The sequence below is a fragment of the Nansenia antarctica genome (assembly GCF_963989245.1).
Source record: "Nansenia antarctica genome assembly, chromosome: 1".
NCBI lineage: Eukaryota > Metazoa > Chordata > Actinopteri > Argentiniformes > Microstomatidae > Nansenia > Nansenia antarctica.
In genome coordinates, this window is record NC_137674.1 from 99,114,339 (window position 1) to 99,186,427 (window position 72,089).

A 72,089-nucleotide genomic window follows, 5' to 3' on the forward strand; every position below is an offset into this window, starting at 1 on the left:
TTCTGTGAATTCCCCAGCTCCAACCTTGTGCTGTTTGCTGTGCACAAACTTACAAGCTCCTCATTGTACAATTCTTATCTTGTGTCTCTGCTCGGCCTCCATTCCTTGGGGCCCGGTCATAAATCTGATTTTGCTAAACGCTGTTCTTGTTCATCAAACCGCCTCCCCCTATGCATGTGTGTTCCTCACGAGGCTGTCCATGTGTGTCTCTTTGTGTTTGAGAATAAAATGCTAGGCTCGGAGAGGAAAAGATTCAGTTTGAATTCGAGGCCTCCCAGAGACCGGCTATTTTTTAATGTATGTATTTATTTATTTGCAATAATGAGTGAACCAGCTAGTAATTTATTGCTGTGGATTTATCTCTTTCAGTCGTTAATGTGGAGAATGGAAGGACATTTCCTGGGGTGAAGCTGTTTTATGGACATGAGATTCTGAACGGTAAGTCAAGGTTCTATATCGTGGAGCTCCGCCCCATAGGGGAGCTCTGCTCCTATTGGTTTACCCCGCTACCTAAAGTAGCCAATGACTGAATTTTTCGATGCCTGCGCCCGCCCTGGGGTGCTATAAAAGGGGTGTCCTTCGTTCCCTCATTCTCCCCAAAATTTCAGCACGGGTTTACATCTGAGACTGCAGAAGGACGACTACTGAGACTGGAGAACCCGCCAGACTTTTCCCTTCAAGAGATGGATCGTCCGCCGCCTGTGAAGAAGTTCCTCCGGGACGCCTGCCGCTGCGACTTCCAAGCAGCGGAGGACAAGCACGACTACTGCCACGTCTGCCTCAGGCCCGAACATGCCGAGGTGGCGTTGGTCGCCTCCCCCAGCTGCCTCCCCTGCTCTCTCAAAACGGTGATTTTAGAGGATGGTAAGACAAATAACTGTCTTTTCCCCCCACATTTTGTCCCGATATTCCACTGACTTTGCTTGGAAGAAACACGTGTTCCACTCAGCTAACGTTAGACAGGTAGCTAGCAGGAGGTGCAACGCATGTGGAGAGGCCGGGTGTCCAAAAACGGCTATTTTTTAATGTATGTATTTATTTATTTGCAATAATGAGTGAACCAGCTAGTAATTTGTTGCTGTGGATTTATCTCTTTCAGTCGTTAATGTGGAGAATGGAAGGAAATTTCCTGGGGTGAAGCTGTTTTATGGACATGAGATTCTGAACGGTAAGTCAAGGTTCTATATCGTGGAGCTCCGCCCCATAGGGGAGCTCTGCTCCTATTGGTTTACCCTGCTACCTAAAGTAGCCAATGACTGAATTTTTCGATGCCTGCGCCCGCCCTGGGGTGCTATAAAAGGGGTGTCCTTCGTTCCCTCATTCTCCCAAAAAGTTCAGCACGGGTTTACATCTGAGACTGCAGAAGGACGACTACTGAGACTGGAGAACCCGCCAGACTTTTCCCTTCAAGAGATGGATCGTCCGCCGCCTGTGAAGAAGTTCCTCCGGGACGCCTGACGCTGCGACTTCCAAGCAGCGGAGGACAAGCACGACTACTGCCACGTCTGCCTCGGCCCCGAACATGCCGAGGTGGCGTTGGTCGCCTCCCCCAGCTGCCTCCCCTGCTCTCAAAACGGTGATTTTAGAGGATGGTAAGACAAATAACTATCTTTTCCCCCCACATTTTGTCCCGATGTTCCACTGACTTTGCTTGGAAGAAACACGTGTTCCACTCAGCTAACGTTAGACAGGTAGCTAGCAGGAGGTGCAACGCATGTGGAGAGGCCGGGTGTCCAAAAACGGCAATTTTTTAATGTATGTATTTATTTACTTGCAATAATGAGTGAACCAGCTAGTAATTTATTGCTGTGGATTTATCTCTTTCAGTCGTTAATGTGGAGAATGGAAGGAAATTTCCTGGAGTGAAGCTGTTTTATGGACATGAGATTCTGAACGGTAAGTCAAGGTTCTATATCATGGAGCTCCGCCCCATAGGGGAGCTCTGCTCCTATTGGTTTACCCCGCTACCTAAAGTAGCCAATGACTGAATTTTTCGATGCCTGCGCCCGCCCTGGGGTGCTATCAAAGGGGTGTCCTTCGTTCCCTCATTCTCCCAAAAATGTCAGCACGGGTTTACATCTGAGACTGCAGAAGGACGACTACTGAGACTGGAGAACCCGCCAGACTTATCCCTTCAAGAGATGGATCGTCCGCCGCCTGTGAAGAAGTGGTCTTTTGCCACGTATCAACAGCAGGGAATGATTGACAGTATTAATGCACATTTTCACATATATAATTACACACAATTTAAAAAAAATATATATAGTGATAATGGCGCACATTTCGTGAACGAATTGATCAAACACGTGTCCAAACACCTGGACATTGAACTAAAGAATCACTGTTCCTATCACCCTCAAAGTGCAGGGTTGATAGAGAGAACGAACGGCACAATCAAACTAAGACTTAAGAAAGCAATGGAAGAAACGGGGCGAAGGTGGGAAGAGTGTGTTTCTCTAATGGAAACACACATGAGAATAACACCGACACCTATGGGTTTGAATGAATGAATGAATGAATGAATGAATGAATGAAATGAATGAATTTGAAATAGTAAATGGGAGAAGGTTTAGACTACCCATAGTAGACGACATTAGGGAAGTAGATTTGGCAGAAACGGAAAACACACTGGCCACGTGGATGGCCCAGCTATTTAGGAAACAGGAAATAGCCAGAACAAATTATCTGCCAGACCTTTCTGTTTCCCTACAGGATTCCAGACTACAACCTGGTGACCAGATCCTCATCAAAGAAATAAAAAGAAAACACTGGCACAGCCCGCGGTGGGTTGGGCCATTTGAGGTGCTGCTGAGCACCCCAACTGCTGTCAAGATCGCAGAACGAGATACGTGGATACACCAAAGCCTCGAACGACGGGTAGTGGTGGAAGCCCGGCTACAAAGGGGTCTATTCTTATAGTGAATGGTACGTCTCAAACCCGGTGAAGAATTCTCCAGATCCACTACCTCTTAGAATGAGGGGACCACATCCTCCCGACGACCCAAACGAGACGCCCAAGTCCAGGCACACGACCCAGTCTGGGGCAGTAATGTCCCAGATGACAAGAAACTCTGGACTACTAGTCAAAAGATTGTACATGCATTATTCCCCTGGATAGGGGTAGGGAAGCATTCCCTGCGCCTAGAAACCCTGAACTATCAATTAGAGACATTTGTAAATGCATCCCTTACGATAAACGAAGCCCAGAACCGCGAAATCGATCAGATCAGACTGATGGTTAATGATTTTCTTTGTTGTAATGATATTTCTGGCTGTGCTCGTATGTTGTGTCTTCCCCTGCTTCAAGGCTATGACTAACAAACTGATTTCAGGAATATTTGTACAACAAATGTTGACTCGAGAAATTATGATGGAACCTAAGTACCAGCCTCTAACCCAAGTTGAGAAAGATGAATATTCATGTCTGTGATCTGTACGGCGATGTTGAATGACAGTTGAACTAGAAAATGTGAAAGCAAGATAGCTCTACCTGAATAAAGAGACGAATGTTTGTATCATGATAAATTATGAAAAACAGCAGGGAAATGTTAGAGTTGAATGATGTTTTCATAATGTTATAATGTTATGAAATGTTTTAAAGAGGACACTCTTTTGTCCTTTTCTGTGAATTCCCCAGCTCCAACCTTGTGCTGTTTGCTGTGCACAAACTTACAAGCTCCTCATTGTACAATTCTTATCTTGTGTCTCTGCTCGGCCTCCATTCCTTGGGGCCCGGTCATAAATCTGATTTTGCTAAACGCTGTTCTTGTTCATCAAACCGCCTCCCCCTACGCATGTGTGTTCCTCACGAGGCTGTCCATGTGTGTCTCTTTGTGTTTGAGAATAAAATGCTAGGCTCGGAGAGGAAAAGATTCAGTTTGAATTCGAGGCCTCCCAGAGACCGGCTATTTTTTAATGTATGTATTTATTTATTTGCAATAATGAGTGAACCAGCTAGTAATTTATTGCTGTGGATTTATCTCTTTCAGTCGTTAATGTGGAGAATGGAAGGACATTTCCTGGGGTGAAGCTGTTTTATGGACATGAGATTCTGAACGGTAAGTCAAGGTTCTATATCGTGGAGCTCCGCTCCTATTGGTTTACCCCGCTACCTAAAGTAGCCAATGACTGAATTTTTCGATGCCTGCGCCCGCCCTGGGGTGCTATAAAAGGGGTGTCCTTCGTTCCCTCATTCTCCCAAACATTTCAGCACGGGTTTACATCTGAGACTGCAGAAGGACGACTACCGAGACTGGAGAACCCGCCAGACTTTTCCCTTCAAGAGATGGATCGTCCGCCGCCTGTGAAGAAGTTCCTCCGGGACGCCTGCCGCTGCGACTTCCAAGCAGCGGAGGACAAGCACGACTACTGCCACGTCTGCCTCGGCCCCGAACATGCCGAGGTGGCGTTGGTCGCCTCCCCCAGCTGCCTCCCCTGCTCTCTCAAAACGGTGATTTTAGAGGATGGTAAGACAAATAACTGTCTTTTCCCCCCACATTTTGTCCCGATGTTCCACTGACTTTGCTTGGAAGAAACACGTGTTCCACTCAGCTAACGTTAGACAGGTAGCTAGCAGGAGGTGCAACGCATGTGGAGAGGCCGGGTGTCCAAAAACGGCTATTTTGTAATGTATGTATTTATTTATTTGCAATAATGAGTGAACCAGCTAGTAATTTATTGCTGTGGATTTATCTCTTTCAGTCGTTAATGTGGAGAATGGAAGGACATTTCCTGGGGTGAAGCTGTTTTATGGACATGAGATTCTGAACGGTAAGTCAAGGTTCTATATCGTGGAGCTCCGCCCCATAGGGGAGCTCTGCTCCTATTGGTTTACCCCGCTACCTAAAGTAGCCAATGACTGAATTTTTCGATGCCTGCGCCCGCCCTGGGGTGCTATAAAAGGGGTGTCCTTCGTTCCCTCATTCTCCCCAAAATTTCAGCACGGGTTTACATCTGAGACTGCAGAAGGACGACTACTGAGACTGGAGAACCCGCCAGACTTTTCCCTTCAAGAGATGGATCGTCCGCCGCCTGTGAAGAACTTCCTCCGGGACGCCTGCCGCTGCGACTTCCAAGCAGCGGAGGACAAGCACGACTACTGCCACGTCTGCCTCGGCCCCGAACATGCCGAGGTGGCGTTGGTCGCCTCCCCCAGCTGCCTCCCCTGCTCTCTCAAAACGGTGATTTTAGAGGATGGTAAGACAAATAACTGTCTTTTCCCCCCACATTTTGTCCCGATATTCCACTGACTTTGCTTGGAAGAAACACGTGTTCCACTCAGCTAACGTTAGACAGGTAGCTAGCAGGAGGTGCAACGCATGTGGAGAGGCCGGGTGTCCAAAAACGGCTATTTTTTTATGTATGTATTTATTTATTTGCAATAATGAGTGAACCAGCTAGTAATTTGTTGCTGTGGATTTATCTCTTTCAGTCGTTAATGTGGAGAATGGAAGGACATTTCCTGGGGTGAAGCTGTTTTATGGACATGAGATTCTGAATGGTAAGTCAAGGTTCTATATCGTGGAGCTCCGCCCCATAGGGGAGCTCTGCTCCTATTGGTTTACCCTGCTACCTAAAGTAGCCAATGACTGAATTTTTCGATGCCTGCGCCCGCCCTGGGGTGCTATAAAAGGGGTGTCCTTCGTTCCCTCATTCTCCCAAAAAGTTCAGCACGGGTTTACATCTGAGACTGCAGAAGGACGACTACTGAGACTGGAGAACCCGCCAGACTTTTCCCTTCAAGAGATGGATCGTCCGCCGCCTGTGAAGAAGTTCCTCCGGGACGCCTGCCGCTGCGACTTCCAAGCAGCGGAGGACAAGCACGACTACTGCCACGTCTGCCTCGGCCCCGAACATGCCGAGGTGGCGTTGGTCGCCTCCCCCAGCTGCCTCCCCTGCTCTCTCAAAACGGTGATTTTAGAGGATGGTAAGACAAATAACTGTCTTTTCCCCCCACATTTTGTCCCGATGTTCCACTGACTTTGCTTGGAAGAAACACGTGTTCCACTCAGCTAACGTTAGACAGGTAGCTAGCAGGAGGTGCAACGCATGTGGAGAGGCCGGGTGTCCAAAAACGGCTATTTTTTAATGTATGTATTTATTTATTTGCAATAATGAGTGAACCAGCTAGTAATTTATTGCTGTGGATTTATCTCTTTCAGTCGTTAATGTGGAGAATGGAAGGACATTTCCTGGGGTGAAGCTGTTTTATGGACATGAGATTCTGAACGGTAAGTCAAGGTTCTATATCGTGGAGCTCCGCCCCATAGGGGAGCTCTGCTCCTATTGGTTTACCCCGCTACCTAAAGTAGCCAATGACTGAATTTTTCGATGCCTGCGCCCGCCCTGGGGTGCTATAAAAGGGGTGTCCTTCGTTCCCTCATTCTCCCAAAAATTTCAGCACGGGTTTACATCTGAGACTGCAGAAGGACGACTACTGAGACTGGAGAACCCGCCAGACTTTTCCCTTCAAGAGATGGATCGTCCGCCGCCTGTGAAGAAGTTCCTCCGGGACGCCTGCCGCTGCGACTTCCAAGCAGCGGAGGACAAGCACGACTACTGCCACGTCTGCCTCGGCCCCGAACATGCCGAGGTGGCGTTGGTCGCCTCCCCCAGCTGCCTCCCCTGCTCTCAAAACGGTGATTTTAGAGGATGGTAAGACAAATAACTATATTTTCCCCCCACATTTTGTCCCGATGTTCCACTGACTTTGCTTGGAAGAAACACGTGTTCCACTCAGCTAACGTTAGACAGGTAGCTAGCAGGAGGTGCAACGCATGTGGAGAGGCCGGGTGTCCAAAAACGGCTATTTTGTAATGTATGTATTTATTTATTTGCAATAATGAGTGAACCAGCTAGTAATTTATTGCTGTGGATTTATCTCTTTCAGTCGTTAATGTGGAGAATGGAAGGAAATTTCCTGGGGTGAAGCTGTTTTATGGACATGAGATTCTGAACGGTAAGTCAAGGTTCTATATCGTGGAGCTCCGCCCCATAGGGGAGCTCTGCTCCTATTGGTTTACCCCGCTACCTAAAGTAGCCAATGACTGAATTTTTTCGATGCCTGCGCCCGCCCTGGGGTGCTATAAAAGGGGTGTCCTTCGTTCCCTCATCCTCCCCAAAATTTCAGCACGGGTTTACATCTGAGACTGCAGAAGGACGACTACTGAGACTGGAGAACCCGCCAGACTTTTCCCTTCAAGAGATGGATCGTCCGCCGCCTGTGAAGAAGTTCCTCCGGGACGCCTGCCGCTGCGACTTCCAAGCAGCGGAGGACAAGCACGACTACTGCCACGTCTGCCTCGGCCCCGAACATGCCGAGGTGGCGTTGGTCGCCTCCCCCAGCTGCCTCCCCTGCTCTCTCAAAACTGTGATTTTAGAGGATGGTAAGACAAATAACTGTCTTTTCCCCCCACATTTTGTCCCGATGTTCCACTGACTTTGCTTGGAAGAAACACGTGTTCCACTCAGCTAACGTTAGACAGGTAGCTAGCAGGAGGTGCAACGCATGTGGAGAGGCCGGGTGTCCAAAAACGGCTATTTTGTAATGTATTTATTTGCAATAATGAGTGAACCAGCTAGTAATTTATTGCTGTGGATTTATCTCTTTCAGTCGTTAATGTGGAGAATGGAAGGAAATTTCCTGGGGTGAAGCTGTTTTATGGACATGAGATTCTGAACGTTAAGTCAAGGTTCTATATCGTGGAGCTCCGCCCCATAGGGGAGCTCTGCTCCTATTGGTTTACCCCGCTACCTAAAGTAGCCAATGACTGAATTTTTCGATGCCTGCGCCCGCCCTGGGGTGCTATAAAAGGGGTGTCCTTCGTTCCCTCATCCTCCCCAAAATTTCAGCACGGGTTTACATCTGAGACTGCAGAAGGACGACTACTGAGACTGGAGAACCCGCCAGACTTTTCCCTTCAAGAGATGGATCGTCCGCCGCGTGTGAAGAAGTTCCTCCAGGACGCCTGCCGCTGCGACTTCCAAGCAGGAAGGCCACCAGGGGGTGGTAAAGTGCAGGGAGCGCGCACGACAGTCTGTATGGTGGCCCGGGCTGAGCCAGCAGCTGAATGAATTAGTCCTCAACTGCCGAACATGCAGCAAAGAGAGATAGAACCAAAAGGAGCCGCTGATGCCATCTCAATACCCAGGGCGACCATGGCAGAAATTAGGAGCAGACCTGTTCATGCTGGAGAGCAAGACATACCTGCTGGTTGTGGATTATGCATCAAGATACGTGGAGATCGCTCTGCTGACCCCCACAAAATCAACAGATGTCATCCACCACCTCAAATCGATCTACGCACGGCACGGCATCCCAGAGGAACTGGTGACAGACAACGGGCCGCAGTTCTCCGGAATGGCCTTTGCGGCATTTGCAGCGTCCTACGGATTTCGTCATGTCACAAGCAGCCCGAAATATCCTCAAAGTAATGGGGAAGCAGAACGGGCTGTCAAGACAGTAAAAGGTCTCCTGAAGAAGGCAGCCGACCCATACCGCGCTCTGCTGGCGTACAGAGCCACCCCGTTGCATAACGGATACAGTCCAGCTCAACTTCTGATGGGGAGGAGACTCCGCATGACGGTGCCTACGCTTCCTGCTCTACTGGTCCCTGCTCTTCCCGACAGTGAGGCGGTGGTCCTGAAAGAAGAGTTAAAGAGGAGGAGAGACGCACAAAGCTACAACCGGCGTCATCGTGCAAGAAGTCTCGACAGACTCACTCCTGGAAAGGAAGTGTGGGTCACCGATCAAAATGCAACTGGAGTCGTGGTCAGCAGCCACCCTACTCCGCGGTCGTACATTGTGGATGGACCTCATGGGACAGTACGGCGAGACCGGCGCCATCTCATCCCCATGGAGCCCTCACCGGCGCAGAGTGGCGGTGGTGCTACTGAGCAACCTCTGGGATGTGTCCCAAAGCAGAGTTCGGCAGAACCAAGGGACCAGAATGTCCCAGAACCACCAGCTACTCCTAGAACCAGATCTGGGAGAGAGGTGGTGAAACCAACTAGGTTGGACTTAATATAATTAAATTTTAATATAATAAAAAAAAATAAGTTATGTTTAGGAGAAGATGCTCATGAAGGAGAAGATGCTCTAGGATTTAGGAGAAGATGCTTCATGCTCTTTTTATGTTTATATATATATAGGGTTGTTAGTAGAAATGTTTATTTGATCAGGTTCAGATCAGACCTTTTAGTTATAGAGGCAGAATAATCCTCTAGGTCTGATGAATCAATGGCAGTCTACCCATTGATTCTAGAAAGAGAGATGTGGTATTATTGTAATTGTGTACACAGGGGCGCCGCTAGGGGGTGGTAAGTTAGGATGATTCTAAGGGCCCAGCACTGACAGGGGCCCATGAGATTTTTTAAAAAATATATATATATTATATTTATAAATATTATTATTATTATTATTATTATTATCATAAGGACGTTAATGTAGCCGACTTCTAATTATAATTCTATGTATTAAAAAAAGTCACAAAAGAAACAAATTATGAGTTTTGTTTCTCTATGTTTAACAAAATGAAGCCTTATTATTTATTTATGGAGGACAGCCAGATTGGAAATGCATCAAATGTACGTGTGCGTGCGATGTCGTGAAAGGCAAAGCCAAAGTCAGGGTCTCAAAAGAGAAAAGTAAAAAAGAGAATCACTAAAAACAGTGGTTTAGTGATCTAATCACTGCGTGGATGATCTAGTTAGCTCGCTATAGCTAATTAACATTAACTTCAAGTATAGTTAACTTACAGTGCACTGTCAGTATAATTTCAGTTAAATGTATGAGATGAGTGCAATTTTGGTCCAAATATAGGTTATTAGTATCACCGGATGGAGTGACCGAGAACCAGATAGACCACTTCTGCATAACTAGCAAGTTCAGGAGATCACTACAGGACCTGCGAGTAAGGCGAGGAGCAGACATAGCATCAGACCACCACCTACTAAGCGCTATGCTCAAGTTGAAACTGAAGAAGCACTGGATGGAAACAACATCAAAGAAACAGAAATTCAATGTCCACCTCTTAAAAGACACACAGACAAGAGAAGTGTTCACACTGAAGCTGAAGAACAGATATCAAGCCTTGCAAGATCTAAGCAGTGACGAAGGAGACCAGCAAGACCAATGGGAAAGGATAAGGGAAACCCTCATAACAACATGTAAGGAAGTGATTGGAATAAAGAAGAGAAACCATAAAGAGTGGATATCAGCAGAAACACTACGCAACATAGAAGAAAGGAGACAGAAAAAGACAGACGTTAACAACAGCCGAACAAGGGCAACCAAGGCAAAAGCCCAAAGAGAGTACACTGAGGCAAACAGAAAGGTCAAAAGAAATGCCAAGAAGGACAAGCGAAACTACATCGACAACCTGGCTAAAGAAGCAGAAGAGGCAGCAGCAAAAGGAAACATGAAGGAACTGTATGACACCACCAAGAAACTGTCCGGAAAGTTCAGCAGACCAGAACGACCAATCAAAAACAAGGAAGGAAAGACCATCACAAGACTGGACCAACAGCAAGTGGGATGGGCAGAGTATTTTGAAGAACTCCTGAATAGACCGACACCACATAACCCCCCGGACATTCAACCTGCGGAGACTGACTTAGTCATCAACTGTGGAAAGCCCAGCAAGCAGGAAATCCAACAGGCCATTGCACAACTAAAGAATAGTAAGGCAGCAGGACCAGACAACATCCCTGCCGAGGCACTGAAGGCAGACATAGACACCTCGGTAGAGATGCTACACCCCCTGTTCGAGAAGATATGGGAGGAAGAGGAAGGGCCAACAGACTGGAAAGAAGGCTACTTGGTCAAAATACCTAAGAAAGGAGACCTCAGCCAATGCCACAACTACAGAGGAATCATGCTTTTATCAGTGCCAGGAAAAATCTTCAACAGAATCCTCCTCGAGCGAATAAAGAAAGTGGTGGATCCGCAGCTAAGAGACCAGCAGGCAGGCTTCCGACCCAATAGATCATGTGTAGACCAGATTGCAACCCTCCGAATCATAGTTGAGCAATCATTGGAATGGAACTCTCCATTATACATCAACTTTGTAGACTACGAGAAGGCATTTGACAGTCTCCACAGAAACACCCTCTGGAAATTGCTTCGACACTACGGCATACCAGAAAAGCTTGTCAACATCATGAAGAACTCCTATGAAGGAATGACCTGCAGAGTCATACACAGCGGGCAGCTCACACGAAGCTTCCAAGTGAAGACCGGAGTAAGGCAAGGCAGTATACTGTCCCCCTTCCTCTTCCTCCTGGCCATTGACTGGATATTGAAGACCACAACGGCACAGAGGAGAAACGGGATCCAGTGGACACTCTCAACACAACTGGACGACCTAGACTTCGCAGACGACCTTGCCCTACTATCCCACAGTCGACAACAGATGCAGGAGAAGACAAACATACTGGCAGACACCTCAACACAACTAGGCCTCAACATCCACCAAGCAAAGACCAAAATCCTAAAGATCAACACAAACAACGAAGACCCAGTAAACCTGGAGGGAACAGCACTCAAGGAAGTAGAATCCTTCACCTACCTAGGTAGCATCATAGACAAGAAGGGTGGCACGGAGGCAGATGTCAGAGCAAGAATCAGCAAGGCAAGGGCCTCATACATCCAACTAAAGAACATCTGGAGCTCCAAGGTAATCAGTCAGCGGACAAAGATCAGACTCTTCAAATCCAACATCAAGCCAGTACTCCTATACGGATCAGAGACGTGGAGGACAACCAAGATCACAATGACTAGAGTGCAGTCATTCATCAACAGATGCCTGAGGCGGATCCTGAACATCCACTGGCCAGATACCATCAGTAACAACGATCTCTGGCAGAGAACGGGCGAACAACCAGTGGAAGAACAAATCAAGAGAAGAAGGTGGGGATGGATCGGCCACACACTACGCAAACCAAACACCAGCACCACCAGACAGGCCCTTAGATGGAACCCCCAAGGCAAAAGGAAGAGAGGCCGGCCCAAGAACACCTGGCGCAGGGACTTGGAGACAGACATCACACAGAGTGGACTAACATGGAAACAGCTGGAAAGCAAAGCACAGGACAGAGGACCCTGGCGAACTGTTGTCGACGGCCTATGCTCCTCCAAAAGGAGCGATAGGCGTAAGTAAGTAAGTATAGGTTATTAGAGCTCAGTGAATTTGTATCCAGCAGCTATGCACTCTTGCTATAGCTAGCTAGCTAACTAGTATAATGTTACATGCTAATGACGTCATGCACAGATGCAGCTTCAGGATCAGGCCTCCTTCCCTCAACACACCTCCCAGTTGAAGGAGAAGGAGGTGAGCAGTAGGATTTTGGGGTTAACATTACGATTTTGAATATTTTAATGTATCCTGCATTACCATGCAAGCTTTGAATACAACTTTAGCTAATATTCATATTTAGTTAATAGTTCTTCCAGTAATTGCAATAACATTGACCACTGGCATCTTAATAATATTGTTAGCTAGCTAGATAACATTTAAGTTAGCTAATCTGGTGTAATGTATGTATTACTATGTTAATACTATTATAGGACATATTATGAATTATGTACCTATGGATACTCCATGCCAGGGCCCTCTTCAAGCAAGGCAGCCAGAGAGGAGAGCAGAGGTGGGGGGTAGTGGTGGTCTAGTAGTGGATAGTGAGTTGGACTTGTGATCGGAAGGTTGTGAGTTCAAATCCCGCCTGAAACCTCACCACTACTAGTGTGCCCTTGAGTAAGGCACTTAGCCTTCAGTTACTCCAGGGGGAATGTCCCTGTAATTCGTAATTGTTTGGATTAAAAGCGTCTGCTAAATGGCAAAATTAATTAAAATTAAAAAAAATTAAGAGGTAAAGAGGCAGAAGAAGAAGAGCAAGAAGTAACAAAGGACAATGACAGCAGCACAGCAAGTTGGCTTCATCACTAGATTTCAAGGATCTTATTAAAGATTTTGCTACTAAGAAGGCCCAGCGTTTAGCTTTGATTTGATCTCTTTACTCCTATCTTGAATCGTTGTGCATTAGGCTAGATATAGTTTTTAGCTCTCCAGGTATACTATTCCACAGTACTGCCGCAGTGTAAAAATAAAAATCTTCCCATTTCACTATTCAATTTCCCTGGCACCATGTCTGTGTTGCTCCCTCTTGTATAAGACACGTTTGTCTTTGTGTGAAACAAGCAATGCTGAGTCAGTAAATTTCTCTCTGCTGTAATCTACATTTATTTAGACACAATACCACCCCATTAAAATTATATTTTTTACTTTTTGTGTGATTTATACTTTTATAATTGGGTTCCAATCTTCATTTAATTATACTTTTGTCCTTGTGTTGTTCATGTCTTAATTTAATAAGTTAAAGAATGTTGAGATTTCTTTGCTGAATTGTTGATTCCTGTATTAACTGTAATTTTAAATTACATTTACAAAAGATGTCCATCATTGGATTTCTTGCAGTGCATCAATAGTTCATCAACTTCAACTGGGTTTAGGTTGATGGGTGGTTTAGGTGGGGGGGCCCAAAATGATATTCTGTCATGGGGCCCAGAATCTCTAGCGGCGCCCCTGTGTGTACAGGCCACCGTAGTGACATCAGGTCAGGTGGGCGGGGTTACAACAAGACAACTAGAGACCTGGGGCCGGATTCACCAAGCGTTTTTAAGAACAAATTTGTTCTTAAGAACAACATTTGTTCTTAAGACAAAACTTAAGAAGATTTGGTATTCCCGAAGAAAATCTTATCTTAACTTTATTTTTTTCTTAACTTTCTTCTTAAGATTTTTCCTAAGATAGAACTTAAGAACAAATGAGATTCTCCAAAACAAAGTTCTTAGATTTCTTCTCAAATGTCTTCTTAACTTTAAAAGAAGCTCTCACCTGTCTTAAAGCAGCTAAAGTGAAAGGTAAGTCTTACTTGAACAATTTTGTATTGCATTTATTTGATTTTATTAATATTTAGTTTAGCCCTAGACAATGTGTTAACACATATTGTTAATTCAAGTTGGTCAGAGTACTTTTGTGTGAATGTTTTGTGTGAATGTGTGAATGTCTATCACATGTTTGTATGTTTGAGATATAACTGAAATGGGCATTTCAGCCTGTGTCACATGTAGGCCTATTCCTAGATTACACCACAATGTACTCAGAAAGTAAATCAAGGAGGCAGTTGTTGTATTTGATGTATACTACTTAATTAATCATTATGAACATGTTATTTAAGTAGGCCAAGTAACTGAAACAATGTCCTTACTATTATTTATTTTATATTCACATTTTAGATGGAAGTTCTTCATAAGTTCAAAAGAGAGAGAGAGACAGAGAGAGAGACACACACAGGTGTAAAAATCACAGTTCAAAATCTAAGAACTTCTTAAGTGAGAAAACTAAGAAGTTCTTAAGACATAGGACAATTCTTAAGAAAAAAATGGTGAATAGCGTTTAAGAACATTCTTAGGAGCATCTTATCTTTTTTCTTAAGAATTGTCTTAAGAATTATCTTAAGAACACTTTGGTGAATCCGGCCCCTGTATTGTAGAGCTCACGGAGCGAGTGAAAATAAAGACACTTACATTTAAATACAGAAGGACTCACGCGTATTTGTAATAGAATAACACGACAAAGCCCAGGTATCGGTAGTGAAAAAGTGGGATCGGGACATCCCTAATTATCTGTATCAAAAATGTCTGCTTTGAGATCTCCATCTGCTGTCAAATAAGTTTGAGCTTTGTAGGGCTGAATAAAACAATAGATAGAGGGGGAAATCCCTTGTCGCTTTCTATTCCTCACACATGACTGTAGAGCGGGGACGTTCTGTCCTTGTGATGGCAAGATATTGCAGCGTTTTTTGTTTTGATGAGCTCATATCAAGGTTGAGGCTCTGGGGTGTAGGAGGGGGAGAGCTCCTATGGCAGCTTGACCCAACAGACTCAGCAGGATTAGTTGCTTGTCATGGTAAAATACAGCAATGCATCATGGAAAAAAGGTTAATATTATTAACGTTGGTCTTTGAGATTAAGATTTCAAATATACATTATCAATGCACCTAGACATTTTATGTGGGAATTATTGTTTTTGCATTGAAGATGATGTGGAAATGTTATTTCCATGTTTGGTTTTTTTGCAAACATGAATTTGTCCATGAAATGCACATTTTGGAAAGCAGTTTAGGATTTTGATCGGCTCCTGTCATGGATTTAATGTAATGTCACTAACTTCTAAGCATTCCAATGTTCTCAGGCTACTCTTAGTCACCTTAGGTGGATACAAGATAATTAAATAACATGCATACAGGCCTACTTGGGGATGATAGTCAATTGTCTACAGTGGGCCTGTTCATGCTCTTCACTGTATGGATATTGCAATCATTGGACTTATCGGGAATGTTACCCTTATGAAGACGTACATTACTGTGAAGTCAATGCGGACGGTGGTCAACCTCGCGCTATACGTGCAATTCATATGAATGTAAAAACGAAATATATTTGCATGAATATCAATATGATATGAACAGTAAATATATATGTAGTGTGATGCGTACAGGACATGGACGAATACGATATGTGCAGTGTGCACGTATCCTTTGTGTGCACTCCTTCACAATAGCCTACGTGAGAGGCAATATTTCTTATGTCGGTGGAAATGGTATCCATTTCAAAGCGTTTCTCCTCTTTCACCCTTCTGCCAGCGGAGTCGCAGTTGCTCATTTCTGTCTGATGATGCATCGGTAACGTTAGCTACCTTAGCTAGCACCTGGTGGTAACGTTAGCTACCTTAGCTAGCTAGCACCTGGTGGTAACGTTAGCTACCTTAGCTAGCTAGCACCTGGTGGTAACGTTAGCTACCTTAGCTAGCTAGCACCTGGTGGTAACGTTAGCTACCTTAGTTAGCTAGCACCTGGTGGTAACGTTAGCTACCTTAGTTAGCTAGCACCTGGTGGTAACGTTAGCTACCGTAGCTAGCTAGCACCTGGTGGTAACGTTAGCTACCTTAGCTAGCTAGCACCTGGTGGTAACATTAGCTACCTTAGTTAGCTAGCACCTGGTGGTAACGTTAGCTACCGTAGCTAGCTAGCACCTGGTGCTAGCTAACAGGATAAAAACCCAAGAAAGCCACTGGCTTATTTCAATTGGGGTCCTTGATTCTCAATTCATCGTTACATGTAAGTATGGTAACATTAGCTACCGTAGCTAGCTAGCACATGGTGGTAACATTAGCTACCGTAGCTGGCTAGCATCTGGTGGTAACATTAGCTACCTTAGTTAGCTAGCACCTGGTGGTAACGTTAGCTACCGTAGCTAGCTAGCACCTGGTGGTAACGTTAGCTACCGTAGCTGGCTAGCACCTGGTGGTAACGTTAGCTACCGTAGCTAACTAGCACCTGGTGGTAACGTTAGTGTAAGAGTCTCTAGGCACAGAGGGAGGTCGACACAGAGGAACAGCTGTACAAACGTGTTTGTTAACGTACAGCACGGCTCAGCACCGTCACTGACGGGCTAACACACAAACACACACACTGCACCGTCACTGACGGGCTAACACACACACACTGCACCGTCACTGACGGGCTAACACACACACACTGCACCGTCACTGACGGGCTGAGCGAGACGTTCAAAATAATCAAGAATAAATACTAAGTGCAGCGCGCGGCCGTCACTGCCGCTCAAACTTTCCATACAGTGTGTGTGTGTGTGTGTGTGTGTGTGTGTGTGTGTGTGTGTGTGTGTGTGTGTGTGTGTGTGTGTGTGTGTGTGTGTGTGTGTGTGTGTGTGTGTTGTGGTCGCTCGTATCTGTGGACTGTTTAGCTCTAGCCACCCGCACAGTTGTTGTCAGCTCCAGTGAGAAGGGAGCAAAGGTTGCAGATGCCGTGTGTACGTCTTATATAGGCGGAGGGTCCCGTCCCTCGTGACACAAGCGTCGCCTGGGCCAGCCAATGGGCTGGCGCAGTGTAATTCAGTTTCTGATGAGGTCACGCAGGGGGCGTTCCCATAGTGAGATACGAAACGAATACTCTGAACTGAAGGCACTACAACTAGAAATCAGACAGTAACTCATTTTTTTCTACAATGCTGAATGCTGCTGTTTAAATTGTTTTAACTTGAAACCAGTTGGTCACTGAGTAGTGAGTAACAGTGAGTACTGTTTTTGTTGCTTGAATAAAGGCTGGCAGTCTTTAATTAATAGCCAAATGTTGTGGACTATACTGGGGAAGTATTTGTTATTATTCAGGAGTAAAACAATAAATACAAATATCAGATTGATATCGGTATCGCAGATACCTGAAGCCCAGGTATCGGTAGTGAAACTCAAAGCTGGTGGGGTGGGATTCAACCTGACAGCCGCCTCCCGTGTTTTCCTCATGGATCCAGCGTGGAACCCTGCAGCAGAGGACCAGTGTGTGGATCGCTGTCACCGCCTGGGCCAGAAGAGAGACGTCTTCATCACCAAGTTCATCGTGAAGGACTCTGTGGAGGAGAACATGGTGAAGATTCAGAGGCAGAAGCAGGATCTGGTGGACAAGGCTCCAAGAACCCCACCGACAAGAAGGCGTCACACATTAATGAAATAAAAGCCCTCATGGAGCTGTAGACGTCCCTACGTATGGGAACCTTGTTAAGAAATTCCCATTTTGAAGTTTAGTTTTGATACTGTTTGTTGTGGAATGTTCTCTCAGCACATATGTCCATCGTTACATTCCCACTCACCACACTGCCCTTGGTTAACAAGTCTCATGATACATTTACATTTTTGGGCATTTAACAGATGCCTTTATCCAAAGCGACTTTTCTTTTTTGGGATTGATGTGTGGTTTCATGTATGTGGGAATAAATGTTTTAAGTGACAAAACAAAAAAACAAAAACAAAAACAAACAAAATATATTTACAAAATAAATACATCTTTCTTCTAATTCTAATAGATGCGTTTTCATTATTGTTACCGCTGCTTCATAGGTCTGAATAACACTGACAAGCTTTATATGTGTCCCTTGAACAGAGCTTGTATAGAAAAATTATAGCATGCATCATAGGAAGGTGCCTGGGCGCCGCGCAATGATAATTTCCGTCGTTTTCAGTGAAAATAATTTTGTCACCTTTTTGGGCCATCACCAGTTTGCACCCCTGCATTCCCAAAAAATGTGATAGAAATGAGCCATTGAATTGTTGCATTCTCTCCAGCAATTCCCAGTTCCCGGTGTACCATTCTGTAAGTATTTTCTTCTTGGGGTAATAAAAAACCTAATAATGTTCTTCCATACTAGGTCTCAGCGGGTGAAGCTGGGGAAGAGCATTTCCAGCTCCAGGTCCACCAGCACAGGCTCCCCACAGGGCTGCGTCCTGTCTCCAGCACTATTCTCCCTTTACACCAACAGCTGTGTCTCCCGCCACCCCTCGGTCAAGCTCCTGAAGTTTGCAGACGACACCACCCTGGTGGGCCTCATCTCCGGGGGGGACGAATCTGCCTACAGGGGTGAGATCGAGGGGCTGCAGAGCTGGTGCAGTCTAAACAATCTGGAGCTCAATGCTCTGAAAACAGTGGAGATGGTGGTGGACTTCCGTAGGAAAGCAGCCCTGCCCCCTCCCATCACGCTGGGAGGTACCCCGGTGGCCTCCGTGGAGTCATGCCGCTTTCTAGGCATGACCATCTCCCGGGACCTCAAGTGGGAGCGGAACACCGAGGCCCTCACGAAGAAGGCCCAGAAGAGGATGTTCTTCCTCCGGCAGCTGAGGAAACTCAGGCTGCCGAGGTCCATGATGGTCCAGTTTTACACGGCCATCATAGAGTCCATCTTCACCCACTCCATCATCACCTGGTTCCCTGCTGCAACGACCAAGGACAAGGCCAAGTTGCAGCGGGTGTTACGTTCAGCAGAGAGGGTGATCGGCTGTCCCTTGCCCTCCCTCAACTCCCTGCATGACACCAGGGCTCTGAGGAGGGCAAGGAAGATCATGGCAGACCCCTTCCACCCCGGCCACGGCCTCCTCACCCTGCTTCCCTCTGGAAGAAGGTTGCGGCTGCCTAACGCACTGAAGGCCCGCCACAGGCTCAGTTTCTACCCCTCAGCCGCCAGGCTGATAAATGACTCTGGCTTCCCCCTCCCCCCCGCCCCCAAGTCTGCCCAGGACTGAATATGCACTGGTCTCACCGTAAAAACTCTGCACTGCACTTTATATTGCACTATCCAATGCACTGTTGTCTGTCCTGTGTTGTCCTGTTTTTTGACACGTGAAAAAAGTATAAACGCACTTACTGTAATGTCGAAGCAAATTCCTATATGTGTATGCATAATGGCAATAAACATTATCTGAATCTGAATCTGAATCTGAATCCATGAAAATTCTCTCCATTGTCCAGAGCTAGAGGTGGTGGATTGTATTTTACATATGTTCAACCATTCTTCCTCAGTTAGGACTATGTTTGCTTCCTTCTCCCACTTATCCCTAACATATAAGGTGGAGTGATTCTTGGTGGACTGTATACTCTTCTGTATAATTCTTGACACCAGTTTCTTGTGGGTGTTGCCCTTAAGAACGGCCTGTCTATGATCCTGGAAAACGACCACATATTAAAGGTGAGTTATGTATGGTATACAGACAATTGAAATTTTATGCATATTTATGTATGCATTATGCATTGCATGTTTCGCCTTTTCTTTTTTTTGTGATCATTTTTTTTTATTATTGTTTTCTTTATGGAGAACAGGCCATTCAAATAGTATACAAATATTATATTTGTTAATATATATATATTTTAAAAATCCTATTCTCCCCACAACCCCCCTCCCCACGATCTCATCGTAAATAAAGAAATGACAGCATAGTACTTGTGTCAAACATTAAAAAAAGAATGAATACATTGATAAAATAAATAAATAAAATAAATAAATCTTAGACATTGGCTTCATCCACGTTTTAACAATTCTTTGTTTCACCTTTTCTGTTTCACCACTGTTGGTTCATCTCCTGTGCAGGTGACCCATGACTGCCGTGGCATCGCAGGGTGTCTGATGGCTCAGTTCGGAGTCAATCTCACCAACGTGTTTGATACACAGGTATTGTTACTGTGAAACAAAACGATTTCTATCTTCACTGCAGCTTCGGCCGCTTGTCTCTCTCTCCATGAGTGGTCTATAATCAGGGATGCAAACTAGTCACCTTTCGGTGAAATGTGCCGTTTTTTAATCCAAAATTGGTCATCTGTTTTATTTATTTATTTATTTTTAAGGCATGGCAAGTTTATTTGTATAGCACATTTCATACAACAGGAGCAATTCAAAGTGCTTTACATACAGCATTAAAAGAAATACAGAAAAAGAAGGATAGTATGAAAAAATTCAAATAGAAATAAAAATGGCAAGAACAGATACATATAGATAGAAACATTTAACAACATAATAAGACATCCAATCCCCTCAGCGCAACAAGGTTCCAATCCCCTTTAAATGCCTCCGGACCCCCCCCCCCCCCCCCGGGCCAGTGGCGGCTCCTGCCAAATCTCTCAGGGGGGGCAATTGTTGCGTTGATGGTTAAGGTGACACGTTCAAGGGTAAATTCACCTAAATCAGCGGGCTTAAATAAATTGACTCTCACAGCCATTGGTATTCAGTTATCACATATTTTATTTTAGGTGCAGCAAATCCAGGATAAAGAGCAGTGGCACAGGGGCTGATAATGTGCAATGGATGGATAAAACTATTTACATACTACAAAATACAAAATATGGACGGCATACATACTGCTCACTTGTATTGAAATTTAGCTCGTCTCTCTTTCAAAGCAGCAAAACAATCAATGACCCTCTCATTAAAATCAGGCATCTTCCTGACTAGTTCCCTCTCCATTGAAAGCATGGCCAGTGCATTCAGGCGCTCCTGGCCCATTGTGTTTCGCAGGAAGTTCTTGATTCTCTTAAGGTTGGAAGTACAACACTGAATAAAGACTGCTACCATCCCATCCCTGAATGTAACTCTGATTGGTGGTGATTTTCCAACACTGTGTTTCAAAACTTGGACCTACCTCTTTAGACAGCCTCTGCTTCTCTTCTTCTCCCAAGACCCTCCTTGATGTTCTGGTTCCTGTGGCTTCTTGCTGCTGCTCTTGAGATGAGCTTTGGTCCCTGAAGGCAGACAGACCAACAGTGTTAAGATTTCAAATAAGAAAATGTAGCTGAACAATCTGCTGTCTTGTAGTTGTAATTGTATCAATGTACAAACTATATTTTTTGATCTTACCTTATGGCCTGCATGCTGCTTGTGAAGCTTTGGACGGCATGTTTTATGAAGACTGCGTCAATGTCCTTCTTCTGCAGCTTCTGGTACAGCATGTCAACGTGAGGCATGATACCGTGGAAGAGATGCAGGAAAAACCGGAAGTTCTCATCCTCCAGCATCCTCACAAAGCCAGATGCCTCCTGCACTGTGGTGTTATCAAAGGAGCTGGTCCTGATGGTTTCGAAACACTCTATGAGGTCATCCAGGTTCTCGTATACAGTGTTCACGATTCTGCTGTTGAAATTCCATCTTGTGGACGAGGCTCTTGGCAGCCTTCTTGCAACAACCTCGTCGAGGATGCTCGTGCGTTTAGGCGACCGGGAAAAAAAAGTGGCAATACCACTCAAATCCGAAAAAAAAACTCTCACTGCGGGGATGTTAGAAGTGGCTTGCTGCATAATCAAGTTCAATTGGTGTGCGTAACAGTGGACATAATGGGCATTTCCATAATGTTCACGCACCTTCTGCTGAACACCAGCTCTCTCGCCCCTCATCACACTGGCCCCGTCATACGCTTGAGCGACAAGTTTACCTTGAATGAATGAATGAATGAATATTTTATTTTCGAACATGATTTAAAATAATAAAAGAACAAATAACTAATATGTTATAACACTTTACCGTCCTATTATATTATAATCCAATTAATTAATAATAATGTAACGAACGAGGAACTGGTAGTGTAGCTCGCCCCATGCGGGAGTCGAACCCCGATCTCGGCTCGCTAACCACAACACCAAGGGAGGAGCTGTTAACAGGCCCCGTACGGGAACGCTACACTAATAATAATTATTTCAGTATCATCAGTAGTAATACTTTTTCATTCTTAATATTGAAACAACACAAAATAAATAAATAAACATAATTTTCCATTCTTAATACTGAAACAACCGGGAGGGGGCGACATTACCTTTCTCTTCTTCAGTGAAAAGGCTGCCAAGTCTCTCCAGCAGTACAGTAGCGATCGAGTCGGCCGTTGCATTCAAGATGGGGATGAATTCAAAAAAACGTTCTTGGACAGCATGGTTCCTGTCTATGTATCTCAGCACAAGCACCAACTGAGTCTGTGTAGAAACATCCGTGGTCTCATCTGCTTGGATTGCTACGAATCTGGCTAACTTCACTTCCTCCATAATCCGTTCCCTGATGACTGACAGCGTACAATCCAACAGCTCGTTCTGCACAGTCTTTGACGTTCCCTTGAGTCCACCAGTCCACGAAAAATCCCTGGGTTGCCGGAACCCGAGTCATTTTCATTTTCCCCCCGCAAAGCTACCTCGAACACCCCACAAAACTTCACACACTCAATCAGACGGGAGAGAATATGTCGGTTTTTGTTCACCTCGTCGTTGTGACGACGCACAGCGACCCTGTAGCTCTCATCCAACTGTGTGGCAATGTCGACCCTCCCAAATGCTTGAAGCTTCATGCAACTAGCCATGTGTAGCTTTGACAGGTGATGTTTTTTTGCCTTTTCAGACAAATGGTGCATGTCTGTGACACCTGTACTTGTCCATGCGTCCGCACTCGGATGGAATAACATGCAGGGAAAGCAGAACAACGCATTTGTTACTTCACATCCCGCTAGCCATGTTTTCTTCTCATACCAACCCCTCGTAAATCCTCGGTTATACGATTTTCCAATTTTCCCTGCCTTTGTATAAACTTGCTTTATAATTTAATTTGGTCTGGGTGGTCCTAATTCCTTTACTGTTAATTTCTCCTGGTTGCTACGACGGCTGAACGGTGTTTCTTTTAAAGATTCAACCGAGTTGTTCAGAACATTACTAGCCGCCATAGCCATGGTGAAGCAGGTGAACGAACGTGATCTGAAATGTAGGTTAGCTCGTCTAAAGCTACGCCGGCCGTATGACATGACGTAAGCACGTACGATTCTTTGTGCATGTCCCAAAACCCCATAGACAAATGACCGAATGGCCTGAAGTTACCAAAATAGATTTTACATGCAAGTCTACGAGAACAGCCTAGTGCAATTTCGAGTAGAGTGAAAGTTGCACTGAAAGGGGCGGGACTTGAAGCTGATTGGAATATACTCCACAGAACACTAGCTGATTGGACTATGATATACTCCACAGAACACTAGCTGATTGGACTATGATATTCAGAAGCAACACTGTCTAGAAGTCATAGAAAAAAAATCTCTCTCTTCTCCCTTTGGTGGGGCATTGTCCAATTGCCCCTAATGAACCAGCCTCATAGCAAGTCTGTTTCCCCACCTCACGTGTCCTTCTCACCTTCTCCACCCCTGAGCAGTTTGCCCCCCCTGATAATTGATGTGTAAGGCTCATACCCAGCGGTCTCTCCCCTGATGTGTGACCCTGACGATGTCCCCCCAGGTGGCAGACGTCATGTGCTTCTACACAGAGACGGGCGGCTTCCTCCCAGACCGGGTCAGTACCCTCCATGAGGTGGTCAGCCTCCACCTGAAGATGGCCCCGTTGAGACTGTCCTCCCTGAAGATCAAGGCCCAGCTCACCAAGGTAGCCTACATCAATCCTGTTTGTCACAGTGTGAGGGGGGGGGGGGGGGGGGGGGGAGGGGGGAGAGGTGGGAGAGGTGGGAGAGAGAGAGGAGGGAGGGAGGGTGGGAGCGAGAGAGAGAGAGAGAGAGAGAGAGGGAAAGAGAGAGAGGAAGGAGGTGGGAGAGAGAGAGAGGGGGGAGAGAGAGAGAGAGAGAGAGAGTGTGAGAGAACATCTCATCCTATCCAATCTGTCTTTTTTTTTGGTCTGTACTGTTGGTAGATAATCCTTCTCCCGGACCAGAAGTTCTCACACGTGAGATTGGATCGGTGTGGGAGCTCTGATGCTCGGTGAGACACATGTTTGATACTGTCTGTGTGTCTGTCTGTGTGTGTCTGTGTGTGTGGCAGGAGGACAGAGAGGTGTGGTACATGCGGCCGTGCCTCGGCTCCCTGCTGAAGGTGATGGCCCTGTCAGTGATCCACCTGCCCTCCCTCAGACTGGTGCTGCTGGACAACCTCATGGCCGACTACACAGGTGACGGATGACGGATGAACCTTTAGCTATGTATCTATAATAATAATAATAATAATAATAATAATAATAATAATTGTTCTGTCTACTAACGCCGACAGAAAGGCTGGACTGAGGGACACGGATACCATTCAACTCGTTTTTCTTATTCTTTATGAAAAATTGAATAGATTGTAAAACCTGCGAATGCAGACAACAAAAACATACATGAATACACAGCTCTGACACATTCAAAGACTAAAACAAAGCATATAAATGTTACACAAAGCACGCATCAAACACTAACCGTGGCATCCCTCGAGTCCTGGCATCACACAATGAACCCCTACGCACGGTCTCCCACTATTTAAGCACCTAATCACAGCCCCCAATATCCCTACGCATAACGGATCTATATAATCAAACAATTCCCACGCAGTTATGAGGCATAACTCAAAATAATGTTACTAATATCTAATAATCAATAATTAATAATAACTAAGAATTATTCAAATACCATTTAAAATAACATTTCACATTTGTCCTATTTTATAGGCTAAAATATGTACACTGAAACACCCCATCCTAACTGGACAGTACACCTCCCACCTAGCCGATCTAGCTACTAGTCTAGGGAGGCTACCAATGTCCCTTGTTCCTCAATGGGGAGGAGAACAACCATCCTCCTGACATCCCGGTGGAGGACGACCCCGGGCAGCTTGCCAGAGCCTTTCTTTTCTCTTGTTTTGGCTCCTCCTGGAGAGGCAGGGCCCTGGTGAGCGCTCCTGAGAAGGCCTTCCGTTTGAGCTTATTCACACTTTCTCGAGCATCAGCTGCCACTTCTGCCGCTGATTTCACGGGCCACTCCTCAAAAGGCTTCTCCAGGAATCCAGGTCCATTCTGCCACAGAGAATCTTCGCTCAGTTTTTCAGGAACTGCTCCTCTTGTGCTGATGTCGGCCCCATTGCACTCACCGGGGATCCACGACCACTCGGTTGGAGACCCTGTCTTCCCCGGGTCCCACGTTTCCTTGGCTGAGCTCCCGCCTCTTGCCTCTTGTTTCAGCTGATTTGGTAGCACCAGGGTTTTGGATGTCGCTCCAGGCCTCTCCCCTCCACAGGTTCTGGCGTCGTCCTTTCTCCTCCCACCTTGGCCAGACCGGACCCACGGCTTTAGAAAGAACCCTCCAGCGCTCAAGATCTCCTCCACTCCACTTGTGATGGTGTCGAGCATCTTCAGATCATCATGGGAAGTCAAGATGTCGTCGACGTAGCTGTCTTTCTCCAAGACACGATGCTCTTCCTCCCTTTCAATGAACTGAGGTAGCCCTGCTGTCTCCCTCATTGCTAGTTGAGCAATGCAACCAGCAGGACGGTCTCCAATGTTCTCCGTCGTGATGGCGTACTCCCCGATGTCCTCTTCAGGATCGTCTCTCCAAAGGACCCTGTGCAGGTGTATCTCTCGGTTCTTCAGCCACATAGAGTTGTACATTTTGGTGATGTCGCCCAGGGCCGCATGCTCCCCAGTCCGAAACCGCAGGAGCACAGCCCTGATGGGGTTCAACACATCTGGCCCCTTTAACAGAAGGTCGTTCATGCTGACACCTTTGTATGATTGGCTACTGTTCCACACTAACCGGACCGGTGTTGTCACAGAATGGGGATTGGGTGCAACCAGGTGGCTCTCGCACCAAACCGGACCTTTCCACTCTTGAATCTTCTCTGGTGTGAGCCTCACTGCTGCGCCCCTCCTTACCATCTCGTGAACCTGCTCTCTGTAGGCAGTTCGCCACTCCGGCTGTTTCAGGAGGCGTTTCTCCGTTCTTAGGAATGTTGCCATCACAGCTCCTCTGTTGTTCGGTAGACTGGATGGATCCTCTGTCCAAGGGTAACTAGCATCCCAATGTGGAGCATCGCTGTGGTGATCGCTGGCGACATAGGACAGACCCTCCTTTATCCTCTCCAGCTCCTTTTCTTCCGCCAGGGTCATCTCTTTTTCACCCGGCTGGCACGCTCCACAACGACATCCCCCGCATTTGGGTTCACAGGCTTCCACAGGGTTCCACAGGCTTCCACAGGGTTCCAGGAGCTTCCCGGATTTTGCTTCAGTGCAGCTCGTAACTGCTGTCTTATTCGTGAAGGCTCTCCTGACTTTTCTCTCAATCTCTGGAGCGAGTTGGGACAAGACCTCTTCCTGTTCAACGGTCAAACTCCTTGCACGTTCACCGCCGCTACTTGGAGTTTCTCTCTTTTCCCCACCATCCTTCTTACTGTCTCTACTGGGGCAGAGAAGGTAATGGTGGTCTGACGACTCTCCTTCTTTGCAGCCTCTCTTGGTGCAGAGGAATTTAAGGTTACACTCTCCGTCAGCGCCATGTGATGAAAGGCACAGCCGGCAGGCTCTAGACTTCTTCACCGCGGCCTTTCTTGCTGCCAAGTCGAGGCCTCTGAACTTCTTACAGGTGAACAGCCTACTTCTGTGTTTATCTTCGCACAGAACACAATTGTCATCAGCGCTGCCTCTCTCAGTGGCTCTAGTGAAAGCAAACTTCTTCCCAGTATTCTTCTCTGGGATCTCCGTGATCTCCATCTGCTCCAACTGTTCGAGGATGCTTTCCTGCTTTTGTAGGAAGTCCAGGAAGGTGTCAAAGTATCTCTCCGGCTGGAAACCATTTCGGGGGTCTTTTTTGAAAGTAAGCCACTCTTTTTTCAAAGTGAGTGGCAGTTTGTTTTCAATGGCTCCAGTCACCAGAGGGTTTTTGATGGCTACTTCATTGTCAAGATCTTTAAGGTCTGCTAGAGCTTTCTCTGTGATTCGGATCAGATCAATCACCTTCCTGAATTGGTGCTCTTTGACTGGAGAAATCTTCTGCAGCTCTGCTACGATCAGGTTGGTGATTGCATTCTTGTTTCCGAAACGATTCTCTAGCACCCTGAAGACATCTTCGGCAGTATTGTGGCTCGCGAGCCTGAGATCCTTCACTATGGTCTCCTCTATACTTTCCAGAAGTTGAAACTTCTTGACTTCCGGAGACCCGGAGGGATCGCCTTGTTCCTGTAGGCTTTCCCAATCCTTCCTCCAGCGGTAGTATTCCCGAATGCTACCTCTAAACGTCGGGAGACTTGTAGGCTTCAGCCTCACTTTTGGAATGCCTCTCGTAGCTGCATTTCCACCCTGTGCGCCTGCTTGAGTCTCCTCCAACGCTTTTTGCTGGGCTTTAACAAGCTCTGCCCGTGCTTCAGTCTCCGCCTGTTGAGCCAGGATAAGCTGGGCGCGTCTGGCGCGTTCTTCCTCTTCAGCCCTCTGGCGCTTTCCTTCAGCTGTTGTGCGGCGGGCGCGGTCTTCTTCCTCAGTTGCCTTTTGAGCTTTTCCTATCTCGGCGTCTCTATCTCGTCTGAGCTTGTTCTTTGAGGACATCAAATGATGCAGCCGTCCCTCCACGTCTTCTATAGCAGCGACAGGGGCCCAGTCTCTCCAGACAGAGAGCTCTTTCTCTGCTCCTGTAGTGAGCTCCTCTAAATGGTGCACTTGTCTCTCATGGCAGTCATGGTCTAGCTGGCCCAATGGGACCTCTTCTGTCTCTTCTTTAGCTCGTTCAGCCTCCCTGATCGCGAACAACACTCTTCTTTCACCGTATCTTGACCACAGATGGAGTTTTACGAGATCGCCAACCTTCGACAATTTAGTCATGCAGTCTTTGCTCACCTTCTCGATGTCTCTCATCTGTTGTTCCGATAGTTTGGTGGGGTCCTCTTCCGCTTCTGCAAGCAGACCCTCTTCATAGCTACTATTGGCTTCCAGGAGCTTCTCAGCTTCATTAGAGAAAGCCTGCCACTGGACCTTTAATTCGCTCTCGACCATGGAGGGTGTAACAAGGAGCATGAAGGCAGATTTTTGGTTAAAGTTGGATTTAGCTGAATTTCTCTCCTTTTTCAGTTGAGCTACGGACTGGTCCTCTTCAGCCATTTTCCTTCTCTTTTCACAGGCTATCAATGTTAAAATATTTATTCAAACTCTGCTGTTATTTTCTTTAACAGATTTAAGTCCCTTCAAACTGCTCACTTAGTATTTTTACTTTCGTTTTATTCAACTGTGACGTTTTACAGTCAAAACTGACATTTATTTACTGCCAGAATAAATGGGACTCTTATTTTGAAACTCCGGATCTTCTGTGTATATTTACTTCCTTTATTTACTGACAGAATAAATGGGACTCTTATTTTGAAACTCCGGATCCTCTGTGTATATTTACTTCCTGGTTACTGCAAGAATAAATGGGACTCTTATTTTGAAACTCCGGATCTTCTCCCGTGAGCCTCTCGTGCTCGTCAGTGACGCACTAGTCTCCTCCTCCTCTCACAGTTAGAATATCACTCCGCGAGTCCGCTTAGCCACTTTAGCCACTTTAGCCGACACGGTCAGTCCCACGTTAATCACTCTGGCTAGCAAGGCAAGTCTCTATACACATCCAGCAAGGCAAGTCTCTAAACATCCAGCTTGAACTAGTTCGCTGGTCAGTGCTGTTGCTTACCCGACCGCTTTCCTGGTCTTGCTGTCCTCTCTCGCTGTCTCGCGCTGCCGACACTGTCACTTTTCCAGTAGGCTCTGCACAGACACGCTTCACAGGCAGCACACCTGGCTAGCTAGTTCCGGTTAATTGCAGCCACTTTTCCGAGTTCCCTCGACGCTTGTGTTCGTCCCGCGGAGAACTCCTCTCTGAATGTGGCTGTCAATTTACTTCTCCACCACCTCGGGAATCTTTTCAAAGATATTTCTTTGACGCCCGGGCCGTAGGTTTTACAATTGTTCTGTCTACTAACGCCGACAGAAAGGCTGGACTGAGGGACACGGATACCATTCAACTCGTTTTTCTTATTCTTTATGAAAAATTGAATAGATTGTAAAACCTGCGAATGCAGACAACAAAAACATACATGAATACACAGCTCTGACACATTCAAAGACTAAAACAAAGCATATAAATGTTACACAAAGCACGCATCAAACACTAACCGTGGCATCCCTCGAGTCCTGGCATCACACAATGAACCCCTACGCACGGTCTCCCACTATTTAAGCACCTAATCACAGCCCCCAATATCCCTACGCATAACGGATCTATATAATCAAACAATTCCCACGCAGTTATGAGGCATAACTCAAAATAATGTTACTAATATCTAATAATCAATAATTAATAATAACTAAGAATTATTCAAATACCATTTAAAATAACATTTCACATTTGTCCTATTTTATAGGCTAAAATATGTACACTGAAACACCCCATCCTAACTGGACAGTACAATAATAATAATAATAGCTTGGATTTAATATAGAGCCTTTCATAAAACCCAAGGATGCTTTACATTTCTACAGGAAATGGTCAGACAGACAAAACAGAAAACAAACAAAACAAAACAGAAACAGTGACTAGGGGCCAAAGGCCTTGGTGAACAGATGGGTTTTGAGGGCTGATTTGAAGGAGTCCAGGGTGGGGGCATTGTGGATCACTATGGAGTTTTGAGATACGTTATTTCATTAAACACTGAATCGTATTATGTCATGGTTTCTTAGGTTTTCATTTTGGAGACATCTAGTGGACATTTTATGACATTACATTCGTTACTGCCTTTAATCAGTGTATATCGGTTTTGTTTAGTCACATGACGTGAGCACACTGTTCAGACGTGATAGCTCGTGGTAGCAGCAGCTAGCTGAGAGAAAGAGCTCCGGAGAATATCTTTGTTTACATTCTTGCCCTGGAAAAGGCTTTGCTTGTAAGTTGCCTTTTCTTTTCTTGTTTAACTACAATGTATAATGTATATGTTTATAAATACATAGCTTATATTATTTAAGTATAAATATTTGTATTGCTATATTGATATTATATGTTGGCTACATACTGTTGATGTTGAAAGTGTAACAGTATAGTTTTGAGCATTACAGTAATTGTACTCTTATGTTTATTTACAGTTTTACAAAAAATAACCAAACGACCACTCATGTTTCTGAGGATTTAGTAAAGAACTAAACTTTACTCCAGCATCTGAGGATTCATTGATGTGTCAGTGTGTGTTCGCTATCTGTTGAAGTTGCGCCCTGGTTACGCGCAGTGGGAACAGAATAGTATATCTTGTATAATGAGTAGTTATGATGTAAGTTAGCGTGTAAGAATCCTATAGGCTGGAACAGCAGTTCTTTGTCTGAAAACTATGTCAACTCACGTATGTGTCCTGTATACTTTGAAGACTGTACCGCGACCGGTCGACCATCACTTTTTATCCAATCCCTACGCAGGTCTGGTGGACTCGTACCTCAGCAGCAGCCGAGAGGAACCCGTCTACATACAGAACATCGGCACGGTGAGTTACTGAACAACAACAAAAAACCCGACAATATGTCAAGAGATTACATGAGACAATGGGGGTGACGCTCATTAGACTGTGACGCTCATTAGACTCATGAGAGTGAAAAAAAAAAAACGACTAATGGAATATCCCCTTGGCAAAAACTGTCCCCGTGACATGATCTAGCTCAGAACATTCGATTCTGATGTGTTGTATCGTGTTGAGAGGTGGTGTGTGTGTGTGTGTGTGTGTGTGTGTGTGTGTGTGTGTGTGTCTGTCTGTCTGTCTGTCTGTCTGTGTGCAGCAAGCGCCAGGAGTGGGCCGTGGAACGCTACCCCGTCACTGAGCAGGGCCTGCTGACGCGCTCCCAACCCCGCCCCGGCCTCCAGCCTACCCCTTCACCCGCAGACCCCCCCCCCGCCCGCCATGGAGCTCCAGGCCCCAGCAAAGACCCCCCATCCCACCACCGCCCAGAGGTCTTCTAACCTCCCCGCTGTGCCCACGGCCCTTACTCCAGCAGCCCTTACCCTAGCTGCCCTCACCCCACCTTCTCTTACCCCTCCTTCTCTTACCCCTCCTTCTCTTACCCCGCCTTCCCTTACCCCTCCTTCTCTTACCCCTCCTTCCCTTACCCCTCCTTCTCTTACCCCTCCTTCTCTTACCCCTCCTTCACTTACCCCTCCTTCTCTTACCCCTCCTTCACTTACCCCTCCTTCACTTACCCATCCTTCTCTTACCCCTCCTTCCCTTACCCCTCCTTCTCTTACCCCTCCTTCACTTACCCCTCCTTCTCTTACCCCTCCTTCCCTTACCCCTCCTTCTCTTACCCCTCCTGCCCTTACCCCTCCTTCTCTTACCCCTCCTTCTCTTACCCCTCCTGCCCTTAGCTCTCCTTCCCTTATCCCTCCTGTCCTTACCCCTGCACCCCAGCGGAGCTTCTGGAAGCTTCCCTCTGGGTGCAGCCCCGCGTCCCCATCAGGAGGACCAGGACTGGTGGAGATGGTGAAGGACACCATGGGCAGAGGGAGGCCCCCGGCTAAAGACGCTTCGCCCTCCCCTCCCGCCTTCCCCTCCTTGGGGAGAGGGCTGTCTCTCCAGATAGCAGCCCAGCAGGGCCCCAAGGAGAGTCCCCCCGGAGCCCCGAAGACCCCCGCCTCTGTGGGGAGGAAGGAGGTGGCCCCCCCAGGCCCCAGACCCAGCCCTGCTACCCCCCCCAGGCCCCAGAGGGCCCAGACCCAGCCCTGCTACCCCCTCCATACCCCCCCAGGCCCCAGACCCAGCCCTGCTACCCCCTCCATACCCCTCCTAGGCCCCAGAGGGCCCAGACCCAGCCCTGCTACCCCCTCCATACCCCCCCCAGGCCCCAGAGGGCCCAGACCCAGCCCTGCTACCCCCTTCATACCCCCCCCAGGCCCCAGAGGGCCCAGACCCAGCCCTGCTACCCCCTTCATACCCCCCCCAGGCCCCAGACCCAGCCCTGCTACCCCCTCCATACCCCCCCCAGGCCCCAGACCCAGCCCTGCTACCCCCTCCATACCCCCCCCAGGCCCCAGAGGGCCCAGACCCAGCCCTGCTACCCCCTCCATACCCCCCCCAGGGCCCAGAGGGCCCAGCCCCAGCCCTGCTACCCCCTCCATACCCCGCCCAGGCCCCAGAGGGCCCAGACCCAGCCCTGCTACCCCCTTCATACCCCCCCCAGGCCCCAGAGGGCCCAGACCCAGCCCTGCTACCCCCTTCATACCCCCCCCAGGCCCCAGAGGGCCCAGACCCAGCCCTGCTACCCCCTTCATACCCCCCCCAGGCCCCAGAGGGCCCAGACCCAGCCCTGCTACCCCCTTCATACCCCCCCCAGGCCCCAGAGGGCCCAGACCCAGCCCTGCTACCCCCTTCATACCCCCCCCAGGCCCCAGACCCAGCCCTGCTACCCCCTTCATACCCCCCCCAGGCCCCAGACCCAGCCCTGCTACCCCCTTCATACCCCCCCCAGGCCCCAGAGGGCCCAGACCCAGCCCTGCTACCCCCTTCATACCCCCCCCAGGCCCCAGAGGGCCCAGACCCAGCCCTGCTACCCCCTTCATACCCCCCCCAGGCTCCAGACCCAGCCCTGCTACCCCCTCCATACCCCCCCCAGGGCCCAGAGGGCCCAGACCCAGCCCTGCTACCCCCTCCATACCCCCCCCAGGCCCCAGAGGGCCCAGACCCAGCCCTGCTACCCCCTTCATACCCCCCCCAGGCCCCAGAGGGCCCAGACCCAGCCCTGCTACCCCCTCCATACCCCCCCCAGGCCCCAGAGGGCCCAGACCCAGCCCTGCTACCCCCTCCATAATGTTAATGTTAATGTTAATGTTAATTTTATTTATAATGCACCCCCCATCCAACTTTTACATCGGCCCGGGGCGCGGACCCAGCCCTGTAGGGGGAGCTCTGGTCCAGCCCCCTCCCTCTCCAGCCACGGGGAGACACCTCGCCTCTCCTCTCAGTCTCTCCTTCAGTTCTTTCAGAAAGCCTTAAGGAGCCATGTGTGATGTTTATGGTACAGACCAGCAGGTGGCAGTCAAGGGTCAATTTTGTTACTTCAACATACAGTGCCCTCCACAATTATTGGCACCAATCTTTTCTTGGTAAAGATGAGAAAAATGGGTTCCTTTTTCTCCTTGTTCCTTGTTCCTTTTGGTGAATCAGCTTAATGTCACGCTGGAAAATAATTTGAATCATCCAACCTATAATTGAAGTAAATTTATTCTGAGAAGAAGAAAAAACATCTGTCATCAAGACATTATTATATCTAACACAACCACGTGTGCCACAATTATTGGCACCCCTAGACATTCTTCTGAACAAAATGTACGTTTTGTATGGCTTTTTAAGTTGATCAGAGTGTTTAGGAGCTTTCAAGCATGTTTATTTTTACCTTGCTGTTCGGTACTTGTATCTATTTAAAAAAGTAAATAATTCTCCCTCATTTTTTTGTACTGATTTGTCTGAGTAGTGGTGGTGAGCACTCTTGAATCTGTACTAAGTGCAGCCATTTCGCTTGGTAATGAGATTCCTAGCGTAGCGTGGATGTACTCTGCCAGATTACAGCCTGATGATCAAATCCATCCCTTTTATAAGAGAGAACATACAGTACATCCATCAATGCATAGCCTACCACCCATTTATAATGGATTAGGGTAATTTACCACACCATATGCCTGTCAGCAGAAGCTATTTCAAAGTCCACTGTTCATCCGTCAAGGAACATTGACATGCACCCCCCCCCCCACTCCATCCCGCCGCCTTCGCCGCCGCCCCTCCCTCCCCACAATGTAAGCTTGCAAAGTAGATGTTATACAAGTTATTATTAGTAGTTATACAAGTTATTATTAGTTATTGACATGTATGCTTGTTTAGTTATTATTAGTGTGTAAGCTTGCAAGGTAACCCCTCCCTCCCCTCCCTTCCTGTTGTCTCGTGTCCCCCCCCCCCATCTCTGTAATCTTGTTTTTCAATCATTGTAAAGCGCTTTGAGTTGCATGACACACACACACACACAAACACACATGCTGTCTCACGCATGCACAATCACAGCAAACTAGCACAACATTGCACAACAATAGCAAACTACACACATTAATCACACACACATACACAATAATATTCTTGCTCCAATAAACATTGACTTAATTTGAAGGTTGTTCAACTGGGACAAGCAATGGTGCAGTAGTAACGGTAAGGACATGGTTAGACAAATGTATAACATGTGGTACTTTCTACTAGACAGTACTGGGGGTCATTCCACTAAAGGTGGATCAGTATAGCGGCGCTATAAATAAATGCGGCGCTCAGGGAACTCGAGATTGGAAATCAAGCCTCAGGTGATTCCTCGAATGAGGATCAGCCTTGTGTCATCAGTGTTCACAGAAGACAGGCTTACAAATCTTCGATATGGGCGCGTGCACGCAGACATAAAAAGCCCTGAAGTGTCGATCTGTCGAAATGAAGATACTCCACTCTGCAGGGGTACTACATTTGCGCAGCATTCCGAATTATTGATTTTTATGAAGACGGAAAAATAAGATGTAAAATAGTGCAATACTGCCGCAATTAACAAGGCGAGGGAAATGGTTTGGCAAGAAATTGCTGACCGATTAAATGCGTAGGTCATACTAGCCCCAGTTATTGTTATATGTTCATATTTTAATAAATGAATATTACTACTGTGGTGATATCCGCAGCAGGCTACAAACCGTCATATCGCCACAATGGCTTAGTGGTATTGACTGCTGCCATAGGATTTATTCGTCATTTTATATCAGTGGTTCGATTCCCTCTTCAGACTCACTTTTTACTGCATTTCGTTGTCTGAATCTAATCTAAAATATCATCTAAAAAAGTATTGTAGGCTATAAAATTATGGTGCAGGCTAATTTACAAGAACGGACACGATTACAATGGTGTTTGAAACCTTTGCATGAAATCTTCGGTTAAATGTAAAAAAAAAAAAAATGAATAACTTCAAGTCTCGAACTCGCAACCTTTGGAACTCGAGTCCGCAGCCTTAACCACTACGCCAGCCAGACCGCTGTGATGACGGCAATGCAAGTTGAGACAATTACTTCTTTTTTTTTACACTCTTTTCTTTATTGATCTAGCGATCTCACACTTTCAAAAGTTATCTATCACACAATCAAACTATCTATCGATCGATCACACTTTCAAAATATCAAATTATCTATCTATCACACAGTCAAACTATCTAATCTATCTATCTCGTGTGAAGTGGGAACTAATATTTCCTAAAAGACACATGAGGAACTTTCGTTCAGGGTTTAGTTTCCGCCTGTGAGCCTTTTTTGACGCACGGATGAATATAGCCTGTGTTTTAGCCTGGTCGGGACCAGGCTAATTATATCTGACTCAGAAGGAGCTCAACCAAGCAGCGAATTATTTGAGCCACATTGATGGCACCGAACGCAAGCTAACATTTTCGAGGCTTAGAACTTTATCGAGGCTTAGAACTTTATCGAGCTTTGTGGAATAGGGCCCTGGGCAGAGGGAAGTTGCCATGTCCTTTTATTTGTCTGCATATCCAATTAATTTATGAATTTCAGAAACATATTGTGTATCGAGCCATGGTATATGTGTCTATGGTATCTACATAGGCAAATATATAAGCTATGCCATCAAGATAACGGTACCAACTTTATAACGACACTCTGCATACAGCAGGTCATTATTATTATTATTATTATTATTATTATTATTATTATTATGCACCAACAGAGCGCGCAGAAAATCACGGCCGCTCCATGGAAACAGGTGATGAAATAGGGCATTATGACGGATATTGACAATGACGTTTAGAAATGTTTTATCGTCAAACATTTCACAGCATTTTGCAAGTGCGACAAATCCACTTAACAATGGTGCTGCATAGACGGTCAATTAAAGGAAAACAAGTGAGATTTGAAACGGTGATAGCCGGTGAAAACTTTTACGCACCACTAACAGGGTCTTCCGGTAATTTAATGAATTGCAAGTGCGGTATATTATGACTATGAAGTCCATGTTCTTGATACCGGAGGACGAAGATGAAGTCGGAAAAATCACAGCAGGACTCATCTTTCGGTATGAATGAATGAATGGTCTTTATTGTCATTGCTATAGTAGCCTACAGGTACCAAACAACGAAATTTGGGAGGGGTGGCTCCCCTGGTGCTAGGAAAGAGAAAAAAAACTAAAAAAACAAGAAGGGAAAGGAGCTAGTTTACATAAATAAAGGCTATGTACACTATCCACTATACTATACTGTACAGATAGAACGACTAGGGTTGTCATATTGCACATAGTGTTATTGCACATTCATTTAAAGTGTCGCAGTTTGCAGGCTTGAAATGTACACATTTGTGCCTCAGCACTACACCTGATTTTTTCAATCCAGCAGCTGCCATCAATCCGTCCAGACTGTCCAGGGCCCAGAACCTAGGTCTTTGCTGTGTTCAGGGCCTGGATGGCCCTGGGGTAGAAGCTGAGCTTCAGTCTGTTTGTCCTTGCGGCCATGGTCCTGTACCGCCTTTTCGAGGGCAGCCGGGCAAAGTGTTCGTACCCAGGGTGGGTTGGGTCTCTGGAGATCTTGGAGGCCTTCCTGAGGCAGCGTGTGTTGTACAGCTCTTCCAGAGAGGGGAGGGGGGCGCCGGTGATCTTCTGGGCTGTTCTCACGACTCTCTGTAGCGCATTTCTCTCTGCGGTTGTGCAGCTGGAGAACCAGTTGCAGATGCAGTAGGTGAGGATGCTCTCCACTGCGCCGCGGTAGAAGGCCACCATTATCTCCTGCTTGATGTGTTCCTTCCTGAGGACTCTCAGGAAGTAGAGCCGCTGTTGTGCCTTCTTGATGGTGGCTGCTGTGTTGTTCTTCCAGGACAGGTCATCCTGTATGTGCACCCCCAGGAATCGGAGGGTTGAGACTCTCTCCACGCTCTCTCCGTCGATGAGCAGGGGCTGGACCTCAGATTTTTTCCTCCTGAAGTCCACGATGATTTCCTGGGTCTTTGACTGGTTCAGCAGCAGGTTGTTAACCTTGCACAGCTTGCTCAGCTGCTCTACCTCATCCCTGTACGCCGCCTCGTCCCCCCCCGAGATGCAGCCCACCACGGTGGTGTCGTCTGCAAACTTTACGATGGAGTTGCTGGGGTGGACGGGGGTGAAGTCGTAGGTCTAGAGGTTGTAGAGGATGGAGCTTAGCACGCAGCCCTGGGGGGACCCAGTGCTGAGTCTGAGGGCTGGTGAGGTGTGGGAGCCCACCCGCACCCTCTGGGGGCGGTCGGACAGGAAGTCCTTGATCCATGCACATATAGAGTGTGATAGTCCCAGGTCTAGTAGTTTGGTCACTAGCCTGTCTGGAAGGATGGTGTTGAAGGCAGAGCTGAAGTCCACAAAGAGCAGTCTCGCGTAGCTGTTTCCCCTCTCCAGGTGGGATAGAGTGGCGTGGAGAGTCGTCGCGATGGCGTCCTCTGTGGACCTGTGGGCTCTGTAGGCGAACTGGTATGGATCCAGGTTGGGCGGGAGGCGTGTGACTATGTGGGCCCGGACTAGTTTCTCGAAGCACTTCATGATGATTGGTGTGAGTGCCACCGGGCGGTAGTCGTTTAGGCAGATCACCGTGCTTTTCTTCGGGACTGGGATGATAGTTGAGGTTTTCAGGCAGGGTGGGATGGTGGCCTGGGACAGGGACTGGTTGAAGATGTTGGTGAAAACCCCGGCCAGCTGGTCGGCGCAGTCCCTCAGCACCCGTCCCAGGACGCCATCCGGCCCAGAGGCTTTCCTGGGGTCCACCGCCTTCAGCACGCGTCTCACTTCATGCTCTGTGAGGGTGAGGCTGCTGAGAGCTGGAGAGAGTGGTGTTTGTGTTGTGGTTACCTCCGTTCGCCCCTCGTCGAACCGGGCGTAGAAGGAGTTCAGCTTTTCCGCCAGCAGGGGGTCGTCCTCTGCGGCTGTGAGCCTGTTGGCTCTGAAGTTTGTCATGTGCTGAACCCCCTGCCACACCCGCCTGGAGTCGTTGCTCAGGAAGCATTCCTCAATCTTCTCTCTGTGGTCTGCCTTGGCCTCCCGGATGCCGCGCTTTAGGTTAGCCCTGGTGGTGCTGTACAGCAGTGTGCCCTTCCCTGCGAAGAAGGCGTTGCCCCTATGAGCAGGTGCAACAGATCATTTGACCACTCAATTTAACATGCCTACATACTTATCATGTAAACTGTTGCGCTAATGCTGATTGTTCGTATTCAGTAGGCCTAGTATAGCGGATGTATTGTATTTTCCTCGCTGAGAGAATCTCGGTCAACAATTTGTAACAATTGTGCACATTTTATTTAGTATGGGAAAACAGGAATTCACGTTTTTTTATTTATTTTTTTTCCCGATTTTATCCCTTTTTCACCCAATTTGGTAGCCAATTGAACCCAACCTAGCATCCAATTATCCCCTGCCTATTGCGAAGGATCGCCGCACGACCCCGTGGCCGGCAGTCCCAGAGGAGGCCGCCAGGCAGACTAGTGGTGCTTTTCCATCTGGGTCCCGCATTAGTGCAGTTCGCATCAGTTCGGGGTCAGGTCGGGTCACTTTTGATCTGTTCTGGTTTTCCATTATACACACAGACCCGGAGCTAGTAGGAGGAGTAGACGATAGTAGGCGGAGTTACGCGTCATAACAGCGCGCCATGGTGGTGACGTATATTTTCACGAGACATAACAACAGCAACATGGAGCTATCCTATGCTTGCAGCTATCCTATGCCTTTCCCTTGGCATGTGGTATATTATTAACCGTGGTTTTTTGGAGAGAAAAGAGAGAAGACAGAAGAGCGAAGACAGAAGGAAGGATACTCGAAAGAGGAATGCTGAAAAGAGAAAGAAACTACTGTAGGCTATCGTAAGGAGATGGCTACTACTTTAGCTCACTGTAGCGTCATTGTTATGTTCAGGAGACGGCTACTGCCTGATTGTCTGCATGTTTGAATCATTTCTATTGGATTTTGTTCTGCACATATGTTGTTCTACACATAATAAAGTCATGTTTTTGAACCCTTAAAACCACTGCCTTCACTTGTCTGCTTTATGAACTGTAGCATCATTGTGTGCCGTCAACGGGAGTTGCACCAGCTGGCGCGGTACAGCACTCTCTCTATATATTTCGGGCTAAACTGTGCAGTGTAGCCGGCGTCCTGGTTCCTCCAGCAACCGGACACTTCCATAAATAACAACAAATATGTAATATGTAAATATGTATAATATCACGTTCATTGATAAAATGACGCCAGGGATGGAAAGGGGTGAAGGGGGATGATGAAGCGCTGGACTACTGAACGGCAGCACAACACAACGGGGAAATGCGATAAGAATTATGTCAAAATGCAGCACCAATCCTCATGCACAGATCAGCCTTAAAACATGTAACGTTAGATATATAACGGAGCGATGTATTTCTACGGAAAAGGCTGACTGACGCGGGCATTTGAATGGAATTCCGGGGTAGAAATATTATCTGCTGTAAGGCGATCAACTTCTCCAGTATCGATTTAATTGAGTCATCACTTACAAGCGAGTTCGTTTAATCTCAACGAGACGTCCTTGATATCACTTCTTAAGATGATATGATCCAATCAAATATTAGGCACCACTACTGAACTGTTCATTAAGATAATATTTATTCAAGCACATCAGCAAGCAATAATAGTTCATTTCCATGGAAAAGTGGTCTCATCTAGTTTCACCTCTGCAGGCCCGTCTCAGCTAGCCGTCAACAAGTTAACTGCAGGAGCTCCACCAGACAAGAGTCCCCTTTTTCCTTGGTACATCGTGTTTATACATTTGATTTAACATTTGGGGCTGGGTGGTGCCTCCCCCCCCCCCCTATCTAGTAGTTTTCCACTTGTCCGTACAAAATCCGTTGCAGCTGCTCGTTAGCATTGGCCTTCAATTCCTCCTGTGTGGGTGCGAAAGTGTACTGTATGTTATCAGCTTGAGTGTCCTGCTAGCGTCTCGTTCCCATGGTGATATCATACTTTGTATGAGCAGAACATTGTAGCAGAGCAGTGTCCTTATCAGAATGTCTTGTGAAAACACAACTATTGAAGTTACACAGTAATATAAGGATTCGATTTACAAGTTAGAAGAATAGACTTATCATTAATCATTAGTTATGAAAGTACAGAAAAATAGAATATTATAACAGCAGGTGTAAAATGGTTGTAAGCACATAGGTAAAAATAAGTAATTTACAGGCAGTTTGAATCATAAAACGTTCTTTTAGTCAGGAGCTTGTATTTCTTCTTGTCGCTCAAAAACAGAACCTCTCTTTTGGCTTTGCGTGACCTTCCTATTGTTCTCAACTGACCGCATTCACATATTATTTAAATGAGCGCATAGTACATGATTTATCACTTCTAGTTATTTTAATACAAATTCCCAACACTGCCCCCGCTGTCAACTGGACAAGCGGTGCTGCGAGCAGCGGCCGGGTGAACTCCCGGTTCATCGAGTTTACGGTTAAAAGCATAACTTCTCGGGGTGTCAGCGCGGTGGTTAAGGGCTCAAAATGACCGTAGACAGATGGTGAAGTTAGCAAAGGAGTATTGTGTTTGTAACACCTCCACAGCCGGTGTTATTCACGGACAAAGCCGGTGCATAATAGCGATTTTTGTGTTGTGCTTGTTGTAAATAAAAGTTATATGATTCATTGAAATGACATTAAACTAAGATAATACGATGGTCAGCATAATTTTCCGAATCTTTATTAATAAGCTATTACAGAAAATGTAGTGACATTTTCCTAGAGTGAATAGTGGTATTTCAAGATGGCGGTTAGTGAAGAAATAATATGGGATGGGACATGGGATGACGATTTTCCATTGACCAATCAACGGTGTGCAGCATTACACGTCACACGCAGCCTGGCAAAGAGACCCGGATATGAAATTTTAAGACCCTGCTCCGATGTGGAGCTAAAGAAGCGAGCTGACCTGGGACTGAAGCGACCTGGAACGACGAATGGAAAAGGGGAACGAAGCGGGCTGACCTGGGTCAGCACCAGGTCTGCACCGTAGTGGAAGAGCGGCTTAGCTGACTGGCTCCTCGAGCCCACTACCTGTTATTCCGGCACCCCGGGGGCGCTGTTGCGCGACGTATCCTTGTCCGGAAATACTCCTATACCGCCCTCGGGAGCGGCCGCCCAATATGCCGCTCCCCGTGTGTGCCCCAGCCATATCCGGATCTGGCGAGCTGGGATACGATCCCAGTCCCCGGTGGGCAGCTTGTACTAGTGGCCAGTGCTTAGACCGCTACACCACCGCGGGGCACTGGAATTCACTTTTAATGTGTTACATTTCCAGTTCAAACCCTTATCGACTTTGACACAAACCCTAATCAATCCCGCCTATAGATTTACTGCAATAGTAAACAAAAGTGTTAACAAGAAGTGGCCTAGAGTATAAACCCTACATTGGTTCCCACTAACTGGTCACATTTAGAATTTACAGTACTTCAAATGATTATTTCACTTGGCTGTGACTTTAATTAGACCGGCATACCGTATTCAGTACCGACCTCTAATAGCTGTTTTAATGTAATTATTAGGCTATATTGTTATTATTTTAATTAAATCGTGGGGTATGATTCCTTAATGACCTGCATCAGAATGGCTTATGCGGTGCATTTTTACCATATATTTCTAGGTGGAGGATCAGAGGTTAAGATGTGCTTGCTGAATGATGAGGAAAAGACAAATCGTCACAGGACTGACCTTCTCAACTGGTAGAGGTATTCAACACTGTATAGATGTGGCCAATCACCAGGGATCAGGTAGGAACATGGTGTTACCACAGCTGCTCTGCTGAGCTCAAACCTTTCAGAACATGTGTATAGATGGCAGAATAGTTTGTTTGATACAGAAGGTAAAGATAAGCCTAGCCATGAATGTACTTAGCTCTGTCAATTGTTAAATAGGCTATTGCAATATTTATTACAATTCTTTTTTAATAATGATAATCAAAAAAATCTGCCGATATTTACTTTTTATTTTTTTTTATGAAACTGATATTTCACTGTTCTGTGCCTGAGGTTGAATAATTCTTGAATAGCCTAATTAACAACAAATGTAATCAAACCTGTTGAGATGAAATGTGAATTGTGGTCTTTACAACCAGAATGCAACTCTGACTAATTATGGGCTCTTCCCATTCTGAGCCTGAGACAAGGAAAAGCAATGTGTGAAGAGCCAATAATGAATGTCTTGGAAGACTTGAATTCTGTGTTGTCTGTAAATGGGAAGTCTATGGAGATTATGATGATGTCATAGCATTTGACTTTTATTACGTTCAATTCAACAATTCTGTGGGACATGTGTTGGTTTACAAGCTACGGAGCAAAGCTACAAAGTCAGAGGGTCGTGGGTTGTTTGAATTCCTCTCAAATCCTGCAAATCACTATTTATAGAGAGAACATATCAGCTGATCATTTGGTAAGTACAGAACGATCTTTTTCACATGAGAATATATGCCATTGTCAGTTATTAATTGACTTCATATTAGTCTGTAGCCAATCATTTACTCTTAACCCCATTAACAAGCTAGTTAGTTGTGTAACTATTTGTAGTCAAATGTTAATCTCTAGCTAGCTAGCTAGTTTATATACCGCATGTTTTCATTTTAGTGATGTATTTCTAACACCAGCATAAGTAACAGTGAAGAGTAAGAGTTGAAACAGAAGTGCCGTGTTAATTTGGTGTTGAAACGCCAGAATGGACTAATTTATTGGTCACACTTTACATGATGTGGCTTGATCCATAGTACTTGTAATAACTGTAGTGACTCATTATTTAGAAGAGTTGTGTTACTAAATTAAATATAACATTACTACACAGACAAAGGGTCAACTAAATGTACTGTATACTAAATCATATGTAGGTCAATTTAGTCCTAACATGTATTTCAATATCAAAGTGATGACATGACTAAATGGTGTTTTATTCAAGGTGGATGTGACTGACAACCAGCTTGTCCGTACCAAAGGATATCTTTTTGAACTTGATGGCCTACATGGAAACAACATTTTGACCTCCACTGGCTGAATGACAAGCAAATACCAAAGTCAACATTTCACCTATCTTTTGAGGAGGGTCAGCATTTTCATCTTGCCATCTCGTTTTAAGGAACATACTCCTATCTCGTGGGAGTGCATACTCAGGCCATATTCGTAATACATCTTTTCAACAAAATTGTGAAGTGGCGGAGCACACAATACCTCAACCACTTCACCATCTTGTTTAACAACAAATGTAATCCAACCTGTTGAGATGAAATGTGAATTGTGGTCTTAACCACCTTGACATCTCATCCCTATGGACCAAACATGTCTCACAGGATTTTAAAAGCTGAACGCAACAAAATGACCTCTTCATAAACCATTGAGCTACTTCCTATGAACAGACATCAACAACCAGAATGCAACTCTGACTAATTATGGGCTCTTCCCATGATGAGCCTGTCACAAGGAAAGGCAATAATGAATGTCTTGGAAGACTTGAATTCTGTGTTGTCTGTAAATGGGAAGTCTATGTAGATTATGATGAAGTTATCTTCCCTAGTCAAATGTTAACAGTAGCATTTGACATTCAGTCTTATACAGCCATTCTGAGTGACATATGTTGAGTTTTGTTGATTATTTCTTCTTTAACCATGGAGCAACTTCATATTACAGACATTCACAAACAGAATTAAATTCTGTATCATTATTGGCTCTTCCCAATGTGCCCTGTCACAAAGAAAGGCAAATGTGTGAAGGGCCAAGGATGGGCAGTATTTCAATTACATGTATTTAGAAAACCAATATGAGTTGTCGCTTGCTGCTTAACCGCAGACAAGAAATAGCTTATTGTACTGTACTGGTTTATTCAATTTCAAGACGATGTTATAATTGTCTACAAGGTTAACAAGCTAAACCTCTATCCTACAAGCCTGGAATGGTGCGAGAAACATAATTTGTGAACTCATAAAATCTATTTAGTATTGTAATTGGCTGTATTTATATATTGTATTTTTGTTAGTTCATTTCCTATAATTATTTTGCTTTATATTGTGCTTTACTTTGTATTTTGAAGATGTGTTTGTTGTACCGTGGTACGGTAAGGGGAGTGTGGTGGGGAGCAATGAGCCACACTGACCTTGACTTACTTACAGGAACTCTGTACAAGCCTTCTGGGCTTCGTTCCCTCCTTGCACAATTTCTTGTGTGCTAAATAAATAAATAAATAAACTTAGACCTGAACAACTGGATCACGTCCTCTGGTTCATTACTATAGGCTTCAGTTCAAGGGGCTAACACAGTCCTACAGCATGCATATGTAGGGGTCTCAGAAACTAGAGAGTCACTGGACAATTGTGTCTGAATCCAGGTCTCCTGTACCCCTCAATGCCTTCGATTGGCTTTAGTTTGGGGAGCTGCACACATAATTCAGTTCTCAATGAATATTCATCACACCACACACTGTTACAAACAGGAGACCTGGGTTCAAACACTTTCAGTCACCCCGATGGGTTTTACATGGAGCAAGAGGTCAAAGGGGTGTGAATTGTGTGGGTGGTGGTTCAGTAGCTCAGTAACCTAACATAGTCTTGTAAGTGCATCTTCCTGAAGAAGTTTGCCAAAAACATGCACCTTTTTACCTAGCCTAATTGCAAATGTATGTTTGTGTATAATTAGAAAATCACAGCTTTGTCTTCACATATCTGATTCTGTCATATTGTATGTTTCATCTGCTGGAGTCTCATCACATTGGTTCTATACTCTGCTCTGCATCTCTTATGCAAATGTTACTATAATACAATTGTCCAATGCATGTTATCTTCTCTCTCCTATCATCCTGGCTCTGGGGCATCTGCCCTGAGTCGTTAGATCTGATCGTTGGACGGGCCTGTACCCTGATCCTTCGTCATCGCTGGACTGGCCATACCCTGCCTCAGACGGATAGACGGGCCTGTACCCTGACCCTGGACCTTGACATCATCATTACATCATAATTGCGCTTGAGACCTTCTGTTGACAGGAAAGAGGACCTGGGTGCTGATGGGGCACTGATAGCTGTCAGTGACACCTGGACCAGTACCAGGACCGGCACCAGGCTGTACCTGGACCGTCACCAGGTTGTATTGTTGTTATTGTTGTTGTGTTGTTACATCATAACTGTGCTTGAGATCTTCTGTTGACAGGAAAGAGTACCTGGGAGCTGAAGTACCAGGCTGTACCAGGATCTGTGCCCCGTGCTGGATAAAGCAGTTTCAACCATGCAGAAATAACTTTAATCATTTATGGACAGAGTGTACGCTGATAAGATGCAGGGAATTTTTCCTGGATGTACAGTCTACAGGTTTTTCGCCATTGCTTGCTTGCTATGCGCCGGTGGTCCTCGGGCCTCTCCTCGGGGCCCCCGGCCACCTCGCGTGCTTGGTCTGTTCCGCCGCTGGGGCACCTGCTTGGCTAGCCTGGTGTGGGGCTATTATGGTCTGTGCTTGGTTGGGCCGGGTGTGCTGGTGGTAGGGCGGGTCGGGTGTGTGGGGTGGCTGGGGCCCCCTGGGGGTGGATTTGGGGGCCGCTGCTGTGTGCTGGTAGTTAAACTGGTAGTAGTCGCTCTATGAGTAGAGGGCTGCAAGGGAATTTTCCTGGCTGCACAGTGTACAGGTTTTTTACCTTTGCCTGCTTGCGGCTCTGTCATCATGTGAAGCGCATTGAGTCACATCTTGTGAGAAATGTGCTATACAAATAAAACTTGATTTGATTTGATCATTGGCCAGCCTCCAGTTTCATCATGCTCCTATCAACATGGCTGACTACGTCCTTTAACTATGATGGCAGACGAAGACAAGCCATGAAGCTATACCTTGCACATTCATGTATAACATATTTGGCATTTCTGTCACAAAACGAATTGAGATCAGTAACGTAATACTAAACTATACACTGCATCTGACTTAAACTGTGACTAAACTAAACTAGAACTCATGTTCTGTGCTGCCAACCAATTATGGACTTTTTACAAGTCTACTGTTTACAAGTTTACAATAGGTACTATTATCAATATCTCAACTGGTCCAGATAGTGTTCTAGATTCTCACAGACCAAGGATAAGCGTCAGCTGATCCTAGACCAAGGATAACAGTCAGCTGATCCTAGACCAAGGATAAGAGTCAGCTGATCCTAGACCAAGGATAACAGTCAGCTGATCCTAGACCAAGGATAAGCGTGTTTCACACACAAGGGGCTGATAGAGTAGTAGTCGGTTCCTTGCTTCCTGCTAAACAGAAAATTGGCATGGAAAATACTCTTGCCATAGTCAACCCAAGAAGAAACCACGAGGGAAAACCTAAAATCACACAGCACCCTCACTATCAGCCTATAGGACTAAGTGCCTGAGATTTGCTAGAGTGTCTGCTAAACTGTCCATCCCTTTACTTGAAGAACATACCTCTTATTACACCGTTAGGGATAACAAGTACATTCTAACAGGAATCAGTATTTAAATGAACACAGGCCAGATATATTAATAACAGTTTATGTTTGACACTATCATTGCACATAATGAGTACGCTTGAGAAGGTCAACAAACCAGATGTTGTTATTTTGGCTACGGTATCTGAGGTACAGTATGCTGCATGTATCACATCTTACCCGTACTTGAGTCCCCACCAACATACAGCACACTGGAAACAAAGGGAAGACCAGGGTTCAAGCACAACTTTAGCATTAGGGAAATACGACTCTTTCAATAAAATGACTTCTTAACAGCATCAACAGAAAAATAACTCAGGAACACACCACTGGGAGGTCGTTGAGGTTGGAGACAAAACATCTTGGGCTCTGTGTGTGATACCAGAGTCTAACCAAACAAAGAAAGGTATAGAGGAAAGATACTGGGGATTCTGTTACTCCAGAGGTGCATACACAGTATATTCCCAAACAAAACCAGGCACTTTTCTCTCAGTGAGACAGAAACCCCAGAGGATTAGAGTGCAGTTGGACTGCGGCAGTGGCACCTAAAACAAAGCGACCCTGACACATCCCACAACAACGCCCATACCTACAGAGAGACTCTAGGGAGATGCCACCTCAGCCAGCTGGTTCTGGGACTCTGTTCACAAACACAAACAGAGCCTCATGAGAAAGAATCAAAACGAATGAAATCCATGACTATGTACAGACTCAGCGAGCACAGCCTCGCCATGGAGAAGGTCCAGAAGCAGGCAAACCCGGTTCCCAAGGGAACAGAGACTGTGCACCCACTGCACACACAATGAGGTGGAAACAGAGCTGCACTTTTTAACTAACTGCCAACTGTACAAAAACATCAGAGAAGGTATGAAAGGAAAGGGAACAACGGTTTAATTATTCATCCTCAGAGAGAAAGATGCCCCAAGGCTCACCAATGGGGCATTACAAGGTTATTCATGTCTGTGGGCAAAACCAGAATCTACTGTCATCACTTGGTGGAGGAGGCCAAGATCTTGGCTACCAGGCTTTGGAATACTCTGCCCTTGGATCTTAGATCAGCTGGCTTGGTCAAGGTTTTTAAAAAACAGCTAAAGACTGTCTTGTATAGACAGGCTTTTGGATAGCCCCAAGGGCCTGTCTTTCTGTGTCCTGTTGATGTTATTGTACACCTGTTGTCTGTTACTTGTTTTTATTTTCACTTGTTTGCCTGTTTTAACCTGCGGTGTCTTTCGCTCTTGTATTATGTTTTATTGTTTCTTCCTTGTTATGTAAAGCACTTTGTGACCCTTGGTCTGGGAAAGGTGCTGTATAAATACATTTTACTTACTTACTTAGTTATTTCTCACATTGGAGAATATCAGGACCCGACTTAGAAAATGATGTGACAATTATGAAGACTGTTGTAAATGATCATTTGGTTTAAGTTTTGTCTTGTCTAAAATAAATGCTATTGTTTGGTACATATATGATATATTTTGTTGTCACATCCACATAAAAAAACATGATCCCAGTGACTTCTGATTGATTCAGGTGACATTACAAACGTGTGATTTGAAAATGTTCCAAAAAGATGGTTTCCAAGTCTCCATAGACAGCTCATTCCAAAACGTTTGTTGTTGTTGTTGTTGTTGTTGTTGTTGTTGTTGTAGTACTGACCTCATCCCTCATTTCATCTCCTCTGTCCTCTTCTTTCACCATCAGACCCTTCTGCATTACATCTTCTCCTCCATTTTCTTCTTTCACCATCGCACCATTCTCCTCTACATCTTCTTCCTCCAGCTTCAGTGCCACCATCTCTGGACCCCACTGTGTGATTTTCAGGTCTGGAGGACCACAGCCAGATCCGGGGGACTCTGTGGACTCTGGTTCATACATGGTTGCTGCTCTGAGGAGGACCTGCAGCTAGAAACAAAAGAAGCACAAACAGGGAAAACTATAAATTACAGCCTAACATCTGATGGGACAAGTTCTGCAAAGGGGCAATACCACAGTATCAGAATGATAATTGGGACTCGATTTTCCAATTGGGAAACCACTTTCATCAAGATATACAGTACAGGCCAAAAGTTTGGACACACCTTCTCATTCAATGCGTTTCCTTTATTTTCATGACTATTTGGTACATTGTAGATTCTCACTGAAGGCATCAAAACTATGAATGAACACATAGGAATTATGTATTTAACAATAAAGTGTGAAATAACTCTAAATATGTCTTATATTTTAGATTCCTCAAAGTAGCCACCCTTTGCTTTTTTGTTGTTAATAAAATATATAATAATAATATTAAATATAATATGTGTTAATAATAATATGTTATTATATATATATATTTAATATTATTATTATATATTTTATTAACAAGTTTATTAACTAGTTCGACATCCCGTTCGTTGGGCTTCTTCTTCTTCTTCTTCTTCTTCTTCTTCTCAGTTTGAATGGCGGTTTGCGACCAACTTTGATAGTGGCGCATTACCGCCCCCTACCGGGACTGTGTATGGACCTGTTCGTTGGTCTCACGGGAATAGCTGACGTCTCTCCTAACCTAAGGCATCATATTTGTATTTTGTTTGTGTATCATATTTGTATTTAAAAAAAAAACTGTAAAGCACTTTGAATTGCCCCTGTTGTATGAAAAATGCTATACAAATAAACTTCAGACGTCATAAAGACGTCAGTTATTCTCGCGAGACCAAGGAACGGGATGTGAAACTAAGATGGTGGATCGACGAACTCACACAGTGCAGAGACTGAAGACAACACGAGTCATTTATTAAGTTTATAACTGTGCTAGAGGGCAAACATTACAACATGTTCACTTATTACACAAAGACTGGGAAAGCGACACTAGCTTGAACAACAACGGAGGCGCCGACCTGACGGTAGGAGTTGGAGTGATTGATGAATGAAGCAGAGAGCTGCTAGATACAATGGTCAGAGCTGCAGCCGCTCATAGGTGGAGCTGCGTTAGATCATTATTACATACTTATTCATTACAATCAAATACAATCATGTTAATAGATGTGGCTTTGTTTGGCTAGTTAACCAGCCAACTCGGTAACATTACCGTAGTGAATTACTCATGACATGACGTAGGCCTACTAGTTCCCTCTCGTCCGCATTTCAGACAGCAAATGTTACCAGCCCTTTATAAACAAGCACAAACACTTTCCACCACTTATCCATGGCACTTTGTGTTCAGTAAAAGATTGCGTTTCATGTTCGAAAGGCGCGATGTAAATAAAGCTTTACTTACTTACTTACTTACTTTTACACTGCTGTACTGAAAAGGTACTGAACCGTGACTTCAAAACCACAAACTGAAATGTGTTTGTACCGTTACTAGGGTTGCCACCTTTCAGTCAGAGAAATAAGGGACACCCCTCGCAGTAGGGGCCCCGCTCCTCGGGACCACGACAACCACGGGCCCAAGGGCGGGGTGGGGGCCCCAGTGCTAGTAAATAATAAGTTAAACATCGTTTCAATAAAGCATTTAGATTCATACTTAAAGTTTCAAGTGCTTTATTAACACTGACTGAACGTATCTTAATACAAAATGTATTAAACAAAAAGCATAGCATACAGTATATGCACCATAACTTAACTCAATAACTTACAATTAAACAAAGCTTTGCCACTTTCAAATATAGTGCAACAATGGTTGTGCAAATAATAATTTATGAAACTATAAAACTACAAAACATTCAACAGTCATCATTCAATCATGTGCAGCAGTAGACAGGGTTTAACAGTTGAGCTCTCTCTCTTCTCCTCATTGTGTTACTTATTTTTCCTGTGAAAACAGTTAACACCTCTCTCTCTCTTCCTCACTGTGTGTATTTCTTTTTCCAAGTGTACTTCTGATCACTCCTTGCAGCACTGAGCAGCTGTTTGTCTTTCAAAACAATGGAGTAAAACTCTGAACAGGACAGCTCAAAGTTGAGAGTGATCAGCAGCTCACTCCTCATGAGCTCCACAGAGCACCTGTTCCTGCAGTCACTCCATTTGCTGGTCATTCTGGAAAAGATCCTTTCCACATATCCAGTGGATGCTGGGACGCTCAGGATGTGGCTGATGACGGACAGCATGTTAGGCAGGTCAGCTGCTTGAAAGATAGCCACCCACCTGGCAGCCACAGCTTTGGACTTCCACTCATCTTCTGCACCCTCCCTGAGCCCCTTCAAAGTGGCATTTGCTGTGGTGCATTCATCATATAGTTCATCCATATTGACTTTGTGGATGAGGTTGATCTTAACAGTGATCCTCTCAATATCACTGAAGGTAGCCATTCCATGGTGCAGAGAGAGAGATTGCAGGGAGAACAACCAGTTGTTCTCTGAAAAGTCAAACCATTTCTCAACATATGAGATTGCTGTGTTAAGAAACGCAGTGAAATCTGCCCTTGCCTTGTTTGCATCATGTGGAAGGAGACGCTGCAGCTTCACTTTGGTTAAGTAGCCATAGAAATGGTCGTCTCGTCTTTGTGCGAGTTTTTGTTTGAAGTTATCCATGATGGAATATAACTCAACACAGGTGGTTGAATTGCTTTCCATCTTCTTAACAACTTCCTCAAAGAGGGAGAGGATATTGTTGCAGAACAGGAGGTAAACCTCCACAATGTCAGGGTCTTCCCCAGTTGAGTCTTCACTGAGATTTAACAAATCTCTGATCTGTCTGAGACACTCATCCCCCAGGCTGATGAAGTAAGACTTGAGAGCAGTCCAGGTTTGCATAAGCCGGGTGATGGCTGGATTGACGGAGAGCCACCTTGTTGTGACATGTCGTAGAATCTCCCTGAATTCCACATCACAAAATTCACAAAACTCTTTGAGGGATTCTCTTCGTTTGGCTGATACGGAGAAGTGCCCATAGACCTTCAGCACAATGTTTTCGACATCTACAGTGAGCTGGTCCAGAGCATGTTTCACTGTGTTGTGCATAATGTGGGCATGACAGTTCCCTCGCAGCAGATCCTTTTGCTTTTTCTTCAGGTTTGTGAAGACAGAGTTGTGGATTCCATAATTTACATTAGTATTGTCTGCACTATATGCTGTCACTTGATCTAATGATAAGCCAAATGTATCAAGTGATTGTTGTATGGAATCTATAATCCCAGCGGCTGACTCATCTGCATTCTCTATGAAGTCAAGCATTCTGTTGGTGACCCCAGTTTCTGGCTGAAAGAATTGTACAAGGACGTCTTTGACCATTGCTTCTGCCTTTGTTCTCCCTAGAGACATTTTCTTTACGATTTTGGAATCATGCAGAATCATTTGATTGAGTTTGTGTCCACAGTCCGCACTATTGTAGCTGAGGTTGTGCTTAACCATGTGGTACACATGCGTCAATTCCGCTGCTGTAACCTAGAGGGGGGAGAGGGTGACAAATTGTTAATGAAATTCAACAGTATTAATTGTAGGGTTGTTTGGACACAGTTATGAAAGTCACACCAGTTTCTGTTTCCAAACAGTGAAACCACAGAAATCTTCACAAACATTTTTAATGTGAGAAAAACATATTAATACATTTTAAAATATATATTTTTCTCTGAGCATTTTTCTGTATCCTGTTAATCCATTAGTATTGAAAATGCAATTTTCCAGATGAGTCGAGTATATAACATAATAATATATATAACATCAGAGTTGTTTATTTTATTATTTTAATATTGTGCACTATATTTATATTGATGATACATCGATCAGTACTTTATGTAATACACTATGTTGATCGTTATGACAACCACCCCGTCTTGCATCACGTGACACACACTAGGGACGATTCTGCCCACATCGACTACTAACAACAACAACAACAACAACCGTCACACATGGTAGAATGGATTCAAAATCGATCATTACCTTATCTGCTTCAGGAGATGCCTGTGGTACGAAATACTGTGTCACTGCAGCTTGGTTCATCTGGATCCTGGCATTACGGGAGTGCTGCTCTCCAGAGGCATGCTGTTTCACGTCTGACAGGCCGCCGTGTGCGATAGAAAATATTAAAGGGACGGGCGATTTCCTGAAATCGAAATGTCCCGCTAAATTCGGACCAATCACAAAACTGTTTTGCAAGCGCGTCGCCTCGCGCCGCGCGCCTGTTCAGAGCGATTCAGTCTCGATTGCAGTGCGGGCCGCCACGAATCAATGCATATTGATTGACATACCAAGATGGCGTCGCGCTCAGACGCGAGGCTTGGAGTGGCTTCAGCGCTGGTGTTTTTTAGTGTTTTTAAGTACATTTGTATTTTAGTACTTATAGGGAACGGTTGTGTAAATAGTACCTACAGCAGACTAGACTTACTAGAAGTTGGTGCGAAAAACGAGGGAACTGTAACGGCGGAATTCTTAGAACAACAAAGGATCCCATTCGACATCGCGAGGTCGCCGGGTGAACAGTACTACGCTATCCCAACACTAAGGCGTAAGCGACGGAGGCGAGACCGTAAACAACGCAGAGGACGAAGCAAGGCTGAGGAGAAGCCCAGATAAGCCAGCTTTGCCAAGTATTTTCCTATCCAACGTCAGGTCCCTGACGAACAAGATGGATGAACTGAGACTACAAGTTGCCAAAAATAACATCGTGGGAGATAGCTGTGTGATGATTCTAACGGAGACCTGGCTAAATGAGACTATCGTGGACTCCGCGATTAGCTTGGAGGGACGGACACTTCACCGGGCAGACTGCACGCAGCTCAGCGGTAAATCCCGCGGAGGTGGCCTGATAATATCTACGAAGGATAGCTGGTGCTTAAACACGAAAACTGTAAGTAGCCACTGTTCCCCAGACCTGGAATACTTGACTGTTAAATGCCGACCCACATACCTCCCGAGGGAGTTTAACGCGGTGTTTATTACATGTGTTTACATTGCGCCTAGCGCGGACGGTAGCCTAGCATTGGCGCGGCTATATGACGTCATCAGTGGTCAACAAAGCTCAGATCCACAGGCTATTCACATCATAGCAGGAGATTTCAATCATGTCGACCTGAAGGCAGTACTACCCAAGTTCTATCAGCATGTGAAATGTGCAACAAGAGGAGAAAAAACACTGGACAAGGTATACACTAGGGATGGACGGTTTTTCGGTTAAACCGAAAACCGGGGGTTATAAAAATAGAAACGGTTTTTCATCAAAACCGTCTGAAACCGGATTTTTTTTTTTTGGGAAGAATAAAATAGAATAAGAATAAAACTGGAACATGTCACATGTTTGTCTTGTGAAAATAACAATGATACAGTCTGAATCTGCCGCGCAATGAGTGAAAGGTTTGGTCAGTTGTGAAGAATAACTGAGGATTAATATCTAATTGGGATTATATTTAAGGGTAACGAATCACTCTATGGGAAAGATAGTTGCCTTCAGTTATTGTTAGATAGGAAAGTTTTTTTACAATTACTCGCTTTTTTTACAATTACTCGCTTACATTAATAAGATCATTTTCGCTGCTCTCTGTAAAGCGCATTGGGTCACTTTTGTGAGAAATGCGCTATAGAAATAAAATGTGATTTGATTTGATATCAATCAATCAATCAAACTTTATTTATGTTCTATAGCACAAATCATGCATTGAATGTAACTCCAAGTGCAGTATTTGGTTTAGTACTAAACCACAATATAATAAAACAAGAGCTATACGGATCAAGAGTGTTTGTGCACAGCGCCACTGTGTGTGAAGGCGCTACTGAAAGTGATGACAGAACGCATGTCTCAGAAGATACGCGTCACTTAGTGACGCAAAGGTAGTTCTGTATTTATCTCTATCTGTATTAGTACATTTATTTTGAAAGCTCTATTTTGACAGCTCTACCATGGGCACTTTTATTTTGATGGGGCATTCTTTGTTGATTGACTTACGACAGTTCAGGACGAGTCAGTCTCGCGGCATGTGGTTTTTATGAAAAGCTTTAAGTATGTTCACTGCATAATTCTAAGTCTAATATTTCAGTGATTATTGAGCAGTATTCAAATATTTAAATACATTGAGCAGCAGCTGAAACTTTGTCTAAGAACCAAGATATTGAGAAAGCAGTTCATTCAATGAAGACGCTGTTCCAAGAGATGATCTTCCGTGCAGGCGTGCACCCTGGATCAGCGGAGCTGGTGTGTTAAGTGTTCATGTGTTTTCATGTATGGTGTAGCTTACAAAAGTCTGCCTTTCCACTTATATTTGTGAAACTAAGTAGCCTAAATGTGTTGCGACTGTGCTTACGGTGTTTTAATGGTGTTCGACATGAGTGTATTGTAGCAGTAGGGCTCAATTATTTGAAATTGGCGCTCTTTTTTTTTTTTTTTTCCCTTCTTTTTTTTCTATTTTCGGTTAACCGGAAAACCGCGGTTTTAGTCTTTGACGGTTTTTCGGTTTCAATAATTGGAAACCGTCCATCCCTAGTATACACCAACATCAAACGTGCTTACAAGGCTAGTCCGCTAGCTCATCTAGGCATGTCTGACCATGTGTCAATCCTCCTGATCCCTGCATACACTACCATGGGGAAAAGTGCTCCCATCACCACTAAGACTGTCAGAACCTGGCCAGAAGGGTCCGCTCCACTGCAGATCTGCCTAAATGACACCCCATGGCAGGAATATGAGCATGAGGACCTGGAACAGTACACGTCGTCGGTTCTGAACCACATAGTGAACTGCTCCAACTCAGTCACCGTGGACAAACGGGTCCGGGTCTACCCCAACACGAAGCCATGGATGACTGGGAAGGTCCAAAAACTGATCAACGAGAGGGACAACGCCTTCTTCGCAGGGAAGAGCACACCGCTGTACAGCACCACCAGGGCTAACCTAAAGCGCGGAATCAAAGCGGCCAAGGCAGACCACAGAGAGAAGATTGAGGAATGCCTCCTGAGCAACGACTCCAGGCGGATGTGGCAGGGGGTTCAGCAGATGACAAACTTCAGAGCCAACAGGCTCACAGCCGCAGAGGACGACCCCCTGCTGGCGGGAAAGCTGAACACCTTCTACGCCCGGTTCGACGAGGGGCGAACGGAGGTAACCACAACACAAACACCACTCTCTCCAACTCTCAGCAGCCTCACCCTCACAGAGCATGAAGTGAGACGCGTACTGAAGGCGGTGGACCCCAGGAAAGCCTCGGGGCCGGATGGCGTCCTGGGACGGGTGCTGAGGGACTGCGCCGACCAGCTGGCCGGGGTTTTCACCAACATCTTCAACCAGTCCCTGTCCCAGGCCACCATCCCACCCTGCCTGAAAACCTCAACTATCATCCCAGTCCCGAAGAAAAGCACGGTGAGCTGCCTAAACGACTACCGCCCGGTGGCACTCACACCAATCATCATGAAGTGCTTCGAGAAACTAGTCCGGGCCCCACATACTCACACGCCTCCCGCCCAACCTGGATCCATACCAGTTCGCCTACAGAGCCCACAGGTCCACAGAGGACGCCATCGCGACGACTCTCCACGCCACTCTATCCCACCTGGAGAGGGGAAACAGCTACGCGAGACTGCTCTTCGTGGACTTCAGCTCCGCCTTCAACACCATCCTTCCAGACAGGCTAGTGACCAAACTACTAGACCTGGGTCTACCACACTCTATATGTGCGTGGATCAAGGACTTCCTGACCGACCGCCCCCAGAGGGTGCGGGTGGGCCCCCACACCTCCACAGCCCTCAGACTCAGCACTGGGTCCCCCCAGGGCTGCGTGCTAAGCCCCATCCTCTACAACCTCTACACCTACGACTTCACCCCCGTCCACCCCAGCAACTCCATCGTCAAGTTTGCAGACGACACCACCGTGGTGGGATGCATCTCGGGGGGGGACGAGGCGGCGTACAGGGATGAGGTAGAGCAACTGAGCAAGCTGTGCAAGGTTAACAACCTGCTGCTGAACAAGTCAAAGACCCAGGAAATCATCGTAGACTTCAGGAGGAAAAAGTCAGAGATCCAGCCCCTGCTCATCGACGGAGAGAGCGTGGAGAGAGTCTCGACCCTCCGATTCCTGGGGATGCACATGCGGGATGACCTGACCTGGAAGGACAACACAAAAGACACCATCAAGAGGGCACAACAGCGGCTATACACCCTGAGAGTCCTCAGGAAGGAACACAGCAAGCAGGAGATACTGGTGACCTTCTACCGCGGCGCAGTGGAGAGCATCCTCACCTACGGCATCTGCAACTGGTTCTCCAGCTGCACAACAGCGGAGAGAAATGCGCTACAGAGAGTCGTGAGAACAGCACAGAAGATCACCGGCGCCCCCCTCCCCTCTCTGGAAGAGCTGTACAACACACGCTGTCTCAGGAAGGCCTCCAAGATCTCCAGGGACCCGACCCACCCTGGGTAAGAACACTTTACCAGGCTGCCCTCGAAAAGGCGGTTCAGGACCTTGGGCGCAAGGACAAACAGACTGAAGAACAGCTTCTACCACAGGGCCGTCCAGGCCCTGAACACAGCAAAGACCTAGGTTCAGGGCCCTGGACAGTCTGGACGGATTGATGGCAGCTGCTGGACTGAAGAAATCAGGTGTAGTGCTGAGGCACAAACATGTACATTTCAAGCCTGCAAACTGCGACACTTTAAATAAATGTGGAATAATACTATTGTGCAATATGACAACCCTAGTCGTCTGTCTGTACAGTATAGTACAGTGGATAGTGTACATCAGTGGCGGGCGGTGCATTTCACACCTAGGCCTTCAGTGATGTCCGACACATTCCTACCTGAATTATTCTACCTCTTAATACCATCGTTATGACGCCATGGCTCTAGAAACTAGACAGAAACACAGTATAACCGGGCGTTGCATCACCTTAACATAGTCAGACAAGTACAACAGAGTTATATTAATATTTCCGAAGCATTTTTAATCAATAAATCCGCATTTACAATGAAGAGTGTTAAACTAACATCTTTAAGATCGCTACATTACCCACGTCTGTCGTCTCGTCCACCATAATAGCGACAAAGGGTGCCTTTTTAATCTCCATTTTGATCTCTTCTCCCATCACTTTAGCAATAGCAAAAATCAGGTCGTTTTGTATTTTGCCTGACGTCCCAGTAAACACTTTGTTTGTGGACAGGTGGTAATGTAAATCTGGGTTGTTTTCAGCCAGAAAAGAAAGAAGCTCAACGTAGTTTCCTCTGTTTGTGGACTCTGCGCTTTTATCGTGTCCCCTAAATGAAAGTTATTGTTTACCCAAAAACAGGACACAATCGATCAGTATTATCGATCAGTCAACGAAAGCTTTCGTTGTGGAGCTCCGTTTCCCTGCGCACTTTCAAAAGTTTCACATCTACCGGCATAGTTACGCATCTCAATAGTGAATATCAATAGTGCGTATCAACAGTGCGTATCCAATCAAAAGACGTGCTGGGTGCTGACATCATTGAGCCTTACAGCAGGCGCCGTTGTTGCTTTTGCTCGCATCTACGTAGGTTTACTAGGTACGCCACAGGTTTTCTCGTTCCAACGTTAAGTTACAGGTCGTATCCGCAGCACCGTTTATCGTGCAGGCGGGCAGATTTTGGAGCCCCCTAGCAACACATTTTGATTGGATAAAAGCTCTAACATAAAGGCCAGCCCTCCAAATCTCAATCGGAGACTGGAAGCAGCGCAACCAAGAGGAAAGCTATGAAATGAAGAGAATAGACTATGGGGAATCATTAATACATATTTGTGGAAAAAATATATTAAAATAAAATGTATATTCTGATGATGTTTAGGCCAGCAGAGAAGGCCTTGCTGGCCCTGACGGCACACCACTGGTGTACATAGCCTTTATTTATGTAAACCAGCTCCTTCCCTTCTTGTGATTTTTTTTTCTAAAAGTGTTTTTTTTCCCCCTTTCCTAACACCAGGGGAGCCACCCCTCCTAAATTTCGTTGTTTGGTACCTGTACTGTAGCAATGACAATAAAGTCCGTTCATTCATTCATTCATCATATAGAGGAAACACTGATATTGCCCAGCGCTGCAGTAAGATATATTGGAGGAATCACGCAATGCGGGTGGATTGAAAATACGGAACAAACAGCGTTCCGTATTGGTTCAAAACGGAACGCATCTTTTAACTGTCAAATAAGGAACGATTCCGTATTTCAAGGTACGGGTGGCAACCCTAACCGTTACACCCCTATATATTTTAAATGTAACAATACAAACCTGATCTTTTCAAACAATACAAACCTGATCTTTTCAAATCTGTAATCTCTTACCTTTCAATAGCTATTTTCATTTCGTCTACACTCTTATCCTGTGGCCTGTAAATGGTATTTGAAATGTTAAATGCCAAAATCATGGCATAATCAGCCTATTTGCTGTGTTGTCAACACAGAAAAAGCTAAACTTGTGGTTTTCCCTTGAAAAAGAGGGGGCCACATATTAAAGAGCTGTAATTCCTAGACCCTTCCTCCAATCTGGATGTGAATACCCTCAAATTAAAGAGGGTATTTAGTCTGCACTTTAAGGCCATATGCATTCTATAACTGCAACTTGAATATGTTTTGGTAAACAGCTAAAATAACAACAATTCTGTCAGTGTCCAAAATGCATATATATACAGTGGAGGCTGGTGACTTCCAGAATTGAGGAGGCCAATTTTTTTTCCGCTTGCTCGCTTCACTCGCGATGGAATGTTCCCTGTTCTTCTTATCTGTCTTTGTTAAAAATGATTAATTTGTGTTTGGCGGTACTGAAGGGATTGGGACACTCTCAGGATGGTGGATGAAGCATCTTTTATTGCCTGCACAATGGGTCATCAAATAAACAAAACAATTGGCATGAATCTCTGGTCCGCCTGCAGCAGCTATTGTCCCTTCTGCTCAGGCTCACAACATACTACATACAATCAATGACATGTCAAAAGCACTCAAACACTATGTCAATCAGACACACAACATACAATTCAGAACAATACTTCATCCATTTCTAATATTTATCCTGCAGAACAGCACTCATACACGCGTGTGGTGGAAAAAGGTACTACATGTGGAATGCAACATGACGTTACTGACTAGCCATGCCCTAGATCGCGAATGCTAGCAACACCACGAGTGGACTCTTACAAAATGCACCAAAACATAGAACTCAAACAACATATGTAATAAGTTACCTGCACAATGGGTCATCAAATAAACAAAACAATTGGCATGAATCTCTGGTCCGCCTGCAGCAGCTATTGTCCCTTCTGCTCAGGCTCACAACATTCACCACAACATACTACATACAATTATTAATTATTAATATTAAAAAGAAAACTGTTCAATAAATCCTAAATGTTGTCTACCTATTCGATGTATAAATCGCGCCAGAATCTCGCCGACTTCCGAGGTCATTTTAAGCAAAAGTATTTCGCCAAATGAGCTATTATTTTCAGGGAAAAATGGCTTCATGTGATTGGACGAACAAAATGTCAATCTTTCAGCCCTGGACTCAATGCATGGTGAGGCCAGGCCTCCTCTGCCCACCCATTTTCAGTGTATTGGCCAATCACATATTGCCATGAAAAAAATTGCATTACATTGACTTCTATGAGAAACCACTTTCCTGGGGAGGCCTGGCCTCCTCAATACAAACGGATAGGGATTCTGGCCTGGAAAAATTCAGATTTATGAACAAAACGGAAATAATATGAATATAAAAAAATAAAAAAAATGTTTTTGTTAAATAAATAAATAAAATTATTGCTTTTTTAAATCTCTCTCTTCTCTCAAATTATTGGGGAGGCCAGGCCTCCTCCACCTCTATGGAGGAGCCTCCACTGATATATATATATATATATATATATATATATATATATATATATATATGATATATATATGGACCTACATATAGCTTGGCTACTGTTTTCCACTTCTGGTAAAAAAATAACATAAAATATGTTTTGATTACATTTCTTCACTTTTGTTTTAATATTTTTATCATCTTTATTCGTAGGATTACCTTCACTGTGAACTCCCCATCTGGGCAATGATGGATGCTTCTGCTTGTTCTGGTCATGACGACATGCGCCAGTGCTACGTCCAGTGTGGGAAGAAACTAAACATGGAGGATATTGTGAAAATACGGCAGCGAATTAGAAAAGGAGGACAACACCATTGTGGTACAACTGATCAGTAAGTCATACACATGCTGTGAATCCTGTCCACATGTAGCCTATTGTGTTCACAGGGTTCGACAGTAACGCTTGTCCGGAGCAAGTAAAACATTTGCCGGGTTTGTTTGCGTGAGCCCGATGACGCTGCTGGATCCTGGATACTTTTAACTGTGTGCAGGAAGAACAACAGACGGCATAATAATAATATCTTCACACCACGATCATCTAGTCTGGTCTGGCGCCTGCGCCGTCTGTTGTTCTTCCTGCACACAGGTAAAAATATCCAGGATCCAGCAGCGTTGTCGGGCTCGCGCAAACAAATGCGGTGAATTTTTTACTTGCTCCGGGCAAGCGGGCAAGCGTTGCTGTCGAACCCTGGTTCAATAATTCACCATAGGGTGCCAGGTGTACAGTATGCAGTGTTTCCTCCAGGATTTTTCACATTAGTGGCGGAGTGGTCGTCTGTCGCGCGATTTTTTTTTTTCCGCGTGCACGTAGCGGTTAAGTCATTAAAGCCGAGCAGGTGATTTTATATAGAAGGTGATCAAATACCAATATTGTTATGTACGACAGTATGTCATTGCAGCACTTTGTTGCACTTTACGACGTCACGTTCTGTTAGAGCTTTACGACTGCGTGTGTGTGTTGTCAGAATGAATGGCACTTGGGGGGGGGGGGGGGCGGGTGCTGTGTGTGTTGTTGAGACCGTTGGGAGAGAGAGCTCCGGTGAACTAAGAAAGTTGTGTATGAGATAGTTTACAATTAAACGCACAGATTACATGAGAGAAGCTATCTGTCATTATTTCAACCACTGTCCAAGTGGGGACGTTACAATACTTTCGTTTTAGAACGAACGTTTTAGAGCGTTTTTAGCAGTCACCATTCTTGAGCAAAACATGATACAAACAAACATTCAAATACTCGTGTCGTCTTGATTTTTTTTTCGATTTCAATGTATGACGCATCATTTGAAAGCTTACCATCTGTAGTTTCAGACTATGTAAACAAACGAAAAATTACGTAAGCAAATGGTTATTATTTATCTGGTATAGATACCACTTCTGCGCCGAATGTACCGCTGCAGGCACAAATCCGCACCCGACATTGTAAATACCGTAATTTCTAAACGGGTTGTGCTATCGAAAAAAATCCAACTGTCCCTGAAAGCTGAGATGTTGCACTTCAACCAACATATAGGGTATTACGGTAAAATGTGACGTGAGGACATTCTCAGAGTCAGTTTACTCACAGTGATTGGCGGAGCGTTCAGGGACACATGCTTTTTTTCAGTTCTCCGGTCATAATAACTCGCTGCCTTTCTGCGCAGCCTGAATCAAAGTGGACTGTCTGAATCATTTGGTGGCGGAGGAAATTCATTTGTGGCGGCCCGCCACCAATAAATGCATATAGAGGAAACACTGGTATGCTAATGGTGGTCATTGAATTGATATGATGAATTATACTGCCAGGTGCATAACTATAATCTTAGCCAAGTCATTGTATTAGCTCAGTACATTTCAGCAGCAGCTAAACAGTTGGTAATTAAAGGGCAGAACTATAAGCACATCTAATAGATCAGTGGTTCTCAACCTTTTTTGGGCCAGCGCCCCCCTGTCCATTATCCAGGTCTCTTACCGCCCCCCATAAAAAAGTAGGCTTATTTTCTCCCCTGAATATTAATGTTGACTAATATTCTGTGTTATATCATTTAAAAAGCATGTAACTGAATGCCAAATAATACATTGGATTTAACTGGGCAGTTGGAATATCATTATCATTAGTCATCAGTGAGCAGAAAAGCCATGTGAATGTGAATACAAATTATGCTTATGAGTGTTAAACAAACTCAGACAAGAGAATACAAACAGAATACAAACAGACTGCTACGGAACAGCAGCAATTGCACACGTCTGGTGCAGAACAAACAGCAGGCTACAAAACTGTACATTACAACTAACATTGTTCGTTTTTTAAGTGTGCTGGTGTGACATTTCGCCAAATTGCGCCGGGGGGGGAGATTAGTGTGAGCCCTGGCCTGCGCTTGGTGGTTCTCCGCCAGTTTCTTCACTGCGGGTTGCAGAGAAGTTAGTTTCAGTCGCAGTGCACCTGAGGCCGTCAAGTTCAAGCGATTGCGGTACTTGGACTGCATGTGGAGGACCTGGCTGAATCCCTGCTCCACCAGGTATGTGGTTGGGAAAGCCAGAAGAAGCAGCCTCACTTTCTCCCACAGAGCCGGGTAACGCTGAGAGTACTTGACCCACATGTTGCCCCTGCCAGAGGTGCGGAAAATAGCCTGGGCCTCATCGTCACTCTGGATGTCGATGAGATGCTCCTGGATTGCTGGCTCGCATTCCGCCACGTCCGCCTGAAAGGGCTGCACCACCCAGATGGGAACATCAAGGTCCAAAAGATCCCTGAAGCGGATCTTCAAGTCAGCATTCACCATCCTCAGGTGGTCTGTGTAAATGAGGAGGCGCTCATCGGTAAGAGCCTCAGACACCTGCAATGAGCATAACCAGGAAATTGTTATCTGTGCAGAACCTTACTATCTGATTTTGAACTGGTTATTTTATTGCTAATTAGTTAACTAATTGATGTTTCTTAAAGTTTATACTCATAATACATAAGAACACAGAACATAAGTTATTTATACTAACCAGGAACACAAATATAGTTTTGCATAGAGTAGCCTACATTTATTACATGTATTATTTATTATTATCATAATTTAGTAGCCTAGGCTAGATTACCTTGGTCAACAGCGGGAAATGAGCAAACTGCCTCCTGCCTATGCTCTGCCTGTATAGATCCAGCCTGGAGGTGAGACTCTGGATGACCGCCTTGCTCTGGACCAGAGTAACTCCTTTTCCTTGGAACTTCAGTGTGACTTCATTCATTTTGCCAAAGAAGTCTGCGAGGTGGCTGATGTCGCAGCGGCTGGATGACACCTGTTCCCCAAGAGCTGCATCCGCCTCCTCCAGGAACTCCACGATGCTGTCAAACAGCTCACAAAAGCGAGCAAGGCAGTTTCCTTTTGAGAGCCAGCGGACCTCAGTGTGGAGAAGAAGACGCTCAAAGGTCTGACACAGCTGTCTGAACAATCTGGTATTCAGGGCGTGGGCTTTTATTTTGTTTATTGCCTTGACTGTAACAGTGAGAGACGCGTGGAGAGGTGGACTTTTAGATTTGGCCACAAGGTTGTGGCGGTGCAAGACACAGTGGACTGTGAGGACATGCGGGACCTGCTCCTTCAGCAGAGCGGTGAAGCCACGGTACCTGCCAACCATGGACGGGGCACCGTCAGTGGCACATGCAAGGATGTTCTTGATTGGGATTGACTTCTTCTGTAGATATGCATCCAGTGCATTAAAAATGGTCTGGCCCTTGGTGTCTGTTTCCAGATATTTGAAAATAAAAATTCCTCAGCCATCTCCTGACTGTTGGAGGCACTATAGCGGACATAGGCCATCAACAGAGCCATATTGTCAGCAGTGGTTGTCTCATCCAGCTGAAGGCTGAATGGAGTTTCCCGCAGGATGGCACACAGCTGCTCCTCTGTATCGGCGCCCATCTCATCAACCCTGCGTGCTACGGTGTCATTGCTGAGTGGGATGGATTTCAGCACCTGTGTGGGATCACGCTCCATCACAGTAGATATTACCTCTTTGATGGCAGGGAGTACCAACTTCTCTCCAATTGTGAACGGCTGCCCACATTTGGCTATCAGCAGGGAGATATTATATGATGCTATTAGCCCGCTGTCAGTCTGGGTGGTCTTCCTAGCGAAGAGACTGCTGATGGTGCTCCTACCATGTTTCTCTTTGAGGGCCTGGAAGAATGGACGCTGCTTATCTGCCTTGTCTGGGTGTATCTTGTTAAGGTGCTCCTTTAGACGTGAGGGTTTCATTGCCTCATTGGAAAATACTTGTTCAAACAGTAAACACATTGGGAGTTGGTCATTGGTAGGAGACGGTATGAAGCCATAGACTCCGATCTAAATTTCAACAGCCACATAAACTCGATAACTAAATCAGCCTGAAAAACATAACAAGAATGAGAGGTTTCATGTCCAAGCAAGACCTTGAAAAACTCATCCATGCATTTGTTTCGAGTAGACTTGATTATTGTAATGGTCTACTAACAGGCCTATCTAAAGGAGCTGTTCGTAAATTGCAGCTCATCCAAAACGCCGCTGCTAGGGTCCTAACAAAAACAAAGAAATTTGAACACCAATCCTGTGATCCCTGCACTGGCTACCAGTCTCTCAGAGAATTGAATTCAAAATCCTCCTAATTACATACAAATCACAAAATGGTCTTGGACCAAAATACATATCAGATCTCCTCCCACCCTATATTCCCGCAAGGTCCCTAAGGTCAGCTGAGACAAATCAGCTAATAATTCCAAGAGTAAAAACAAAACACGGTGCAGCAGCTTTCAGTCACGCTGCTGCATGCTCCTGGAACAAACTCCCTGAAGAAATCAAACAGGCCCAAACCCTTAAAATATTTAAATCTAAGCTAAAAACCTTCATGTTTTGCACCAGTTATGATTAAACACAAACACTTCTATCAATGTCTTTTTTCCATTAACTATTGTCTTTTTAAATGTTTTATCTATTTACTTCTTATATTTGCTTTTATTCAATGTACCGTATTTTCCGCACTATAAGGCGCACTTAAAAGTCCCAAAAAAAAAAAAAAAACGACAGTGCGCCTTATAATCCTATTAATAAGCCTTATATATGGATCAAAATGTAAAAATTACATGACCAATATTTTTTTTTTCATAATAATAAAATGTTTCAGTACGACTGGTAAACTACAAAGCCGCACCGCTTGCAGCATTACGGTAATCAGTAAACGACGGCCGCCATCTTGGAATCTCCGCGAATGCTATGCTATTGTTATGCTATCATGTGCTCTGAATGGATGCCGTACTCACCCAACTGTTCAATTCGGACACTGAAGAAGAATAATTCAAGGGATTCGTGGACGAGGAATGAACTGAAAAAGTGAGCTTTACGTGTTATACATAACTGAACAATGTTGAGTTATGCACTAACGTTTGATTTAGTGGTATCAGACTGTTTCTTTTACTACGTGTTTACTGAAATAAAGTTTGAATGTTTGACTGAATTGAATTAATGAACATCTCATCATTAAAGTAAAAAAATGTACTAAAGTACCCACTCGATCTAATAAACAACATTATTTGTTTGTACTTATTTGTACTTATTTGTTTAGTACAAAAAAATGTACTAAAGTACCCACTCGATCTAATAAACAACAGTTTAACGATCACTAAACACTTATAATTTGTGTATTGGATTCATTATTCTCGTTTGCCGGAGGCTACCGGTAAGGGAGGGTTGATTTGTAAACATACTTTCGTTTTAGCTCGTGTTCAAAAGCAAGAACTGTGTGTTCATCTAGTTATGTGTAGTTATGTGTTTTTAGCATGTCGATGTTCTCCCAGTATGTTGTCATGTTATTAAAATACAGTTTAGACCTTCGTAGCGATGTGTTTTGTTAGCAGTGTTCGTAGCTGTGGCTGCGTTCAGAGTCACAAAACTGAAAAATTACGTTGCACATTTCACCAGGAGCTGTCACATATTGGTTGTTGGTTATAATTGTATAGCCTATTGGTTGTTTTCTGGTGTTGTTTTATTGTTTTGCTCTGTTTGTAGTCTACTTGATGTATTTTTATCAGCTGTTAAATCACCACAGCGGTTAATCCACTAATAGAGATAATACCAGATTGAAAATGCTTGTAGCTAACTACTCTATATCTCGTGGTCGCAGCTATTGCGAATTGCTATTCACGCGAGTCAGCTGTGAATCACCGCAGGTCCTTGACGCTTGTTGCAAAAATGGATGACGAACGGCTGATACTTGAGGTGGAAAAATATATATTTTTGACAGTGGAGCAGGTAGAACGTTGACGGTGACAACGCTCAGGTGGAGCATGGACAACGGGAAGTTGACACAACACCGATGGAGAGGTGACGCAACGCAGTAGGTGGAGCTTGGGCGTAACGCAACCCCAGTCAAACGTTTGACTGCAGTATTTTCTATTCTATGCGCTTTATAATCCGGTGCGCCTTATAATCCGGTGCGCCTTATAATCCGGTGCGCCTTGTATATGAAAACAATTCTAAAATAGGCCATTCATTGAAGGTGCGCCTTATAATCCGGTGCGCCTTATAGTGCGGAAAATACGGTAATTTTTATTTTCTTATGCTCCTCTTGCTGTATTTTTAAATAATGCATGTAAAGCACTTTGAATTGCCCCTGTTGTATGAAATGTGCTATACAAATAAACTTGCCTTGCCATAGCTAAGATACTCAATAGAGTACTGTCTGCATTTTACCTTTTTCAAGGCCATTTTGATGATATGATTTTAGTTGTTTTATAATGCTATGCTGGGAACGCTCAGAGATGGGTGCTCTGACTGAAAAGACAGTTTGTCCAACTGACCGTTCTTGCATTTACGAACGTACCAGTAATAACACCAATCGCAAGCAGAGTAGTGCTTATGCGTTCGTTTCCAGGACATCACAAGAGATCACTAAAAAGCGATCGTATATTTTAGTTTGTAAACGTTAAGACGAACACATCGCAATGCTAACCTCAGAATGGCACTAGGGATAACTTCCACAACAGCACTTAACAGTAATACATTTATGTAATATACTGTGATGAACGTGGGGAGGGGACATTCGTAGCTGATTGCTCGGTTAGATTCTTGGTAACCGACAGGGCCCTTTCCCGACTGGTTCATTACAATATTATCGCTTTTTTGTGATAGGTTGCTCCTGCTGTGATGTTCTGGTATCTTGGTATGTTGTAATAAGCTGTATTGAAAGGAAGCGAACGCATAAGCGCAGAAGGTAGTGTATATGCGGGGAGTGAGTATTTGTCTGCGTCACAGAACCCGGCCAAGTTCAGAGCACTGCGCTCTGGGAGCGCTCAGAGACGGGTGTTCTGACTGAAAAGACGGTTTGTCCGAGCGAACTGACTGTTCGTGCAATTACGAACGTAACAACACTGCTGACAGCTGTTTTTCATGAGAAAAAGACTATGCATGAACGCCCCCCAAGAACACCTCAACGCCCCCCTTTAAAAAATATTTGCTCCAGCGCCCCCCGATGTTGTCTGAACGCCCCCGTTGAGAAACGATGTAATAGATGAATGTCATGTATGATAACGCAGCAAGCTAGCTTGAAAGGGAGCTGCCAGTCAAGCGTGCAAAGTCCACGCCCATACAGCCATCTGTCTGACCAGGAAGTTGAGCCTAACTAGAAGATGATTGTCATTTTTTCTTGTGTAAAGTATTTATCAATATCAAAATACAATTGGAACCGTTTAATGTCTATTTTCCAGACCCTTTAATTACAAAGAAATGCAATCAGTAATCCATAGATTATTGCATTTGCAGGACATGTCCTGTCAGTCTAGATGGGCTTTCAGTGAACTGGTTGGCTGTCATTTATAATTGACTCTGCACTGTTTCTGCCTCCATTGTTTCTAGCTGCAGGTCCTCTTCAGCTCATGTAACCATGTATGAACCAGAGTCCACAGAGTCCCCCGGATCTGGCTGTGGTTTTCCAGCCCTGAAAATCACATGGTGGGGTCCAGAGATGGTGGCAGTGAAGCTGGAGGAAGACGATGTAGAGGGGAATGGTGTGATGGTGAAAGAAGAAGTGGAGGAGAAGAGAGTGATGGTGAAAGAAGAAGTGGAGGAGAAGAGAGTGATGGTGAAAGAAGAAGATGGAGGTGCAGCTGTAATGCAGAAGGGTGTGATGGTGAAAGAAGAAGATGGAGGAGAAGAAATGAGGGAGGAGGGAGTGATGGTGAAAGAAGAGGTCGAAATAGAAGTGGAGATTGAAGACACGGATGGTAAGTCTTTGTTGTGTAGTGGTGAGGGTCATTGCACTGCTGGAAAATCAATGCTGCCAGTGGCAAGGCAAGTTTATTTGTATGGCACATTTCATACAACAGGGGCAATTCAAAGTGCTTTACATGCATTATTTAAAAATACAGCAAGAGGAGCATAGCAAGAAAATAAAAATGACTGAATAAAAGCAAATATAAGAGGTAAATAGATAAAACATTTAATAAGACAATAGTTCATGGATAAAAGACATTGATAGAAGTCTTTAATCATAACTGCTGCAAAACATGAAGGTTTTCAGCTTAGATTTAAATATGTTTAGGGTTTGCGCCTGTTGATTTCTTCAGGGAGTTTGTTCCAGGAGCATGCAGCAGCGTGACTGAAAGCTGCTGCACCGTGTTTTGTTTTTACTCTTGGAATTATTAGCTGATTAGTCTCACCTGACCTTAGGGGCCTTGCGGGAATATAGGGTGGGAGGAGATCTGATATGAATATAGGGTGGGAGGATATCTGATATGTATTTTGGTCCAAGACCATTTTCTGTGAGAGACTGGTAGCCAGTGTAGGGATCTCAGGATTTGTGTAATGTGTTCAAACATATTCATTTTTGTTAGGACCCTAGCAGTTGCGTTTTGGATGAGCTGCAGCTTACAAACAGCCCCTTTAGATAGGCCTGTTAGTAGACCATTACAATAATCAAGTCTACTCGAAACAAATGCATGGATGAGTTTTTTTTCAAGGTCTTATTTGGACATGAAACCTCTCATTCTTGTTATGTTTTTCAGGTGATAGTAGGCTCATTTAGTTATCGAGTTCATGTGGCTGTTGAAATTTAGAGTCTAGAATTACACTAAGATTTCTGACCTGTTTTTTAGTTTAGAGAGAGAATCAAGTTTTGCACTGACTTTCGATCTTTTGTCAGGTTTACCGAATACAATTATCTCTGTTTTGTCCTCCAGAAACATACACACTCAAATCTGAACCGAGGACAGAGAAAATACACGATACAGAGCCCAATATGCTCGATCCACCAGAATTCAAACACATTCATTCACTGCCCAACAACGTGCTAATGAATATTCCCTTAAAGTTGCTTGCGTTTTGCGTCAACATAAAACACATTTACTGACGGTCAATGAGTGCATGAGTGGTAGCTGAAACCTTCCTTGAGGGGAAACAAAAATAAGAGTTTTGTGAAAAGATCAAGCAGATGTACCTATTTATTATTTTTTTTAATTACATTTTTAAATTTAACCTTTATTTCTACAGGTAAAAAACACATTGTGCCCCAAGGGCTCATTTTCAAGTGTGACCTGTTCACAGGCATACAACATCCACCACAACCAAATACAATACAAAACCTGGCCTACTAAAACTAAACTAAAACTACATAGTCTAATACTAAAACTAGTTTAAAACAGTCTAAGATAATCTAAACTTTCCGTCAATATAGTCTAAAACTAAACTAAAACTAGTCTAAAACAGTCTAAGATAATCTAAAACTAAACTAAAACTACAAAACCTAAAACTAGACAGCTAAAGAGCTAGGGACAGGGAGGAGTCAGTAATGGGCAAAAGGGAGGGTCAACTTAATTACAAGAACAAATCATAGACTCGCACTGTATGTCTCTCAGCAAGAGCTTGAAACCTATGCAGATGTACAGATACCTACGTCAGCATCATCAGCCACAAGGGAAACCGAAATATTAACCCAGGACATGCTAGCAAAACAGAAGAGAAAGGGAGACTCAAGCTCCACTTTATATTTAGTTTTTAAATTTATTTTTCAAAAATTAAGCACTTTACTTTTAAGACGCACATTTTTCAAAAGCTCTGTTATGTATCTTCCGTGTTTCCTCCAGGATTTTTCACATTAGTGGCGGAGCGGTTGTCTTTCGCGTGCACGCGCACTGGCGCTCAAAACAAAGACTGATTTTATATAGAAGGTGATCAAATACCAATATATCCTACAGCTGCAGCGGAACATGCGGAACGCGCATTACACACACACACAGAGAAAGATCAATACGAAGTAGGCCTACATGAGAGTACACGCACAAAACCGGCTAACGTTACTCATTAACTGTTTGTTTTCGATTAGGATACGGGATTAAAGCTACCGGCGACGGGCTAAAAGAGAAATCCAAATGTCCCGCTAAATTCGGACCAATCACAAAACTGTTTTGAAAGCGCGTCCCCTCGCGCCGCGCGCCTGTTGAGAGCGATTCAGTCTCGATTGCAGTGCGAACACAAACGACGAGGTTAATTGTAACATATTGTAAATAACTACGCCCTAAATCATAACGAAATGTTGGTCTGGAAGCGGCCTAAATCTAGCTTCAATCTGCTTTTTTTCTGTTCTCCGGTCATAATAACTCGCTGCCTTTCTGCGCAGCCTGAATCAAAGTGGACTGTCTGAATCAATTAGTGGCGGAGGAAATTCATTCGTGGCGGCCCGCCACGAATAAATGCATATAGAGGAAACACTGATCTTTACATTTAAATGCAGCCCTTATTTTACATGAGAAAATAACATTTATTAGTACTTATAATCTCTCCACTTCAAAGTGAAAATCTACAATATTGTTGAAATATTATTGAATTGTACTTTAATATGCAGGGCTTAAAGTACTCCGGCACAGTGCCGGATTTCCGGCGCGGGAGAATAAAAAAAAAAAAAAAACTGCAATTGCGGCATTGCGCCGACGTGGTGGCGGGGGCGCTGTTTCACAAATAACTTAGCTTTCGTGTTTGCTAGCGAAACAGCTGATAGTTGATGTTGACTGCTCAAGGAGAATACATATTTGAAAGTACAGAATGCCTGAGAGCCTTATATTGCATTATATTACATTATATTTTGAATGGCCATCTGGTGCCTGAATATTGTTTTTTCCTTTACATATATAATGACATTTCCACCATAAATGTATGGCGAAAGGGCACAAATTGGTGCATATCAATTCACCAGAATGCAAGAAATTAAGTGTTTGATGCTCGTTTAAGGACCCCCAGACAGCCCTGCTTCATGGGTCTCCCCCGATGTCAAACACCACTGGTACCACCTCCGCCTCATTTTGAGCCAGGAAAAACCCTGAGTAGTGACGGGAAGCCTTATGGGACGTGGTGCCAAGAAGGAGAATATAAGTGATAGTGGCTTAATAAGTAATCAGTTTGTTCTTTTAAAGACATGCATATATTTTATTCTGTATTGTTATAGTGATAGTGGCTTAATAAGTGATGCAATCAGTTTGGCCTTTTAAAGACATCTAATTATTTATTTATTTTATTAAGTATAAAACAGTATTATGAATGAATGGTCTTTATTAGTGTTGTTCCGATACCATTTTTTGATCCCGATACCGATACCTGACCGTGCAGTACTTGCCGATACCGAGTACCGATCCGATACCACGGCGTTTGAAAAAACAAAACAAAAAAACATGTTTTTAGGCATTCCAAGTTCAGTCTGTACAGTTTGCAGAC